Below are 66,807 nucleotides of genomic sequence, written 5' to 3'. Positions count from 1 at the left end.
CTGGAATGAACTCTTTCAACTTTTTCAACAGGTCTTTTTTACTCTACAGTCGCATCTAGGACACCGTAATTATTCATATTACAGCCGTGTGTGTGTGTGTGTGCATGTATGGAAACTATCACGTTATTTCGAGATAAGATAGTTTCTCGGTATAACGAGAAAACATCTTATCTCGTTAGAACTTAATACTGATTCACCCTGCTTTTTGTATGTGTGGCAGCATTACGCTTCCGTATGCATGTGTGTAATGCCACCTGCAAAAAGGGAATCCTAGAAAACCGGGATGAAGATCAAGATATTGTAAGACTTTACCTTGTTCTTCCCTCACCTCATTATCCAATCATCCCTCTTACCCTGAACCTCCTGCCCTCCTGCTTTCATCCTTCCCCTTGAGCACATTTTGTTCACAACCTTCTCTTCTTCCCTGCAGCAGTAAGGACAGTTTTGCAGTTCACAGCTGAGGCTTTGAGTTCTTGTTAGTATTTTTGCACAAACACTGAATAGTAATATGTTTCAGCTCACATGCCTGTTTTCTAATCTCTTGGCTTGGCAATGCTCCTGAAGGCATTATTCTGCAGGGCCACAAATTCAACTTCCACGCAGGGACACGATCTGTTAAGCACATTTGTTGTTCTGTTGTTGTTATTATTTAATACGAGAATCACTGTGCATTACATCAGGAAATTGTAAAGTCTATATCAGAGTAACATACTAGATTTTAGTGGCAATGCAGCGAATGGAGGATTCCTGATGTACTGATATATTTACATGGCACACGCATTATTTCTGGTCTTAGGTACAAATAATTACAAAGGCATCATGACTAGTGGGAACAACTGTACAATCATTTAATATTAAAGCAGAAATAGACTAACTTTGGCTTAAAACTGATTGCATAGTGTAAAGATGGTAGAGAAACAACATCATCTGCATTTATATTGGTCCAGTGGCTTCCCCTTTGTTACAATCAATTATAACTCAATTTTCAGCACGAAGGGACAGCATATTTCCAATCTCGCAAACAATTTAGACCACAGTGTTTGCCTGGTATCTACTGTTTTTCATGCAGGAGTCCATTGTATGACACAAAACAACACTAGTTATTATTAGGAAGAGTACCTGTGTCCTTAGTGGCCTCTTGCAACTGTTGTGTCATTAAGGACCAAAAATGAATTTATGCTGTGGATTTGATTTGATTTACACAACTGTCTTTCGTTTGTCTGCAAGGTTTTTCATTTGGTGCTTTTTTTTGCTGTTGCAGTGAGCGGCAGGTCAGCAGTAAAATAAACCGAGAGCGCAGGCTTATTTGCTTCAGTGCTGTGAGTTTGTAGGCCCATGTTGACGGGGCTCTAATCTCTTGCCAAATGTCTCATCTGACTGGCTCGGAGGTTTGTTGCTCTCTTCCAAAAACACAGTGGACCACTCTTCATTAAAAAAGCAAATAGAAGCGCCCCTGACAGAAAACCAGCACATGAAAACACAGCCAATTGGTTCTGAAGAGACACATTTACTGGCAGATATGATTACCTCAGACACCACTTCTCCCTGGATTCCACAAACAACAGTTAGGCAGGTCAATTTACCTTAATATCATTGGAGGAGAAAGCCACGCAGTCAACTAACCAGCCTGCTGTAGCCAGGTTGAAGCAAGTGCTCGACACAAGTAAGCACTTGTTAGATGATAATGGATGCGTGTAATTGTGAAATGTTGATTGCTCCCCAAAAAAGATTCCATCAGAGGTGGATTTTCTGTTTCATTAAGCCATGGTCAGAAATGAAAAGATAGAAAGGATGAGTTGGGGAGGAGTGATTAGGAATGGTAGCAGCAGCTTTCAGGTCTGTGTAACGGTGATTAATGTAAAGACGGCAATGATCAAGAGACAGGTTATGGTTAGTGGGACGTCATCTTTAATGATTAATCCTCATGTTTCTCTTGTCAAATTGTATTTGTACATTTCCTTTTACCGTCCACCACCCCCCTGATTAATCATCCAAAACACATTTTGTGTTTTTCGTAAATGTTGTGTGTGTGCGTGTGTGTGTGTGTGTCATGATTTATAGCCTTAATGTATCACTGACTGGTTACCCAGGATCAAACACTGTAATGCATGCTCTGATAGGCATGCAAACGAAACCACAAGTGCTTACTCATCACATAGCTCAGAGGGCGAGCATTGTGAGCCTTTTATGTGCTTTGTTTTTCAATGCACCGATTGCAGCGCAGTGCATGTTCTCTCTGCACAGCTCTTTTTTTTTTTGGTACATCCCTCCCTTTGCCCCTCTCTCGCCATGTCTCTCTTGAATGCAAGGACATCTTCATTTATTTATGACAACAGAACAAGAACATGACTCATCCAAGATAAGACCAGTGAGGAGTGTGAGTCTTATGGGCCATAAAATGAAGACTAATAGAAAGTCTGTCAAGAAAAGGTCTGGTGAGGGTCTGTGTGAGGGAAAGCCCCATATCGTTTCCAATCAGCTGCCGGTTCTGCATGACTAATGCTGAAATGACATTTATCATTGTCAGGTAGGTTCACACAGCTTTTTTTTTTTCCTTAAAAAAAAAACACACATTGTGACGACAGCTTCCGTCAAACACATACACACACTTGTGCAGCTCACACACTTGTGCAGCTCACACACTTGTGCAGCTCACGGCTTGCTCCTGCTTATCTTGTAGGCTGACACCATTTTGCTCTCTAACAATCTTGCTAATTATAATTGTTAATTAATTCTCTGCCCGTGTCCTCATCAGGAGACTAATAACCTACATTTCCATTAATTAGACCTTCAACCCTTCGCTCCCTCTCTTAGTCTCTCCGTCCCACTCCAATCCACCCCTTTGTCCCCTGCCTGCATCTCTGCTCCTGCCTGCTGCTTTCTCCTCCTAGCATCGTACATAGAGCAAGAGAACACACGGAGAAACACACTGTGATTAAGTGTGTGTGTGTGTGTCCACGTGTATTTGTATTTGTTACCTCTGTAGGACCTTTTCTGGCAAAACACTAACCTTGTCAGGGATGGAATTCTTTATTAATCCTCACAGGGAAATTGTGGAATCGAAGGATAGCTGTGTGAATCACTTTAGACAGTTTCAACTCGTGATACAAGGCAAAATCCCTTAGTTCTAGAACAAACACTTAAATTCAGCATTTGCTTTCTTTCTGGGGGTGAGACGAGAAGACTTTCAAGACACTAATGATGTAGCTGGAGTGGTATTTTGTTTAACTCAGCATGAGGACTTGGTTGTCATTTGCAAAGAGTAAACAAACAAGGTTTAATGTGCGTATGTGTGAGGGATGAGGAAGCAGATCTTGTTACCAATTTGGGCTGTGTTTGGAGTGATGTGTTAAAACTGTAATGCTTAACCTTTAACCTAAGCTTTTAAACAAATGTCTGTCAAACCATTGAGAAATGAGTTCACATAATGCTGAATAAGCCTATCAGCGCCACACGACCCACTCTGTGTATCTCAAAATAGCAGTAGTTTGTGTACATCGTGTCACCTGGCGACATTTATGTCAACAAAGACTGAGGCGACAGCAACATTGTGCTAGTAAAGCGAGCGGAAAAGACAAAGTAGCACCCACTAGTAGTTTAAACTGACTGACAAATAATATATAATATACAAATAATGTTACATCGTTTCTGTTCACGGAGACCCAACAGAGACAGAAAAATAACATCATCAAAAAAACAAGCTATGCACAGTAACTCGTCATGTGTAATACAATTATACAATTACAATTATTACCAGAATTTAAATGAACTTGCAGACCAACTTGCAGACTTCACTCCACCATATTGTGCTGAATCAGTCTGCATTAGCCCACTCACAATGGCTTGAAAGTTTCCTTTTCTCTTTCAAAAGCAAACATTATAATGTCCTCCTCAGGGTCAAGGACGATATGCAGAATTTCTCCACATAAAAGATTAATAATTCTAATCCTCGGAAGCACCTGGTACATGTGAGAAGCCCTTCATTCATTTCTGCTCTGCTCAAACACCATAAGTGACTGTTAGTGCTTGATTTGATGGCCTGTGGATGCTACAATAAAAAGCCCTATAAAACATATCACTTGGTTTTTATTGTTCCATGACTTAATGCGTCATCATTATAGTGATGGACGCAGTAAATAGACACAATTCTTCAGTTGTCTTTTTCCACACTGTGACAGAGACTCTACAAGGCCATAATAATATTCAGTGGGGCTCTTTGCCTTTGTGCTTTATGCTACGCTAACCCGTTGTTAGCTATATATTTGCAATGCAGTAATATAAAAAAAACTATAATAACATAAGAATAGATTTGATTTATTTGATGCCTTTTATGACCCTCAAGGTCACCTTCCAAATTCAATAATAAAACAAGGAAAACAGCATAACTCCAATACCACATGGTCATAATGTATATACCAGTCAGACTAACAGGTGACATATGGAATAGAGTTTCAAAGGCTACAAGCTGCACAGCTGAATTCTCTGAACCCCACGGAGGTTAAACAGGCAGAAGGTGTGGTGAGAAAGATGTAGGGGGAGGATTGGAGACTTATGATGGCGCTAAGTTGTGGATGGCAGCTGCATTCTGGACCAATTTTTAGTTTTTGGAGAAGCGAGTGAGGAAGACCAGCAAAGATAGTTGCAGTAGCTGGTGTGTGTGTGTGTGTGTATGCATTTGGTGACCAGGGTGGTGATGCTGTTAGGTGAAAAGAAGTATACTTCTGTCTGGATTTAAGGAATAGGACGCATTCCTACCAAAGAAGAAGAGAACAATGTTACAGCTGCCTCTGACCGTCCGGTTGCCAGATCGAGGCTCTGATGACTATCCTTGGCGACTACTTCTTCCGTTGTCTAAATGGTTTTTCTGCTTGGTGGGCGGGGCTTACACTATCATGCCCCACCTTCGTCTCGTCCTTTCTCTCAGCACACCTGGTCCCAATCTAATCATCAAGTCTCTCCATATTTCCTGGTTCTCCAGCCTCTCGTCGCCAGATTGTTACAGACCTCTCTGTGGTGAACATCACGGCTCTCTAGAAGATATCTCCGTTCTCTTGTGCTACTTATTTGCTTATATTCTTCTTTCGTTAACTCCTGTGCTCTCCTGCGCTCAGGACTTCCTCCCGCGTCCAAGCTGCATTGACGCCTACCTTCTCCACCGCCTGGATCTGATCTTCGCCTCCGGTTCCTGCATTGTTCATCTCATCTGTTAGCATATTCTTTAATAAACTGTTAGACTTCCTACTGCCTACTGCTCTCGGGTCCAGCACCACCTCGCCTTAACATATACTCCACCTATCAGCGGGGTGGAAGTTCAGTTTGCACATGCGCTGTCCACGCGCACCCAAACGCGCTCTTTGAAAGCCGTTCCAAAATCTGGACTGCACGCATCACACATAGATGGTGTGATTGGTGTAGTAGAATGTGGAACTGTGCCTTTAAGTCTTGGTTTGTGGTCCATGTGAATAGATGTAAATCAATACCACATCCTCAAATATGTCACGTAGTTCTAGGTAGTGCATGTGTGTGTGACCTTGGTGGTACATAGGCAGCAGTAGCTGGACAAACAGCCGCTCTCTCTCTTCAGAATGTCTCTTCCCAGCAGACTGGGCTGACTGACCTGGTTTCAGTACACAGTGGAGACGTGTTATCATGCCACCACTTGCCCTGATCTCAGAACAAATCTTAAACCAAGTGAACAACCTGTCTCTGCACTGTTGCAGAATAGATTAACAAATGTATGTTTCCACAGGCCTGCGGAGGCTTCAGTCGCCTGGATCTGCTGCAAACTCCACTTCTTCTTTTCACTTGGTTTCATTTTCACATTTCAGAGCCATTTCTTGGACTCTCCGCCAGTGAAGCTTGGTCTTTTCTTCCACACTAGATTCTCCATCCTCCTCTCTTTCCCCCTGGCTGGAGAAGAAGGGAAAGACAGTTGGTGCTTGCTTGTTACTTGGTTGTTACTGTAGGCTATTGGTAATGGCAAGATGGCAGCTTCTGTCTCATCTGTCCTCCTTCCACTGCCTCCCTCACCCTCTCCTCTGAGAGAAGTAACCCAGATTTCAAAATGAATAGCCGCCTATTCCCCTCCATCTCTCTCTCTCTCTCTCTCTCTCTCTCTCTCTCTCTCTCTCTCTCTCCCTCCCTCTGTTTCTTGTCCTCTTAGTAAATACAGAATCAATCTTAGAAAGAGAATACCACATCTCTATGTTGTCCTCCTCCTCACCCTGCCTTTGGGTTAAAGGATATATACCACCTCACACTTCTATCTTTGGTTCCTAGAAAGCTTGAGTTTGTCTAAGTGCTTGTTGCGTTCTCCTCTTCTTTTTTATTTATTTTTTGTTTTATTTTTTTTGGGAGCTGATTCTTCTCAATTTGCCACAGCACTGCCTCTTTTTTTCTGTCCTTTTTATCCATTTTTCTTCTTTTTTTGTGTGTGTGACACCTTAGCATTTTCTTTGAAGTGAGCCAGGCAAAGCAAAGAAGGGAAAGAGAACATAGCTGTTCTTCAGTGAAGTCTTTCTTCTTAAATCAACACAAACTCAGGTATTTGTCGTTGCTACATTTTCTCTATGTGTGGGTCGGTGCACTTTTTAAAAAAAAATTTTTTTCTTCATGTTTCATTACTAATTTTTAAGCACTGTTCCATTTCCCTCACTATTCTTCTCTTTCACCCTTTTGATTGATTTGCTCCTGCTTCATTTCTGAGACACCATCATTTCATCACTTTTTTTCCAGCAGGGTCTTTCTTTTTTTCCTTCTTCTTCTGTTGCTTTCGGCTTTTTTATTTTATTTATTCATTACATCTCTGTTGTTGTTTCATTTATCATTTAGTGGCATGCAACTATTGCACCACACTCCAGCTAATATTTGTCATTTTGCACGTTTTCCAGCACATCTCCACATATGGATGTACGCGTCCAAACTTTTCTTCCAAAAATGGGACAGACAGGAAGCTAGGAGAGGTTAGAGGGGCTGGAACAGGTGGTGACTGTTGTTCACCTGGTGAAAGGAGGGGTGTAGGAATGAGGTGGCAATCATATACTGATCATGATGGAGTGATGGAGATAAGGAAAACAAAAAGAGGGCGATGTGGACAAGACTGTATGTGGGACACTCATTTAGCATCTTGGAGTCTCTTTGTGTGCAGAGATTTGTGTATGTAGATTAACCTTCCTCTCTCCTTCATCGTCCCTTATTTCCTCCTCCTCTCTCATACCTGTTACTATCCCTGTGTGCTCACTCCATCTTCTTCTCTTTCTCGATCTTTCTCTCTCCGCCACTGCTCCCTACCCTACTTCCCATGTGCCATTAATACAACTGCTGTCTTCACCATGACCTATTACACTTTCCATCCCTCCTCCTCCCTGTCCTTGCTTCCTCCCATCCTCCATCTCCTATGTCCAAGGTCTATTACTTGTATTCTATACCTCATCTCTATTTGCTTCCTTCCTACCTTCCATCCTCGCCTCCATTGACTCTTGACTCTATCCTCCAGGCAATATGTCCACCCCGGTCTCCCCTTCCCTGTCTCTCTCCCCATTGACACTTGCCTCCCCTACATCAGCAAACTCCACCGGTTCGTCCCCTTTGCCCTCGCCCCTCTCCCCTCCACCCAGGGTGCCGGTGTTTCAGAGGAAGGGAGCGCTCAAACACAAGAGGATTGTCGAGGTGAAAGACCATCAGTTCACCGCCCGCTTCTTCAAACAGCCCACCTTCTGCAGCCACTGCACTGACTTCATCTGGTAACACAAACACACACACACACACACACACACACACAGCGGCACATTTACACAGGAGGCAGCATGTTCACGTGCCGCCTCCTCAGACATCCCACTACTCTACCTGACTCGGACTCTCCCTGGACGTCTTTTAAACAGCCTACACTCCATCCAGCTGTAGCCATCACTGACCTGAACTGATCACATGACTTCACCTCCACACTGCGGCCCACACACAACACAGCAGCAGGAACTGACGTGTGCTCACACATGCAGTGGGCAGATGGTCATAATTAGGACATATGTTAGAAAACATTCAGAGCTAGAATAAAAAATAAAATAAATGCAACAAAGGCTGAGACTCCTCCAACTCCTCCTCCTCCTCCTCCTCCCATTCATAGCAGCCACTTCTTAAGACCTGTAATGTATCTGTTACAAATCTAGCAGGAATTCACAGTGTGGGCCACAGACCCCTGCTGGGCCATCAAAGTACTGCATGTGGGCCACAAGAGGTCATAAAACTAAATGGGTTAATTAAGATTTTCAATTTTCAGTTTTGTAATTAAGCTTCTTCAAATAACTGTTAAGTATTTATTTGAATATTAGCTAAAGTTGATTAAACTTGCTATTTGTAAGTTGTGACGTACACCTCTACAAAACAACAATAAACAACATATAGATATAAAGGACACACATGCACCTTAATAGTTCCCCATAAATCAAACTTATCATTTTATAGTTGTAGCTATGCAGAGGTCTCATTCAAAATTCAAATGTTATTGTCTGCATGTTTGAGAAATGAATGACATACAGTTTTGGTGGACCCAAAATGTTGAGAATTGAAAATGGGCTGGGACTCATCATATTAAATTCAACTGGTAAATCAAGACATCTTCTGTTGTGATTGCCACCGTTTTCTTTTTTCAGGATCCTGATTACACTCAATTAAACTGATTTGTATAAAAAGAAAATGCACCATCATAAATTTGAAGACGACGTTGTCGAGGTGCGTGCTTTTTTAGGGGACGCTAATGAAATGTTTATCTTGTAATTCCTAGTCTGAAAATTATTTACAGATAAATAAAATGGTGAAATGGCTGTGAGGCATGCAGCGTGAACCTGAGCCACAACCAAATGCGGTAACTGTACAAATACTGTAGTCAAGTAAAGAGCCAATTTGTCAAAGTTGCACTTAAGTACTTGCTGGCACATTTATCCTCAAGTGCCTCATATACAGAGAACCATACAGTTAACTTGTTCTGCAGTAGAGTCTTTGCAGTGACTCTCTTTCTCTTTCTGTCTGTGTGTGTGTGTGTGTGTGTGTGTGTGTGTGTGTGTGTGTGGAGAGACATATGGTGGGTGTGTATGTTGGATGAAGGGCGGTGCATGTGCCAGCAGCCTCTGGGTAGCTTTCAGGACATTTCTCCATGTGGCTGCTGTCTTGGCTGTGGTTGTGGCATTTGGTTCTGGGTGAAAACTCGTTTACTTCACACAGGATGTCAGAGCAGCAGCTCTCAACCTGGGTGATTAAGCCCCTGCAGGGACGGATAGATTAATTAAAGACGACGAAATGATTGCGCTAATTTTTAAAGGCAAATATCGTATTTATTAAGTCGTACCAATTAAAGATAATTGGGCGAGCCTTGAATGATTTTATCAGTATCAGTTAAGGGAAGAAGTGGCACTTTCTAGTGTCACAGTTGGACTCAATAAACTGCTGCTTTTAAAGGTAATGTGTTTAAAAATCAGTGAAAGTCACTGAATAACATGTTAAAGTGATACAGACAGATATTTTCATTTCACGTATCCTTTAGGTTTTACTAATGTCATTTTCGATAGTCATTGTGTGTGATACCACTCTGTCACTGAGAAGGGTTACCCTGTCATCATTACCTTAACCATTCACACCTATGATGCTCCTACTGTGACATGTCAAACTGTCCCCTGTTATAACAAGGTCTTTCACAAGACAAGGTCATCCTTTTTTTTAAAAAAGCTTTATGTAAAACATGTCCAACAGTGACTTAAAACTGCTATGTGCTGTTATTATGTTCATGCACAAACCCATATGTGTTTTAATTGTATAAACATGCAAGCTATTTGGGTCATTTTTGCATGTCAGCAAAAGTGAAAGTAGTGTCTGCTTTGAGCAGCAGCAGAGAATTATCACACGAGAGACGAGTGACAGGATGACAATGACGGACTGTAAAAACATTATAAATGTGAAATATCCGCCGACAACGTGTATGTGTGTTCCACTTCCTCCTTGTTTTTGAGAAACCAAGCAAAGGTTCAGTAACATCAAGCTGCGGCTCTGACTCTGTTGACAACCTGGATGTTGTTGAAATGCATGTGAGCTGTGTTAGAAGACGGGAGTGCAACAGAGTGGAAACACCAAAGCAAAACTTCCATTTGCAGCCAGCAAATGAAATTTTAAATTGAGGATAAACTGGGTATGTTTAATTGGAGAGGATTTTCAAAGCTCCGTCTTATTTAAAATGCAGTTCCATCAAAGTCTGTGTGATTTTCAGCCAACCAGCAACCGTCACTTTTTCCCCTTGCTCTCTAATGCCCTCTGCTGGTCAAAACTCAGAAGCCGCCTCGTACGCTCTCTGCTGCAGACGAGAGACTTGTGTTGAATGCTGATCAAAGATCAGATTACCCTCAGCAACCCCTCTTGTTAATTATTACACAGGCAGACTGTGACCTGATTGCCGATCAGTACTTGTGGTCAGTTTCCTGTGAACCTCCGGGCCTCTCCTGTATGATTGTGGAGGAGTTCACTGCAGCGTCTTCTTCTTGTGTCTTTCTAAACCTCCTAATCAAAACTAGATTCACAGCATTCGTGCTGCTGAGTGGACTCTTTAGACAATCAATGGCTTTAATTATTCAATTAAAAGCTCTAAGGAGACACTGGAAAGTAGCCAACACCGCAGTCCTAGAAACAGAAGAACTCAGTATGTGTGTGTGTGTGTGTGTGTGTGTGTTTGAGAATCATTTAAACAGCTCTGATTAACCTCGTCAGCAATGGGACTTTGGAAAAACCCGAAATTCACACATGATATCATCACGTTGTTAGTCACAGCTTGTGGTGTTTGTGTTGTGCCTGCGTGTCTTTAGGTCTTAATACAGTGTGGAATAATGCAACAGCACTATCTCCGTCGCGGCAGCATTATCGAAACTCTCCAGGCCGTGTCTTGGAAGGGAAATAGTTCACCTTATTGTGAAGTAGTAGTAGAAGAGAAGATTGTTTTTATGGTTTCTTAATACATGTGTTTTTCTCATTCAGGGGCATTGGCAAACAGGGATTCCAGTGTCAAGGTAGAGATAAGCCTGGTGTTATTGTCTCTTTTTGTTGTATTTAATCTTAACAGATTTAGTTTTTGCAGTGTGACAGATTCATTTCTGAGGATGCTTTGCTCCCTTTTCTGTTTTCTTTCAGTGTGCAGTTTTGTGGTCCACAAACGATGTCACGAGTTTGTGACCTTCACTTGTCCAGGTTCTGTGGCGGCGCCCAGGCCAGATGTGAGCGGCTCTGTCAGCACGTCCATCACAACACTTTCAATTTGAGCGTCTTGTTTTGCATTTTAGTGAAGACCTACTCGGGCCATCGTCACATTTAACGATTCACTTGTTGCCAGTAACACGAGTGCATGACTCATCCGTCTGCCCCATACATCATCTCCAACACTCAGCCACGTCCCATCCGTGATGGCTGTAATCATGTCATGTCACCCCACAAGGCCTTTGAGATACAGCGACTTGGAATGATACAGGTGGAGAGAGGGAGGGACTGATAAGAAGGAGAATTAGAGGTGGGGGACTCAGACTCAGGCTCTGTCTTCTGTGTCATTTTGAGGATTTCAGGGAGATTTGTCTTTTCTAACAGCCAAATAAACCACCTCAGAAAATAGGTCAAAGGGAACATGTCTTTCTCTCTCTCTTGCTCTCTGTCTCTCCCTCTCTCTCTCTCTTACACACACACACATACACACAGAAATGAACACACCCACAGACAAAGATGGGAGTCAGGGTGACTGTTTTTAAATAGCGGCTCAGAGGAACTAAAACACTTTGGGAGGTAGTGGGAGCAGGGAGGGGGTCCTGATGAGCTAAAGGGAGTTAAAAATGATTAATCCCTCTTTGCACAGTATACACACACACACACACACACACACACACAGCCTAGATGCGCCCTTATTTATATGCCCTTTCTCCCAGTGGAGCAATCTAATTGGCTCGTCCACGAATACCCGACTCCTCATTTCTCTGCTAATCATACTCTGCGTTGCATGCCTGTGTGTAAACGTGTGCGTGTGCTTGTGTGTATGTGTGTTCACAGTCTCTTCTTTGGTCAGTGTGTGTGTGTGTGTGTGTGTGTGTAAAGGCACTTTGTTTTTGTCGTATTCCAGGACCTGAAGAGTCGACACAAGTTTAAGGTGCAAACCTACTCCAGTCCGACCTTCTGTGACCACTGCGGCTCGCTGCTGTATGGCCTTATACACCAGGGCATGAAATGTGCCTGTGAGTTTCACCTCATATAAAAGCATAATATACTGTTATAACATTTACAAGCACGTGCTTGTGCTCATAGTCTTGTAAAATCTGACTCCCCTCTATTCTGACGTGAAAAAGCGTACACCCTGACAAAATGACTCTTTAAAAGACTTTCTTATGTTTATTTATGTTTGTGTTTATTTATGTTTGTGGGCCATGATTTAGATGAGGAGGGTGGCAGCCACTTCTGATACATTACCCTTCAAAACCGCAACCTCTTTTACATTTGTACTTTTTCATTGAAAGCAAATTTAGTTAAAGTCGGACAGCGTTTGACTAATTTTCTTTCCAACGCACAGTCCCAGTGATTTATTTTGAAGTGTCAGGAGGGGGAGTGTCATTATTGATGTAAACCAACTCTCTTTTTTTTTCTTCTTTTTTTTCTCTGCATGAATAACTTTTCAGCATTGAACTTGTTTTACTGTACATTTGTGTGTTTTGTGTGAATCCATGTGATGAGGTTGTGACATGAACGTCCATCGACGGTGTGAGACCAGTGTTCCCAGTCTCTGCGGCCAGGACCACACAGAGAAGAGAGGAAGAATCCACCTGACTGTTAGAGGAGAGAGCGAGGACGTCTTTGTCACAGGTGGGAGCTTCTATTGTACATCATTTCAAAAGCAGGATTACATATATATATGATAAAGGTTTTCTCTTTCTATTGTTCCTATTACTCTTATTTTTCTTCAGTGCGGGAGGCTCGTAATCTGATGCCCATGGATCCAAACGGCTTATCAGACCCGTATGTTAAACTGAAACTGATCCCAGACCCGAAGAGCCACAGCAAACAGAAGACAAAGACCATTCGCTCCACACTCAATCCTGTCTGGAATGAGAGTTTCACTTTGTGAGTCACTGTGAGCTTTGATCCAAGGTCAAAAGTCTGGGATCAAATGTGCTTTGAATATAATAAAACAGTCCCAGAAACTGATAATGCTGAGTTTAAAATGACCCCAAACGTGGGTGGAATATTAGAGCAGAACACAAACAATTACGACGCCTATATTTTTCCTAATCATCATCAATTTTCTCATTTATTGTCATAGCATATAATAAATTGAGTCGAGTTGAAACTTTTGAACATAAAGGAATGTCCATTAGATTCAAACCATTGATTAAACAACTTCAACCAACTCTCTCACTCTGGGTTTCAGCATAAAGGAGTATTTAGATCTGCTGGGCCCAGCGACATTTTAGCACCGCACACAGGAAGTGATTGGGTTTATGTCAAGCGAGACGGAGGCAAGTAAAGCTGCAAACAATTCACAGTATGATTAAAAACACAGAAAAGCACCCACAGAAAGTGAAAGAGAAGTGAATTCTGCTGACCAAAAAAACCCCGGACTGAATAAATAATTCTTCCCTCTTCTGCTGTATACACACAAACACTCCCTCAGTCAGTTCTGATAGTATTGCTTGACAGAGCCTGTTCAGATGTAGGATGCAGCATATAATGTTACCACTCACACTAACATCAACAACAACAGCATCAACCTTATTTACACACAAATATTCAGTGGTAAATGTCCTACACTGTGAGTCAAGTCATTTCCTGCTGCGAACCCTCTCCACTGACTTTGTCGTCGTGCTCATCTCCAGCTCAGTGCGTGGCCACCAGTGGGACAGGCGACTGTCTGTGGAGGTGTGGGACTGGGACCGCACGTCCAGGAACGATTTCATGGGAGCGCTGTCGTTCGGAGTGAGTGAGATCTTCAGGCGTCCCATCAGCGGCTGGTTCAAACTCCTGGCACAAGATGAGGGAGAGTACTACAACATTCCTGTGCCAGACCCAGACCTGCAGGTATTGTGTTGAACACAATGACCAGATATTTATACCCAAATTCACCAGAGACAGGAATTAAGCTAATCGTCATTCACATCGTCGTCTTTATCCGCTTATAATTACCCACGTGTAATAATCAACAGCTGCCACCACTCACACTGGTTCAGGAACTTGAAATGTCTTAAACTATGTGAGAAGAAAAGACGCGGAACGATTTATGCCCGATGTTAAAGATAAGTAATTGGATAATAAATTACACTGAGTCCCCACCTTTCTCTCTTTCATGGTGTCTCCACCAGGGTGCAGGATTGGTCTGACTGACTGGGATCTAAATCTGTGTCTCAGGTTGTTTGTTATGCTCGATGTGTTACAGTCGTTCATTTCTTAACCCTTCCTTTATGACCGCTTCTCTATAGGAGCCTCAGCCAGATGCTACAGCACCCTCTCTGCCTCAAGCGATGGCTGCCCCCCTGTGTGAACCTTTCCCCACCATCCTGTCCCCGACCCCGGTCTCGCCCTGTCCACCTGTCCACGCCCCGGGCCCCAGCAAGGTCAAAGTGGGCATCCAAGACTTCAACTTCCTCATGGTGCTGGGCAAAGGCAGCTTTGGCAAGGTAAAAAATCAGACTTCTATCAAAACATCTGATCAAACTGCTGTAAGTGATATGAGAGAGGTCAGCCATGCTGAAAAAACTGAGATTGTTCTTGGCATTAAATAGTTTAATTTATCAATGGACTTGACCTTCAATTGGCATTTCCGACAGCAGCTCCTGTCACGAGTCGTACTGAAAAAAAGTCTCGCTGTCTCGCTAACGTGCTCAGTGTCTCCCTCTTCTGCCAAATTATTCATTTAACCCTTCGCTTCTTTGTGCTGTCAGCAGCCTTTTTTACATGCTGCACTGGCACGCAGTCCTCCTGGAGGTTTTCATTTCAAGGGAGTCTTTGCTCCTCATTTTCTCTTTAATTCCCCTGTAGATGAGCCTTAATGAAGAGAGTGGAGTTTTGAGTCCTTCCTCCTCCTCTGAAATCCCCTTGTGCTGTTTCATAACTGTCAGTGGAGAGTCTATAGAGGCCAGGAGAAATAGACTTGACTTATGTAAGATGTGAGCGAGAGAAAAAGAAAGGAAAGACAGACCCTGGGGCTACAGAGTGAGGGAACGTGAGAAGGAGACAGGAAGACAGAGACATGCATTACTGTACTGTAGGAAGTGACTAAATGACTAAAGGGAAACAGGATATCAAGAGGAAGGATATAAAAAAAAAGTGTATGTCAATTTTTCCAGTTGCCATTGAAACATAAGCAGCTCAAGTCCAGCGAATAACCGTAAATGGCAAACTATTATTACTCTTTCTTTTGAATATATTACATGGTTGAGAATCAACGACCAGTTGAACAACTACAATGGACAAACCAGCCAAACTGTGCAAAGAAGAATGGCTCTTTAACCCAAAGTTGATGCACCTACTGGTGGTGACATCCTTTCAGCAATCTGCAGTCTCAGCATTTGATGTCATTAATTCTTACATATTAAACATTTAGGAAGAGATGAACCCAGGAGTTATGAAAATAGAACTGTGTTAAAAGCCTGCAACGCTGTGATCATCCTGACTGAACTTGAACTAGAGCTTCATTTCTATGGAAATTTGTGCAACAGCTAAAAAAAAATGGTGGAATTTTTGATGAGACGTGAGGTTTTATGTGACCATGGGTGAAATAATGAGTGAGCTCCTGTCTCTTGGATGTTTGAGTCCAATGTTTATGTGAGTTTGTTTGAAACCTGAAGGGAAGGGAGGAGGGTGGCAGGATTTCTCTCAGTGAGTGGCAGTTCATCAATAGCCCTGTACGCACACACACACAAACACACACACACACTCTCACTCTCTCTCTGTCTCTCTCACACACACACAGACAGACACACACACACACATTCATGCTCACACACAAAGTACAAGTCCACACATTCGTCTTTACGAGCGCCTCATTGATTTCTGGAAAATGAAGCTGTGTAATTTTCTGTGCTGTTCACCACAGTTTGAAAGTGAAATGAGAACCTTTCTATTCAGCAGCCAGTGACCATTACGACACACAAACTGCAGTTTGGCCAGACATTTTTAAACAGCGCTGCAGTCAGCGCTTTCCAGTGCTCTTGGCCATATCTTTCACACTAAAAGTGAGGTCGTGTGGCTCTCAGTGTGAAACATTATCGCATCATTAGCCAACAGAGCAACACACTGGCAATTTCACAGGAGCGGAGAAATAAGCGCTCAACATATATTTATTTTCTGATTAAATAAAGGCCTCACAGCTGCTTCGCTGTTTTCGCTTAAGTTAACATGCACCTTTAACTTAACCTTCAGGGTTTTTCATCATCAATCAGCTATAAACACGGCTTTAAATTCACAAATAACATTAAAAACTAATGTTAATGCAATACTTGAATTGAATTGAATTGACTTGAATTGAATTGAATTGAATTGAATTGAATTGAATTGAATTGAATTGAATTGAATTGAATTGAATTGAATTGAATTGAATCGATTTGAATTGAATTGAATCGATTTGAATTGAATTGAATTGAATTGAATTGAATTGAATTGAATTGAATTGAATTGAATCGAATCGAATCGAATCGAATCGAATCGAATTGAATTGAATTGAATCGATTTTAATTGAATTGCTAATTCTCCCAACCACAGAACCTTTGTATTTCATAACACACTGACCTAGAAAGCTTTACAGTACAGGAAATGTAAAATGTGCACAGATTGAGAAATAAACAGCGAATAAAACCTAACCTTGGTATGATTCTACAATTACTGTGTCATAATATTTGAGAAAGTAAATGTTAGTTTTTAGCAAATGCAGTTTCTGACAGTTTTTGTTTATTTATAGATGGCAGGAGAAAGGATCATTTGTTCTAACAGGAGTGATTTTTCCGCTCCTTCTTTGTTTTGCAGGTGTTGCTGGCGGAGGAGCGAGGCAGCGAGCGTCTCTTTGCAGTGAAAGTGTTGAAGAAAGATGTTCTCTTCCAGGACGAAGACACAGAGAGCGCCCTGGTGGAGAGGAGGGTCCTGGCGCTCTCCTCACGCCCTCATTTCCTCACATCGCTCTACTGTGCCTTCCAGACTGAGGTGTGTGTGTGTGTGTGTGTGTGTGTACCGGGTCAGCATCATATTAACACACAAAAGCTTCATTAAACTGAACGTAAAAATGTCTGACATTTGCTCTGTGTCATCCTCCCAGGAGTTGTTTCAGTCCAGGTTGGCTGATAATTTCCATTTAATAAAATGAAATAATTAGCTTGCTTTCTTTAACAAGGTACTTAGTCTTTGTGGAGAGGTTTTACTAGATTGCTTTTTAATTTGGACAAAAGGTTATGAAGTATGAAGGGTGTGCACGTGTGTGTGTGTGTGTGTGTCGTTTCTGCAGGACCGACTATATTATGTGATGGAATATGTCAATGGAGGAGACCTGATGTTTCACATTCAGATAGTTGGCAAGTTCAAAGAGCCTCATGCAGCGTATGTAGTTGGAGGGAGAAAAAAAAACCCCTTTCTTTCACCTTTAATCACAGTCCATATCTACACCATCTCATTTCCTGCCTTTTTTTTTTCTTTAATTCTTTGTTCCTTTATATACGCACTCATCTTATCTTGGCTTTGTTCATTATTCTCAGTGATTCATAAAAACTCATCAGCTCCAGCACCAGCCCTCGTCTCTTTCCACCGACTTCCTCCTCCCACTTATTTTATCTTTTCATCTACATTGTCCCTCCTCCTGGCTGTACATCTAATCAATAATCTTTGATCAATCACCTAAACCTAATTCTTACCTTGATGCTCATTTCCAGCTCTCTTTCTTCGTGTTCTTGTCTTTCATCTCTGTGGTTACTGTCCCTTTCATCACCCTCTCCAGCTCCATTCCCCCTGCTCCTCCTCTCTTGTCATCATCCTCTTTTGAATTAGCTCAAAAAAAGTAAAGCGACCTGTAGTGAGTGCTCCCCCCTCCTCTTTTCCCAGTTTTTATGCAGCAGAAGTAGCGGTCGGCCTGTTCTTCCTCCACAACAAAGGCATCATCTACAGGTAAAGAAGTGGCCTGGTTTGATGCTGTCACTGCTCTGCAGACACAGATGTATCATGTCTTTTGTAACTAGGGACTGATGTAAAGATGTTATCTATCAGCATGATTCATACCTGCGTGATCAATCTATCTCTCGCTCAGGGATCTAAAGCTGGATAATGTGCTGCTCGACAGCGAGGGCCATATAAAGATAGCAGACTATGGGATGTGCAGGGAGGGTGTCTTTGAGGACGACACCACTCGCACCTTCTGTGGTACACCTGACTACATCGCCCCTGAGGTACGATCACACCTGCCCTCAGTTCACGCTCCACAATCCCTCTTCTTCATTTCCTCTTGTTTCACCCCTCTTTGTTTGCTTGACCTGTTTTTGCAGCGATGTGAGATCGTAAGTTGCTTTGCTGCGGCTCGCTTCATCCCTATTGTCCTCTCTGACCTTGTCAGCGATTTTGAATAATTAACTTCCTATGATTCAGTTAGCAGTGGAGTGCTGTCCTCCAGAGATCCTCCATTCTGTCCTACTGCAAATGAAAACTGTAACTTACATTTATTTTTTTTTCTGTTTAGAAAAACGACCACGTTAGATGTCCTTATGCACACATAAGTATGAATATCATTTTCATACAGGCCTTCAAGAGGTCACACGTCCAATGTGTGGAACCCTAATGGGTTATACAGCCCATGGTGCTCCTTGTAAACAAAGATTTATGATGATTTTTCCCATATTTTATAATTAAATCAAGTGCCTTTCATACAAAATTGTCTAACAATCAAGAGGGTTTCCTGGCAGGGACTGAATATGCTACCCATAGCTATGTTAGTCATTTGTTTTGTAGTCTTTAAATAAGTATTTTATATGTGATTTTGGCAAGGGCAGCCATCTTGAGCCCTCATGTTTCTGTCCATATAAACGCAAAGAGTAAACCAGCTTCTCTGTCATGAGAAAGCCGAATGGAACTCAGCCATCAGTCATTTTATTTATTATTATTTAAATCCATTCTGTGACCTGTCAAAATGGCTGCTGTGCAAAGCTGTGCAAAGGGCACACGCTATTATTTAAAAACATGTTTGATATTGAAACGAGAATCTACCTCGCGTGCCTCTATGCTCCTCTGTGAGTGAGATAAACGACTTAACTCAAATACGCCTCAAAACGATGTAATCAATGTCAGTGAACATATCGTTTCATCTCAAAGGCCATAAATAATGGAGCCGCTTTTTGCTCGACACCCTGTGATATGTAAATGATCTGTATGTTGTTTAATGTTAATGTTACAAATCATCTGAAAGATGTCTCTGTGTGTGTGTGTGTGTGTGTGCGTGTGTGTGCCTGTGTGTGTGTCTCTGTGTGTGTGTGCGCGTGTGTGAACACGTCTTGAATATGCTGTTTGCACCAATTGCCAAGCAAACCTATCTTTGTGAGGACATTTTGGCTGGTCCACACAACTTGAACTGGCTTTTTAAGGATTAAGACCTGGTTCTAGGGTTAGAATTAGGTCAGGGTTAGGACTGGGCATTTAGTTGTGATGGTTAAGGTTAAGGTAAGGGGATAGGGAATGCATTATGTCTGTGAGTGTCCACACAAAGCATGCAAAACCAGCATATGTGTGTGTGTGTGTAGTGTGTGATGTGTGATCATGATCAAATGAGCTCAGAGAATGTGTGAGGGTTTGTGGGTTTGATCTGTGGACTTGTAGTAGACAGACAGACAGACAGAGAGACATAGAGACAGACAGACAGTAGAGAGGAAAAAGAGAGGATGTGACAGTTGCGTACGTCTTTGATATTGTAACCTCATTATGGATCTATGGAACCCCTGGGTATTGACTCTCTTATATAAACACCCATTGATTCTCCTGCAGTTGCCATTTTGGAAGAGATACAAAATATTTCCTCAGGGGCTGTTGTACACACACACACACACGCACACACACACACACACACACACACACACGCACACACACACCAGCTGGTGAACAGAAACACATAAATCCAAAGCGATGTGTTGATTATTACTCAGCTCATTCATACATGTACAGAACCCTCCATTGGATGTAATTCCATTCTCTTTCTTTCTCTGCTTTTCACTCCCGCTGTTTATCACCTGAGCAGCCGACTGCACGCCTCTGCCTTCGCTCCCTGTCTCCTTTTTACTCTCTTTTCGAATTGATCTGCACTGCCAGTCTTCTCCTTTATCTCCTCTTCACCCTGTTTTTTCCAGATTGTGGCATATCAGCCCTACAATAAAGCAGTGGACTGGTGGTCTTACGGAGTGCTGTTGTATGAAATGCTGGCAGGACAGGTAACAGGCAGATTAATCCTAACAATAGTGTTGTGAACAGACATGAAAGCCTCCAGACTTTCCTAATAAACAAAATTCACTTCTTTTTTTATTCCTTTTGCTATCTATCTTCACAGCTGCTTTTAACTTTCTTTTTTTCCTTCCAGCCACCATTTGATGGTATTGATGAAGAGGAGCTGTTTCAGTCCATCATGGAGCAGAGCGTCTCATACCCAAAAAGTCTCTCTCGTGAGGCTGTTGCCATCTGCAAGGGAGTAAGTCATTATTCCTTATCTTCTTACTCACATGTGCGGTTCATTTCAGCACATTATTGTAAGATAAATACATGTGTATAATGATATCAATTATGATGTTAATAATAAATATTAAATTCAACATTTAATCAAATCGCAATTACCGTTCTCTAGTGAGATATCTAAGAAAAGTGTGTGTTTAAAGTTCTCCAGAATTCCCACACATTCAGGATCAAGACAAAATAAATAAAAAACACTATTAAACCCATTTGATTCATAAGAATAAATGCAGCCTCCTTGTCTTCAGCTCCTGACAAAGAACCCAGCAAAGCGTCTGGGAGGAGCAGAGGACGCAGAGAGAGAGATTAGGGAACATCCGTTCTTCCGCTGGATTGACTGGGATCGTCTGGAGAGACTGGAGATGCCGCCGCCCTTCAAACCCAGAACTGTCAGTGTAACAGATGAACTACATTCTCTTCAGACCCTCCTCTTTCTTTCTTTCTTTCTTTCTTTCCTTGAGATCACGTTTAGGGAATTTAAGTTTCTACTTTCTTCCTCTCTCATTACAAATTTCCCTCATTTCCTTGCATTTCTCCTCTCACCCGCTGCATTTGAAGTTGTCCAGTTCATCCCTTCTTCTCCTCTCAGTTCTAACACCCCCCCTCCCCCCCTCATCTCCTCTGTCGGATTTCTAAAGATGTGCTCTGAGTGCTCCTGCACAGACAGTCCAGCCACGACAGACAGACAACTCTGACCTTGAGGTCCTTCCTTCTCCTCCCATATGCAAATGTGTGTCATCATTAGTCTGCCTCACACCAGTTTGTGGCCCTTGTGGCCAGTGGTGAGGTGATGCTTTGATTGAGCGCAGTATATGCTCCAGGGCCGGAGGTCAGGCCCATTAGCTAAATGAGATCCATATCATGCAGCTGAATGACAGTCAGACCCTGTTAAGAAGAAGGAGCGAGGATGTGAGCAGCTTCCTGCCTATACTGGAGGTGTAGTAGAGAGTTCCATAGAGAGAAAGAGAGGGGGGGGAAACTTATTATGATAGCATCCTTTTAATTACACGTATATAAGAGTCATTTATCTTAGTGTTGACCTTGCTCCTCTTTTTCTCCAACAGGGTGGAAGAAAAGGTGAAAACTTTGACAAGTTCTTCACAGCAGCTCCGTCAGCTCTCACTCCCTCTGACCCGGATATTCTAGCGGCCATCAACCAGGAGGACTTCCAGGGATTCTCCTTCCTCAACCCAGACTTTGCCCCCTCGCCACTCACTGCTGTTTGAAAATAGCTCCCACACACGTTCCCAAGAACCCTCTCTCTAAGTGCACCCAAACTGCTCTGTAAGCCACCATTAGAAGTTTCACAACACCTGACACCTTCATCATCAAATTCTGACGTTTACATGAAAATGCCAAGGCACCTTTATATAATATATATCCTCTCTCTTTGATGTGTGTATATCCTCTCAATAATCTGTATTTTGCAAATGCCAGTATTCTAGATATCCATTTTTCTTTAAGAAAACCCTGCAGTTGATTTAAGTCTGTAGTGCGTGACGTTGAAATATAAACAGATGTCTGTTGGATTCAAATCGATGGTCACTGAGTTCACACAGTGCTGATTAAGCCTGTCGGCTCGCCGCGACTCTCTTTGTTTTTCCTCAGTACAGCGGCGTTTAAATCTCGTGTCACGCGGTCACATCGCAGCGGTAAAGCCGACGGCTGCAAACAGGTTGGAGTTTGACTGAAGACACAGAGAGTGAATCCTCCTGCTCGTCCAGTGCTTCCTGTCCCCACCTGCCCCTGAGCTGACGCTGTATACACACAATCGCTGTCATTTTTCAGGAAATAACACAGGATACAAACAATGTTACATCGTTTCTGTTCACGAAGAACAAAGAGAGGCGGTGACAACATCAGTAACGTTACGCAGTGCAGCTTTAAGACTAGTGTAGTATGACTGTAGGATGACTACACACTTCACCTGTATGCATGCACTCTTTACATTTAGAATGGTTTGTTTGAAGTAGTTCTCCATAGGGTTGATTATTCTAGAGAGATAGAACACTTGTTTTCAAACCTTTTTCCATTTTGGTTTTGTTAGAATTGTCTTGTTTTCTCATTAGAATGAAATGTAGCTGCACATCCTGGACGCAGGCAAAACAAGTCAAGTCAATTATTCAATACTTCCCATTTCAGTTCAGTCATTAATAAAAGTGTTTCCTAAGAGATTTTCTCCACTTCTGAACATTCAAATGAGTTTGACATCAGAAGCATTTGATTGTATGTGTGTGTGTGTGTGTGTGGACGTGCATGCATGGGTGTGTGTGTGTGTGTGTGTGTGTGTGTGTGTGAGATCGCTGACTCTTTGACTATGATGTAAGCTGAGCCATTTCTTTTTTTATTAGACAGCCAGGTTTCTTTGGCCTGGCTCAACCTCCCAGATTAACGTCACACCAGTGACCTCACATGTCCCACTGAGACACTCTGTTATCACCAGGAGGAAGTCGTCAGTTTGCCTTGCATCATATCTTTTTTTTTTTTTTACAAATTAATTTGACCTCATGTTTATTCCAATTATTCCTGTACAAACTCGTATATCAGACCTTGTCAATAACAGTATGTGCATCTGTTTTTTAATGTCCCATTTTTGCACTGCAAATGTTTGTGTGCAGATTTAGATTTAGATGAAATGCCCTAATCTAAATCCTAATCTAAATCCCCTGCAGTTAAAGAAGAGAGGATTGTCAGTTACTCAGATATGAACACATACTTTATTACTTTAGTAGTGTATACCATAAAGCTTTTTGCTGTGTAATGACATACTCACTGCATTGATTAGGTCGTAATTAAAAGTGAGTCTCGCTGGGACTGTTCAATACATGGAAAAATAATAGCAGCGCTGCCATTAAACACTATCTGAGCAGGACAGGTGGCGACAAACATTCAGCTTAATATTCCCACTTGAGAGCTCTTATCTCCCAAACCAGCTCTTCATTTCACACAGAAATCTGCAGGATTTCCCTTAATGTGGCTTTTTATTTTATGTGTTTGCATTCTGTTGAAGCATAATGATCATTTGTGTCATTTCTCATTAGAAGGAGGGGAAAAATATCAGTTGTTTTGGTTTTTTGGTTGATGATTGTGTGAGCAGTTACTCTCTTTGCCAGAGTTTAGTTCAGTTTTCACAAATCTTCATATGCAATAGAAACACAATCCACAATAGATAAAGCAATATGTAATTTATATATTTGTCAGTTTGTCATGTGCTGGAAGAAATAGCAATAAAGTGAGTGGGGGGGAAAAAAATCATGAAACAAGAACAGTGAACTGATTCATTCTGTAATTGTCTGTGTGTGTGTGTGTGTGTGTGTGTGTCTGTGTGTGAGATGCTGAGAAAACAAACACACACACACACACACACACACACAGCTATCCTATCCTATAGGCAATGTGAAGGACTCACATTGCCTAGACAAAGTGTTATCCCTACAACCCAAATCATTACTAGTTAATGCCTAACCTTAAACTTATCCTAGCACAAGTTGCCCTAAACTCAACCAGCTCCTCAGAAATGAAGCTCGGCCTCATTAGGACCAGGTTTTGGTCTCCATGAGGACTACTGGTCCTGACAAGGTCAGTGTTTGTACCAGAAAACGTCCTAAAGAGGTAACAAATACCAGAACACACACACAAACAGAAGATGCTGACCCCTCTATTTACTGAGGTGCTGGAGTTGTCGAAGCAGCAAAATCACCTATCAGGCGTCACCGCGCTTCCCTCCCTCTCTCTCTCTTGTCTGCCCTCCACCTCTCCAGCACGATGATGGGACTAATATCCCCAAAGAGATGTGAGTTATAACAAGTTGACCTTCACTTTAATATCTCATCAACTTACAGTCTCCCTCTGTACCTCCCTCTCCTCTTTTTTATCTGCCCTTCATCTCTCTTTTGCTCTCAGTTTGTCTCTGTACTGCGACACTGCAAATGTTTTACCCTCTTGCGACGAGCTCTTTGACAGCCGCCCTCCCCCTCCCTCCCCCCGCTGTTGTTTGTTGATACGAGCGCTGTCCTGTCTTATTGCGTTTCATCAATGATCTGTTTTTACACCCAAAGTAAACGTTGTCCATTAATGTTGAACAAGACAGTGACAAAGAGAGAGGGATACAGAGGAGGGTAAATACAGTAAGACCTATCATTTTATATACATATACATATATATACATATATATATATATAAACCATCACTGTAAATTACTGACTGCGATTATTATCACAGCACCTTACTTACTAGTGTGTATTTACTGCGGCGTATTTTTTTCGTTTTTATTTTAAATGACACTAAATTGACATCCATTTGCTGGAGCTTCACAGTTGTTTTCCTATATTTTACTGTGATTATGGCGTACATTACTGTGATTTAGCCATATCTATCTGTTTAAACACTGTATTTAACTATAACTACATAATATCCATCCAACCATCTTCTACCGCTTTATCTTCCACATGAGTGGAGTCCATCACAGGGACACATATAGAGACAAACAAACCCTCCACTCTCACACTCAGGGTTAATTAAGAGTGCCCAATTTGCCTAATCCCCATATTGCATGTTTTTGGAGAGAAAACCGGGAAACACGGGGAGAACATGCAAAGTCCATGCAGAAAGGCCCAAAGGTACAGTATTATAGTGTGAATTATCATAGTTCTGGAACATAGTTTACAGTGTTTTTAACTTCATCTCCGCCTCTGGAGAGGATATATATCCCCATGTTCGTTTGTGTTTTGAATCATAACAAGCAGAGTGACTTTTATGTTATAATGAGGTTCATGTTGAGTCGTGTTACCAAATGTTTGTTTTGTGGAGCAGATTAAGTTCCTGTAGCAAATGCTGACGTTGCTGACATTGACTGTCAACTGCCTCATTTCAGACTCTGTAACAACCTTCACTTTATCCTTGACACTATGTGCCTTTCTGTAAGGGAACCTCCAGCGCTGGTTGGAGGAATGTGTGCAAACCATCACTCACTGTCACCTTGGCATGATTTCATCGCTCTTCTTCACTGCTGCTTCCTCTTCCTCTTTCTCCATCCCTCCACTATTTCAATCCCCCCCCCAACACACACACACACACACACACACACTCATGCCCTGAGGTCAGAGTGTGCTGAAGACTATTGATACCGTTACTAAAAATATAGGATTCCTCCACCAGCCGGCTAAAAATAGAGCAAGGGACACGAACCACAGGAGACAAAGAAGGAGGGGACACGGAGAGGAAGAGGAGGAGAGACAGATAAGAGGCAGCGGGGAGGTCATTAAGCTGTGATATTTTATTGCAGTTCAACAGTATTTAATGCTGGGTTAAATGAAAGTGTTTGACCAGTCTTTTGGATGATCTACAGCTTCTGTAGAGGACAATAAGGAGAGTGTAGAGGATAATAAGCACCATAAATCAGTAGGTTTGCTCTCAAGTTTGAAACATACATTCCAAATCCAACTTGTGCCCACTTGTCTCCTCATCCCAGCCTGCGTCTCCTCTGACATTTATTAGCTCAATAAAACAAATGAAATGGTAGAATAACACTTTTATCTGTATTTTTGTTTGTAATTCTACTTTTAATCTTGTTAATCTTAGCTCAGAGAGGACTTGGCATGTCTCATGCAGCTTTATTCTGGACATGTCCTCAGAAAGACATCTCCATCAGACCAGTGAACAGTAACCGTCAGTTTACTTTGTGAATCTCACTTTATCTTCATCCATCTTTTAATGTGACATCTGTTCTACTGTTTATTTATTCCCGTCGTGTTTGTGCTTGTAAATTTCAGATTTGTGTGTGGATGAATACTTTATGAATTGTCAATTTCTTCACTGAGTGATTGTTTGCAGATCAGGCTTGCTCTTTTAGAATGTGGGCGACGACGACGCATATTTCGATTTGATTATTTTCAATTGAATTGAATATATCTAACAAATAAAGTTAGACGGGAGGAATAAAAAAATGGTAATAAACCCAATAAAACAAGTAAAGGTTGGTAAAAGGGGAGGGAACTACACACACACACACACACACACACAAGCACACACCCTCTCTCTCTGTGTGTGTGTGTGTGTGTGTGTGCTCCTGCTACAGTAAGTCTCTGTTGTAGCCAAAGTAGCTCGCTGATCAGATCCACCGCAGTGCCTGGGACATAAAGAGTGATAGAGAGAGTGAGGGATTTAGAGGATGGGTAAGGGGGCTTAAAGGTAAACACACAGAGGAGGGGGCGAGAGGGAGAGAGAGGGAGAGAGAGAGAGAGAGAGGTATAGGGTGGGAGGAACAGAGAGAAAGCCCAAAAATCTACCAAGCCTCCCTAGTGTGAGGTTTCTTCGTCTACTGCCGTGTGCGCACGACTCTCGTGGCAGGGTGAGTGTTTTTCTCTTACAGTATCTCCTTATCTGTGTGTGTGTGTGTGTGTGTGTGTGTTTTATTTGCCATAAATGCAGCGACGCCTTTCAGTGTGATTTAGTCGCTGTAAATGTCTGTGTTTGTGATGACAGCTGAGTAAAAACGAGCAGGATTCAAAACGTGTCCTCGTGTCGTGTTTGCGTAAAGACCAGTGCGCACCTAGATAGAGAGAGGGAGAGAGAGAGGGAGAGAGGGAGAGAGAAAACCCAGCTCGCCCCTCGCATACATGTACACAGGCGATTTTAATTCCATCTAAATTCTATGTGTGAGTCGTTCACATGTTCCCTGCTCTGTTTATCATCTCCAAACTCCGCGCGCGTGTGTGTGTGTGTGTGTGTGCGCGCGCGCGCGCGCGCGTGAGTGAGTGAGTGACAGCGGGGGTGAAAGAAGAGGGTGGGGGGTTGTCCTAACTAATCCGATAAGCACATCACTGTTTCATTCATTCACTCCTATTTACATACATGGCAATAACAGGGAACAGTGAGGATGTTCATGCATCTCCTTTGCTCCGTGAAAAAGCTGCCACTTTAATTAGACCGCGTGTGTGTGTGCGTGTGTAATGTGGGCAAAAACCCACCCACTGAGTCACGATTTCTCTTTTTCGGTTAGTTCTGGAGTCACAGTTCCTTAATTTTCTCAGATCCTGAGACGCTGCATAGTGGAGGTTGGGTTAGTTTAGCGCAAGTGAGTGCGCGTCCCCGTGGTGCGCGTGCACGTTGTTATGGGTACTCTCTTTCCATTTTTTGGGCCAAGGTCTTTTCTCTTCTCTGTGTAGAATCTGCTCCATGTGTTCACGCTGCTTCCTTTGCCAAACACTTCACCCATTCATCCTCCTCTGTCTCTGTCGTCTTTCTGCTGCTGCTGCTGCTGTGTGTGTGTGTGTGTGTGTTTGTGTTTGGATGTTTTCTCCACATCCTCTCCTCTTAACCGTCACTCCCTATTTCTTCTGGTGTCTCTCCGTCCTGGAAGAGTGCGAGGTGATGTCAGTCTGTGGAGAGAATTAAACCTTTGTCCCTCTGGTGGCTCCTATCTTACCAATTGAATTGGCTCATTACTTTCTGGGTGAGGGAGCTGAGGGGCCTCTATCTCACAGCACTAAAATAGGAATGTTATCACAAATCTAACAGGGAACCTGATATTCTTTTTCACTTACAAGTCACTACAAATGCCATTTTTACAAAAGCTGCAATGCCTCTGTGGATCATTATTATCATTATTATTGTTATTGTTCCAAAACATGGTTAGAATGGAGGTGAACTTGGTTTTCCTTGACAGTAAAGCAGCAGCATGTGTTTCATCTGTCAGCTGGGTCAGAGATGAGGGAGCTGTCCGTGGTGCTGAACCAGTTCAGAGGAGCCACTCGGGCACATCCACTCATTTTTGCAGTGTTGCAACTGCAATTGATTTCACACTTATCCCTGACCACTTTGGCACATGTTCCAACTGCTGGAAGGTGTGATTATTTATCCCAGAATCCCACTGCCCTCTGCTCACTGGTCATCTCTTCTGTCCCCTCCTGTGTCTTTGGTTATGTGTCACACAAGCTCAAACTCGGTAACTTCTGGCCTCTCACATCTGTCCCTTCCCTTCTTGACCAACCCTCCCAAGTTACGGCGGCAGCAGCCACAGCAGTCGTTGGGCTTGCTGCCGAGCGAGTTGAAGCCGCTGAAATTAGAGACGATGAAAGGATGAAATATTGATGGAACTGGTGTGAAATGAAGGAATTCATGCTTTAACAGAACTTATTTGTCACACCTGCATGACATTTTGCCTACACAAGATCAAATAATTAATTGTCGCATAAACTCGTCATAGAACATCAAGTCATTGAACTCGATTGACAACAAGCGGACACAAAAGTCTGCAGTAGTTCTGCCTGATGAGTTAGTTCATTAGTAAAATTCCATAACGGTTACATGTCTGTGATCTGTAACTTTCTTAAATGTGGCTAATTTTACACAGTTGTTTCCACTCACATCTATTAGACACAGCTCCTACTTTACTCCATCTTCTTTCTGCCTCTGAAAGCCCTGATTGGACCAAACTTAACAAATATGATTTATCTGGTGTGTGTCTGACTATGCTGCCTCTTACAGTTCAGGCTGAATCATTTCCTTGTTATATATTGTGCTTCTACTGTGATAGTTTAAAATGAGTGCGTATTAAACGAGTGTATATGTACTTTGTTGCTAAGCAGGCGCATTTATCATCATTTTCCCGTGGACATAACTGTATTCTTCTATGTTCCATTCAATTTCAAGTGACTTTAATGTACTCAATGGATGGACGTGCAACATCTATAAGATACAATGTGAAAGTCACAGCGTGCATATAATGAAAATGAGATCTGCAGCCACTGACAGATGCCATCAAGTCATTACGGTCAGAGCTCCAGCATAAAAAGTCAAAGGTGCTATAGTTTTATATCATGTAGTGACTATAGAGCTATGGCAAATGTACAAATATTGACATGAAACATGGTGAAAAACACGAGGTAATACACAATATTAAGTAAAAAGCACAAGACTGCGCACGGGAGAGCCATCAAATTCACATACAGATGAAAATAAGTGGGGGAAAAATGAGATAAAACAACAGATCAGTTACGTTACATTAGTGATCCCCCACTGTAACACATGATGCTCTGTATAACTCAACCAAATGAGGGTGATTACAGTAAATACCAGTGCCACTCTGGGATTCATTTACTCCCCCCCTTTACTTATCTGACAAGTCATTTGTCAACAAAAGTGCAAATTAAGCAGAGACTACAGGCTAAACAATCACACACACACACACACACACGTTTTTATATAGTTATGAGGACCATCATAGACATTATATAGTCCCTCGTTCCCTTAACCTTTTTTCTGTCTGACACTGATGCAATAATACAATCTTGAGTATCTACTGATACCACTATCAGTCAAACACAGTATTTTTACCCTCATAAACAAATAAAGTATAAAAACACAATCCTCTCGTTCACCTCCCAGTCACATAACAGTGGTCGTGCACATTGGCATTTACTGGATACGTACAGTGAGCAGACTGCATTGGACTTTACTTTGTCTTTTTTTTTTTCAGATCCACTCCAGTTATTTGCCAAGTGTCAGTGTGACACAGACGCTGATAATTGAGTTTACTCATCCTTCATCTCATCTACACTTACCCTAACCTTTACCTTCTTCCAACCCATACACTAAAGCAAGTCTTAACCCCCCGAAAAAGGCCTTTTTGAAGGTGTGAGTACTGGCTAACATATCCTCAAACTGAGGCTTTTGAGCCAAACGTTTGTTCTCTCAACCAGTGAAACACATGAATGAATATTACACATATTCATGTGTATATATACATGTATATATATATATATATAGAGAGAGAGAGAGAGAGACTCACAAATTCATATAGACAACATGCTCAAAAGATCTGCAGTGAAGTCTTTCTCAGTCAACCAGAACTAAGTCACAGAAAGACCGTGTGTGTGTGAGTCATAAACGACCTCTCCTTCCCCTCCTGCTCTCTCTCTCTCTCTCTGTATGTGAGTGTGTGTGTGTGTGTGTGTATTAATGTGTCTTCATTTTTTTATTTTTTTTATTCTTTGCTTATAACTTCAGTGGTTTACCATGAAGTCATCATCTGTTGCACTGGCTCCTCTCTGACCTTTCACAGGATTGGTTGTTGGTGGACGTGTCATTAACTCCTCTTTGGCAAATAATGAGACAAGACAGAAAGAGCCAGTAGCTGTTTGCATGAGTGTACATCACACATCTCTGTCAGGGATTTGCTGCACACGATGACCTCCCCTCCGCGACCTCTTCCAAACTTATACCTTAATGTGAATCTCTGCAGATTGCATGTGCACTTCACCTCTCTTCCTCTAACCCCCTCTGGCTGCCTCGATTTGCCCTGCAGATGAGTTCGTGCAGCAGCCGCGCTTTGACCATCCTGTCCACAGTGTTTGGAGCCTGTGGGCTTCTCTTGGTGGGGGTGGCCGTGTCCACAGACTACTGGCTGATCATGGTGGAGGGCATTATCCTCCAGCAGAACCAGAGCATGGAGGTGAAGATGGCGCTGCATTCAGGCCTCTGGAGAGTTTGCTTTGTGGCTGGTAGGAATAAACATTTGACAGTTCAAATATTAAAAGACCGGATGTGTAAATATTCTGTACGGAGGAGACAAAGAAGTAGAGTGGAGCAGCAGAGTCGATCGGAACTATAGCGTGCAATCATACTTGTCACAATATGTTATTGTTACCTGTGAGAAGGACTGCAGAGACCTCCATGTTTTGTGTTTTTTTTTTTCTCTTCATGCATCACTGACGCTAAGTGACATTTCTGTGCGTGTGTTTCCTCACAGGGTCAGAAAATGGCAGATGTGTTGCATCGGAGTATTTCGCTGAACCCGACACAGAGATCACCACTGAAAACACAGCAAACATCCTCAGTGAGTAAATCCTCCATCAACCCGAGGATATCACACATCATCCGCTGCAGAATCGCCCTGCTGATTGATTATGGACACCAAAGTATGGGAGTTATTTTAGAGGAAAGCTGCAACTTTGCTTTGATTGATGAGCAACAGAAAATTCATTTTAAACTTTGCATACCTCATCAAGTCTCCAGTCATTTCCTTTTTAAATAATGCTAAAATCCTATGTTGAGTTATGCAGGCGGCTTTTCTAGTGGCAGGAGTTGCTGCTTTTCTCTGTTTTATATCATCTTCATCATCCACATTTTAAACATGTAGGAGCATAGACATTAAGAATAAGAATATGTCATTGTATTTATAATGTTGTTTTGTTTTAGTTTCCCTGAAATCATTACACGGGAGATAGAGAAGCCTGGACCTTCCACCATCACATTGAAACGGTTCATTTAGATGTGTAAATATTGCGTATATCTTAAATATATTTAATTTCACATTGGTATGACAAGGTCTTGAAAAATGTTTAAAAAAAACTAAAAACTAAATAACCTCAAAAAGTGATAGACTATATCATATCTTTCATTTTATCATCGTTTTAAACAGTAGAGTGTTGAGCTGAATCTTGAAGTCTACATAATTACAATAAAATATTGAAGAAAAAAAAGAATGAAAGCTGAAAACATAGACGTTTGTTTACATTGCCTGACAGTGACATTGCACTTTATAATTATGTTTATATTCTATACTTTAAATTCTTTAAAATACTTTTAAAGAACACTTGGTTTTCTGCTGAGGGAAAACAAATGAAATACTGTGCACGATCAAAGACTTTGTTATTGTCGTTTTTCATTATGCACTTCCATAAATGAGGAAACAAAATTCTGTTTCTCTCAAAAAACATGAAAGAAACATTTCATTTGATAAATAGCAGTCAAATAAAATGAGAGGAATAGCAATGCCATAGCCCTGTATTTGAGGGTTAATTACAAAAATGTGTTATTAGTAGATTATAATTATGAATGCCCTCAGTCATCATCATTCACCTTCCCTGCAGTTTGTTTATAGGACACATTCCATCCGCTCTGAGTAACGCTGTGACCTTTCTGTCCCCACAGAAATGGTGCGTACAGCCACACCCTTCCCGATGGTGTCGCTGCTCTTTGTCTTCACGGCCTTCGTCATCAGTAACATCGGACACATCCAGCCTCAGCGCACCATCCTGGCCTTTGTGTCCGGCATCTTCTTCATCCTCTCAGGTGGGACTCATTAGTCATGTCCCGCTGTCACCACTCGCTGACTCCGTGACGGATCACCACAGGCTGTGACACCTGCAGAGAGGGAGTTTTCTTGTTAGTTTGTTTTTTAATTTGCACGACTCTGAAATAATCTGTCGTTACAAAACATTTTGATTTTATGTGGAAAAACACTCAACCCAGATTAGTTGATGATCAAAATAGTTGACTACTAATTGATCAACAATTGATTAACTATTTGTTACAGCCCGGCTCTTAGGCTGCGACAAAGTCATGGGTGAGAAGACGACGTCTAGTGCAAAGAGTAACAAAGTTTATTTACAAAATAAGAAAATAACAGTGTCAGTAATCAGTCAGTGTGTGGATGTGTGAGTGCATGGATGCATAAAGCAAAACTAAACACATAACAGCCACGCCGAGGCACACATGGATGTTGTGTGCGAGCTGGTGGTGAAAGAGAGGGTTTTTATTCTACATGGATCCAGGTCTAGCTCATCACCTCAAGATGACTCCGCCTCCCTGAGCCTGAAAAAGAAAAGGAGTCCTACTCTGAAATGAAATGAACCAATACATGTAAAAAAGAAAATGACCTTTAAGCAATAGGAACAGGTTTATTCCTTGATATTAGGATGAATGTAATGACTGTGCTTGAACAGCAGGTGGCTGTAATGCTCCCATCTCTGGTGCTCTGTGTGAAGAGTAAAGCTAAACTACTAAACCAGAGAACTCATGTTCTGTGAAGTATGTTTCACTTATTAGACATATTAGACGCTTCAGCAGCAGCAGCAGCAACAGCAGCAGCATCAGCAGCAGCACAAGCATCAGCAGCAGCAGCAGCAGCGCTCAGAGGAGCTTCATGGCTCCACAGCTCTGATTTGCCACAGCAGTGACTTGCTGATAACGGCTGTAGGAGAATAATGAGTAAAAATGTTATGTAATGGAGCTTATGTAATGTTTATAACCTCTGCTGGAAGTGTCGCAGCAGTTCACTTTATGAAGTATTTTGATAATACCCCCACCACCACCACCACCACCACCACCACCCCCCGCCCCACAATTTTCTTGGCTTGTTTTCGATGCCTTCTCCCTGTCACAGTGTTTCCTTCCACTATTCACTGTGTTTATGGACTCTGTGGTGAATGTATCTATTCTGCTGGCACCACAGTGGTCTGATAAATATTGTAGTTGTGAGTCCTTGTGTTCTGGTTAACGTTACAGAATTGAGAGAAGCAGCATGAAGCCACAGATGTTCTGTCTTGGTTTGAGGCTGGTGTCTTTCTGTTTATCTCTTCCTCTTACAAACACGCCACACACATCTTGCATTTGCACTTTTTTTGGAGATGCGTCATTTATTTTATATGTATTCTCCCCCTTTCTCTTAAATTTCCATCATATGCTTTTGCAAATGCTTGCACATGCGTGTCGTTGGGTTTTCTTGTGTTAGATAAAGTATTCAGATAAAGATGTTGTCCTCTGCAGGACTGACAGCAGCATGGTTTCTGCATTTGCCGTGCTCGCCTGATGTTAAACTGTCAGTTAATTTAAAGGACATGACAGCAGGCGCACTTAAATATTCAAGCATAAAGCTAAAAATACTTACATTTGCTGCTTATAGCATGCAGCTTTCTTTGAATATTGATTCTTTGACATCAGCCATGTGCTGGATCTCGTGCATTTAACATTCATAAGGCAGCGCAGAGAGCATTCGAGTGTTCCTGGTTTTAATGTTGTATGTGTTGCTTCTGGGTGAAAAGCCAATTTAGATTTTCTGCGATTACACACATGCTGACATTTATGGCGCGCGCTGCAGCGTGTTATTCTGAAACTTTGTCAAGTATATTGTATCGCTTTGACCCGCATGTGTTCTGAAATATGTGGAGATAAAACTCTTTTCAGAGAAAAGAAATTGTGTTCTCTACTATTGTGCAGTGTAGCACCTACTAAAGCATTTTCTTTGTGAATTCTTCATATATAAAATAATGTGTTTTATATCCCATCTCTCTCTTAAATACTCTCCACGCTGGTGAAGTCGACTGAAGTGCTGTGTAACAGCCTCCTCACTCTCTCCCTCTGTTAATGTGCTTCGTGCAGGCCTGAGTCTGGTGGTGGGGCTGGTGCTCTACATCTCCAGTATTAATGATGAGGTGATGAATCGGCCCAGGGAGCCGGAGCACTTCTTCAACTACTACTACGGCTGGTCCTTCGCCTTTGCTGCCTCTTCCTTCTTACTCAAAGAGGTCAGTCAGGGCTGTGTCAAGAAATGTGTGGCTGTTTTTCACACACACACACACACACACACACACACACACACACACACACACACACACACAGGGGATATACTTTCATGACTACATGGCAATGGTGAATTTTCATGGTAGATTTTCCCTGCAGTTCAGCCTGCTGCGTGTGCAGGCAGGTAACCTGGTTAGATGTGAGGAATCAACGGTTATGATGCAAAACTGCAGGGTTTTTAGTGTCTGCCTGTCGGGGTCCTCACATGTGCATCCGCGCATGATGTCGTTTCATGCGAATACTCTGCTCATCTCCTCGCCTCCTTCTGCCTCTTCCCCATTATCACCGGTGTTGCTGCTCCTCATGTGGTGCAGTGGACACAAACATGAACTCCCCTCCTCCCTCCCTCTGTCCTCCTTCCACAATTGCTCTAAATGTGATTTTCCTGTCTTTGCCTTTTGTTTTAAATCTTTACAGATATAATATGTAGCTTCTCAGCATTATATTATCTAAACACAATCAGACAGAATATTCTATATTTTGTTGTGTAGCGTACTTACATAAGCCAAAGTATCTCTAAGACTATAAATCCATAATAATCTTACTTTTAAAGGTAACAGACACTTTATTTTGGTCGCCTTTTATTGACATTATCAGCTTTACCAATGTGTGTGTGTGTGTATGAAATGTGGGGAAGGAAATAATTTAGCCAGTGTGTTGTCTTTACATTTTGAGTATTTGTCACTTTGATCACAACCAGGAAGTAAGAATATACTGAATAGCCACAAGGGGGAGACTCGGCAGGTTAAAAAAAAAGAACTTTGACTGAAAATCAAACTTCTCACTTGATTTATAAAATCAAACAAACACTTTCCAAACATTTCTCCATTTCTAGTTACAGGTGATCTACAATAGAACATGATATCCATGTATGTATGGATGTAAATGATGTTTGCATTTACAACTGAAACATAACTGGGACGTTTTGGTCGACCCCTGAATACGACCCTTAGGTACGATTTTGGGTTTTAAGACAGGACTAGGCAGTAAGTTACAGACAACGACATTAAAAGAAAATTTGTCTAATGTGAGGTTTGAACTCATGTCAACCACACCAATATACTTTATGCTTTAACCACTAAACCATGACCACTTGAGGATATTACACCCAAGCTACCAGATTGTTATTTATTTATTACCACTAGTGGGCGCCTATTTTAAAGACGAACTTAAGGGTCGTAATTCCTGCATATGACGCGCCATAGTTCATTTTCATTGGACGACAGTCTCCATCAACATGGCGCTGGTCACATCACCAATTTCAAGGCTTCACATGTATTACGAGTTTAGATTCTTATGGGTAATCTCACAACCAACTGCCAGGATTCAATTCCCATGATCCTCTACTGCTTCACCAACGTCAAACTAGATTTACTGTTATTATTTTGATTGAGAGAGAGGCCCTTACTGGCTGGAAATACATCGTGTGCATTTAAATACAGACCATATATAAACGTGTCAGTATTGTTTGCCACTTTAGTTTAAATTTATTTAAACTGAAAACAACACAAGTGCTTGCATGCAGTCTTTACACCCTGTACATCATTTGGTCATTTTTCCCCAGCTCTTCATGTCTTCGAAGACTTATTGACTCTTGAAAATGAATGAATGTTTCTACACTTCTCTCTCCTTGTCGCCTCTTCTCTCTCCTCATCTCTCACTGATTTCTTTTTCTCACTCGCTGTCTCAGGGGGCCGGGGTGATGTCAGTCTATCTGTTCATGAAGCGTTATGCCGAGGAGGAGATGTATCGCCCCCACCCTGCTCTCTACCACCCCCGCCTGTCTGACAGCAGTGACTACAGCGGCCAGTTCCTCCACCCAGAATCCACCTGGCCCCCGCCAAAGCGAGGCCGCAGCACCTCCGAGGCCTCCAGTGACATCTCCATCCAGCTCAACCAGGCGCCGCCAGCTCCGACCAAAATCAGCCTTCAACCGGGAGGCCGCGGGAGCCCACCCTCTGGTTCCTCCTCTGCAGGCAGCTACCCAATGCCCCCTCAGTCTGTGGGTTACCCCTCCACACACACCCTGCCCAGGTCGCACCCCTCACATCCCCAAGGCCAAGCTTTCACCAGGCCCCCGTCACCTGTACCTCCTCCTCACTATCATGCACACATGCAAATGAGCGCCTCTCCCTGTTAGGAGGTTGTGGAGGTAAGGAGAAACCCTCACTCTTCATAATCACGTATACTGTACATTTAGATGTGGATGAGACTATTATACTGAGCATGGATTGCAGATTATGTAAGAAGAAACAGAGCGAGAGTTTTAAAACAAAAAAAATGGTTGAAACGGATGATTTTTATACATCACATGGATTATACAGAAACTGCAGTAGACATAGAGAAACACAAAAATATGAACATCTGGGAAAGAAACTGAGAAATTCACTTTTGTCCTAAAGGAAAGAGGCAAAAAATGTCCTGAGAAGACTTTAGAGGTTAGTTTGAGTGACAGAGAAGATACAGGGTGAAGCAGAGCGAGGCAGGGAGAGAGCGAGGAGCTGCAGGATAATACACACTGCTGCAACACTGCGGGAAATGTGTGTGCACTTGGAAATGTACAATGTAGAACACTGATCACCGAGACAGAGGATGCACATAGTTTTATACGTCAAAAAATATATTTAAAAAAAGAAATAAATGAAATATGTACCTTTTTATAAAGAGGTTAATGTGATAAAGTACAGTAATGTGCAAAGGTCTTAGGCCAACATTAGATTTGTTGTTTTAGTTTCAATGCTACGATGATCATACAGTATAATTATTTCTGAACACATCCAGAAAATACAGGAAACGTGTATGCCGTTTTAAACCAATAACAATTGTGTCAGATAAAAACTGCTTTTACAGTAAAGTATTTAGTGTGATCTACACTTTTCTTAAACACGGAGTCGAAACACTACAGTTTCCCACAGTCTTTAAAGTAAAGTCCATTCATAACTTGCAAGCTTTCATGAATTCTGCAACGTGTGCTCTTTTCTTTTTCTCTGAATCTCTTACATCATCAGTCCAGTTTAAAGTACTACTACTACTACAGTATATATATATATATATATATATATATATTAGAAGAGTCATTCTGAAATGAGAACACACTGTATGCGGACGTTTTTAAGAGGTGGAAGATATTCTGAAATATCACAAGGACAAATCAACTTTATGTTTTACGTATTTGTTTAATATATAATGTGTGTGTGGTTTTTTTTACCTTCTTGTACATAAACTGCACACGAGGACTTCCATAGAGCTTACATTAGTTATGTATGAAGCTTTGGCACAAGTCACATCAGGATAGTATGTGACTCATTCTGCTCAGCACACGATAAACCAATAACAGACACTCTGCCAGAGACGCCATCCATGCTGGACTGAAGAAGCAAGCGCTCCACACTGATACAGCAGTCTGCTGCCCTCCACTGGCCATTGTCCTGCACTGACTCTGGACCAGCCTTGGGTCTGGTTCATTTCTGACGCTGTTATCAATAATTGTGGCATTGAGTGTGTGTGTGTGTGTGTGTAACATGGTGGTTCAAAAATGTTTGTGTTTCTGGAGAAGTCTCATCGGAGGTAGAAGTTAAATTTGCACTTACAATACCACTGTTTGTGAAATGCAGGTCCTCTTACTTTTGACATCACTTAAACAAACAGGTGGTGACTCGTTTATTCTGACATCTTCGCTGGTGATTTGTGAGGAAAAGTACGCTTTGATGTAAATGTGTTATCTTGTGTTAAAAACGACAGCTACTGGTGATATTCATCAAGGGCTGACTTGATTGTTTTGTTGTTCACACATGCTCCACTATAAAGCACTTCATAAATATTTAAATGCACACCACAATGTTAGATACTGGTAGCCATCTTTATAGTGCAATCTGTAATCTGCTGGTGTAGAACTGAAAATGTCCTTTTATCATCATTTTATTGCAATTATTCCACATCAAAATGTGTTCTGCTCATAAATATAATTATAGCCGTAAACTAAAATCAGTAACTCTATTATAATTGTACAGAATCTGCTGTTATTTTTATGAATTTCTGTCTTTTCTGTAAAGACAAAGTGGCTCTTCCATGTATCTTTTTGTATTGTAGCAATTCCTTCAAACGCCACAAGGTAGCAGCCTTTAGCATGATGTTATAAATCCCCAACGCTTCAGCCAAAGAGCTCTTAAATGCTGTAGATTTCATGCTGCTCATACACTGTACAGATCAATTTAACTCCTGTAAAGACGGACCTGCATGTCAAACCAGTGGTATTTTAATTTAGAGTATTTATATTTAGTTTTTAAGGCACATCATGTGTAAAAAAGAAAAAAAAATCTCTGTAATGAGAATTAAACCACAGTGTCATTGTGTAATGGCTGGTTTTCATTATCACTGTGATGCTCCAGAGAGGGAAACACACGGACGCTGTATGGGATGGAAAATGTGAAGTACGTCCCTCTGAAATATCATCTTCATTTCTTGTTTTGTTTGTTTGTTTTTTCACGCTTTGTTGCATATATGCCATTGCACACATCCTTACTGAAGGGGAGTCCAGTGTAACTAGACTTCTGCTTTTGTTGCAGTTAGGGGGTTAAGTGCCTTGCTCAAGGACACATCAGCCACAGCTGTAAAAACAAAATACAAGTATTTCCCTTTCTTGACCTTCAGGTTAAAATTCCACCTCTAACCTTTAGACTACTGTTGACCTTTGTGACTGTGGACACTTAGCTGCATTTCTGCCCTTTTGATTTGTTCTCATATACATAACTGAGCTTTTTTATGTTGGTGTCTGTTTAACTGCAGCATTTTTGTTGTTGTTTTTTTCATCTCTGTACCTCTTTGTTTTTCCCTCTCAGCCCCCGAGCCTTTTTCTTTGCCTCTATGCGATTATATAAAAGGGTGTAGCTGTGCTTGATTCTGGAGAAAGCCTTGTTTTCTTGCACATAAACATCTTTGTAAAGAAAAAATAATGGAGGGAAACAATTGCTTTTTAGTGCTTCGGCGCCGTGAAATTGGGGAGGGTTAGGTTTCATGATTCAGCAGAAGTTGTAAAAAAAAATCACTGCTTTTTAAAGTGTTGACATCTGTCACTCACTTTTTCTCACGTTCCTCTGATATGAAATAATTAAACTTTTAAGATTCGACACGTCTGTGACCTCATTTTTGTTCAGATTTCTCTTTTCAAATCTGGAGTTTTGCTGTAAACACGTTTGCGTATGACGGTAGGATTGCCACAAATAATTTGGATGCTAGTTTTAGTTGTAAATTGTTATGATACATAGAGAGAGTCTTCTGACTGCACGCATGGAAATGCACTGGTTGTGTGTGAGTGGACACTCCACACTGCAGTGAACCAGTGGGTTTGAACCAGACTTCCTCTTCAGTCACGGTAAGCCTCGACAGCCAGAGGGCAAACATTGATCCCAGTTTTTATGAGTGTATGTAGTTTGTGCATGACTGCATTTGTTTGCATATTCATGAAGGTTCAAAATATTCTCTATCAAAACAACCTGGGAAGTACAACACAGTATTACAATGTTACAGTGAATTATATCTATTAAATTTGTATTTATACATTATATGGGTTTTTGTACGTTTGTTGTTGTTTTTATTTTTTTTTGGTCAAGGTCAAAATGAGAACGGCCATGTTGTGTACAAGACAAGCCGGTCTGTGGTTGGTGACGGAACAGAACATAAATTATATTAAACCTTTGAACGCCAATGTAAAGGATTCTTATGTTTGTTGATTTGTACAAACAACTGATATCACTGTGGATCACAGGGATTCAAACATGTCCATCAATCAAACCCTGGGCCACACGGTTGGTGTAGTGGTTATCACTCCTGCCTTTGCAGCAAGAAGACCTGGGTTCACGCAAGGGCCTTTCTGCATGGAGTTTGTATGTTCTCCCTTTGTGTGTGTGTGTGTGTATTTTCTCCAGGTTCTCCAGTTTGGACACACTGACCGCAGGTGTAAGAGTCTCTGTGTGTTGGCCCTGTGATGGACTGGTGACCTGTCCAGGGTGTACCCCTGTGTCAGCTGGGATTGGCACCATCTTCTCCCGCAACCCCCATGTGGAGGATAAAGCGGTGATGAATGAATGAATGAATGAATGAATGAACAAACAATCAAACCCTCTTTATAACCAAAACAATAAAGGATGGAATGCAAGTACACGCTTTTCAAATCAAATCAGTAGGTGAGCTGATTACTGTAAAACTCTACCAGGCCAGGTGACATTTCTTGTCTTGTTAAGGTCTGGAGTGATAAAGTTCCTTATACTGAGCACAACCTCATGCTGCCTCTGCTGTCAAATTGAGATCTTTCCAAAACACTTGCTTTGACCTGTCTGACTTTCTCCAAGAAGTATTAATGTTAATAATCTAGGTGACATTTGGTTTGAAATATTCCGGTAGTTCAGGTGTTTATGGACTCAAATGAGGGTTAATTGAATTGTTGTTAATTCACTGAAAAGACAATTTTACAACCTCCAGGTTCATATATATTATGCTAATACTATTTCACCGCTTCTTTTAAATGGCAACAACATCATTTTCTAATTCCTTCTCTCTTTCAGTGTGTGTGTGTGTGTGTGTGTGTGTGAGTGATAGAGAGATGTTACATGAGGAGGTCAAACATCCAGCATCCACAGGTCAATAAAAATATAAAGCATGAGCTCTATGTCTGTGTGTCATTATGTGTCTGTGTCTGTGTGTATATACACTGACCTTGTCAGGACCAGTAGTCCTCATGGAGACCAAAACCTGGTCCTAATGCGGCAGAACCTCATTTCTGAGAAACTGGTTAGAGCTAAGATTTGAATTGGGGTTATGTTAGGGTTATGGTTTGGCATTAACTGGTTATGCTAAGTTTAGGTGTAATGTTTTGCTCAGGTTGTCCAAATGAAGGGAAGTGTGTGTGTGTGTGTGTGTGTGTGTGTGTGTGTGTGTGTGTCCACATGAATGGGGTCTGACTGCTGGTGTAAACAACTGAGATGAAACTATTATTTGTGGTTGCTGTGCACATATTACTTTTCTGTAATATGTGCTCTCCACTGTGCGTCTGCTTTCTCTTGTTTGCTTTTGTTCCTCAGTGTATAGTGCGTCTTTAACTGTGTGTGTGTGTATATGTGTGTGTGTATGTGTGGTTATGTGCGTGTGAGTAGTAGTGTGGGTTGAGTGGATCTCTCTTTTCACCATCACCATTACTGCATGAAAGACCTGTCACTCTGTATTAGCTCTCTCTCTCTACTGTGTGTGTGTGTGTGTGTGTGTGTGTGTGTGTGTGTGTGAGAGAGAGGTGAACTGGGCAGCAAAGCCATTTTAAAGCCATTGAAGGTCATTGTCTGCTCAGTTTTGTGCTTCCTAACTGCTGTGTGTAACCAGCAGCTCAGTCATGACATTGGCTCCACTCATATAGATCTGTGCGTGACATAATCGAGTCCATATCATAAACAGCGACATCCGTCATCATTAGGGTCATGTTCCTACATAATTATGGCAATAATAAGTCACTCATTGTAATTATTATACTGCCACTGCTGAATTTCTGTCTCTCTATTGACCTGGAGATATTTTACTCTCTCTCTCTCTCTCTCTCTCTCTCTGCAGGGCTGAGCTCGTGCTGCATTTCCCAGCACTGCCCCCATCATCATCATCATCGTCCTCATCATCATCACCAGAGGAAAAGTGTCCCACTGAGTCGCTCTACAGCAAAACATATCGACATCAATAACACACGCGCGCGCGCGCACACACACACACACACACGCGCGCGCACAGTAGCTGGACATGGTTAAAATCGCGCAGTCCTGCACACGCTCCAATAATCACATCCGACCAGCTTCCTCAATATGAGAGACGGAGAGAGAGAGTGAGAGGCAGAGAGGCAGAGAGAGAGAGAGAGAGAGAGAGAGAGAGTTAGAGGCAGAGAGAGAGAGAGAGAGAGAGAGAGAGAGTTAGAGGCAGAGAGAGAGAGAGAGAGAGAGAGAGAGAGAGAGTGAAACCTTCTGCCTTCATCGTAGAAAATAATGTGTCTGTTTTGACATTGTTCGTCATCATTTACGTTTCTGGGGGAGTTTTGGTGAGATGAATGCGACAAGTTACTTGTGTGTGTGTTGGGGGGGGGGGGACAGACAGACAGACAGACAGACAACCAAGCGAGCGCTCGACCAACCGGAGGGGAGGAGGGGAGGGAGGAGGAAAGGGGGGAGGGGGGTGCATGCCTTCTCCCCGAGTACACAGACAAGCAGCGGCCACATCCACTGTGGACTAATCCCGTGTTCAGTGACGTGGTTTTATCATTAGCCCTTTGCAAGATAATAATAATAATAATAATAATCACTGTCTGATTTGAATTGTCTCAGGATTTTTAAAGTGTTTTTTTTTTCTCGTCTCTCTCTCGCGCGATTCTTATTCTCCCCCCTCCTCTTTTCTACCCATTCATTCATTCGTTCATTCATTGATTTATTTATTTATATTTGCTTCGATAGACCCGCTCCTTCTTCTTCAGTGGTGTCCACCCCCTCTCCTCATCCTCCTCCTCTTCTTCATCCTCTTCCTCCTCTCCTTCTTCTTCTTCTTCTTCTTCTTGTGTGACGCGTTGCTGGACTGAAGGAAGCTGCAGGTAAGAACAATCCTCGCTCTCTTCATCCACGCACACACACGCACGCATACACACACACACACACACGCTTCTTCTACATGTACACTCACGCTGCAGTCCGTGTAACCGTGGGCTTTTTCCGTGTGCATCACAGTTCATCCACTGACACGTTGCCCGTGACTCTGTGACAGTGCAGTGGGATAAATATATGTAATAATAATAATAATATAATCATGCTCACACTGATTCCACACACAATCATCATTTCCTATGTGCGCGGGCCTATAATTAGCATCGTCTATTATGCAAATGAAGCCAGTGGAGCGTCCGGAACCGCAGGTGCTGAGGATGAAATACACTATTATGGGATATGTGCTGAAATTCTGCCGATGCCACGGCCAGGAGTGGTTTCTGTGGACGTGGATCTACGTGTCACTGTGGGATGTGATGTGTGTGTCCCAGTCCACTGAGTTTTCTCTGATGCTATAGGCGTCCATTTTCCACCGTGTAGCCAGCTATGCAGGCAGTGTGTGTGTGTGTGTGTGTGTGTGTGGCCTTTACTCTGTTAATGAATGCACCGCAGTCCGCATCAACACAGCTTTACTGGAGCTTTACAGACCCTCAGTCTTCATGAGGCTCTGAGCAGAACTGGATTTGATCCTCATTCCTTCTGTGGGCTGTCAAGTGTTAACACAACATGGTTACAGTTTTATTTCTTACACTATGTTCACTTTGTTCTTTGTTGCTTCATGTGATTCAAGACAGACAAATCCATGTGGCTGCCATGCACCATGGTCATGGAATAACACGTTAAATTAGAGCCATTCATAATGGTTTAAAGATGCAGTGAAGGAGGAATGTCACAGTTTTGAATATCCTTCTGTTTGTGTGCCTTGTATGTGTTTTTATATTATAGTTTGGATTTTGTAAGGATGCTACCTCGGCCACGTCTCCCTTGTAAAAGAGATTTCTAATCTCAATGGGACGTCCTGGTTAAATAAAGGTAAATAAAATATAATAAAATATGATGTAATGCACTATAATGTACACGTGTTGATGATTACATATTAAATCAACATGAAAAATAAACATTTAAGTGCTAATTGTAAATGTGAGATCTTAATATCAGTTTGATCTGCATCAGTCAGCAAGTGTAAAGAAAAAGTGATCTGATTGGATTGAGATTAAGATTTACAGTGTTTAAGGTTTATGCCACAGCTGCCCTAAATGGTAATGATCAAAATCATTTTTTATGTTTCTGTAAAGGTTAATACACCAGTATATATGAGCACTTTAACCAAAATAAAAAAAGAAATTCAAATGTACTGTTTAAAAAAAAAAAAACAGACAAAATAGTAAAGCACATTATTATTTCTTGGTTAAGATGTCACATTCTAGTTATTTACTTGCATTCCTGAACAGAAAAATCAAATTAGGAAATAAAATGTAATGTTTATCTCATTTTTATGGACAGGTGGTCTAATACATTTGTTAAGCACTGTATATGTAACATTTAGCTATATACTGTATTGAAGATTTACATGTACCATCATCACCACCATCAAAGACTATCGCTGATTTATCAAATGCTTTTGTCTCTTCTTTGGAGACATCTAATTTGCTCCTGGGGGCCCCTTTGTGAACGTACTGTAGGGGCCCCTTACATTACAAACAAACATGATATTCCTCAAATCTTCTGTCCTGAAGCAGTGAAGTCATAAATGTTTAGCTCTGCTCTTGTTGACTGCGCATTCTCTTCTTATTCAGTTAAATAACTACAAATTCAGTTGAAATTCATGTTTGAATTAACCTTGTGTGTGTGTGTGTGTGTGTGTGTGTGTGTGTGTTGTAGTAGATGTGCAGAGGCCCCCGGTCCTTCCTTCAGTCCTGTCCTCTCTGAACGTGCAGCCTGTGATTCTATTATCGCTCGTGTGCTCAGCATCAGCTGCTCGACTCCTCACACTGCAATGCCAACATTTTAGTTTCAAATTGGACGCGGGCCACATCGCGGTACATCATGCTTTCTGATGTGCTCTGAGGTTTGTCTCCTGTCACTGGACAAACGGGTGCTCTGAAAGACGCAGACATCATTTGTCGTGTGTGTAGTCCTGTTTCCACCGAGCAGCACAGTGCAGTTCAGTTCGCCTCGGTACTGCTTAGAATGGTCAAAACCTGAGGTGTTTGTCCACATAACAAAAGCTGTGTCAACTGTGTAAATAGTGTGATTCCGTAGCAGTATGACACAGTGCAGGCTGTCAATACATTCAAAGAAGAAGAAGATACTGTACACCACAGTCAACACTGCTGTGGCTTTGAATCCATTCTTTGTGGTAATACACAGTTTATATTTAAATCACATATCCCTTTATGTGACGATGCAATCAACAAAGCTGCAGTGTACGTAGCTCCACACTTGTGCTAGTGCTGGTCCACTGTGCGAGGTACACCAACAGAAGGCTGCCAAAAAGTGACACAGATTGATTATTTTAATGGCTTTTTATTGCACGATGTACTGAACTGAATTGAACCAGATTGTAAAAAAAAGAGGAGAGAAGGTCATGATCGAGATCAGAGTGTACCGACACCAAGACATACAGTATTATTATTAGTAATATTTTTATGGCCTGAGACCAGTGCACCATATACTGTAAATCTGTGTATACTGGACAATATATCCACACACAGATCAGAAATGGCATGAGCCCCAAAAACTGCATATCAGTCGAGCTTAAAAGTAAACTTTTATTCACTAAAATAACAGCAGTGCACTGAAAAATTTGAAGAATTATCATAAGAATGTGGTGGTGGGGTGACAGTAGCTCAGTGGTGAGTCGTCTTTCAACTCAAAGGCTGTGGGTTCTATTCCTAGTCTACATGCCGACGTGGCAACAAGACGCTTAACCCCACGTTGCTCCTGACGGCTGTGGGTATGAAAGATGTGTGATGGAACAAATGTATGAAAGTGTGAGTGAATGGGTGAATGATAAAACTGTAGTGTAAAGCAGCTTTGAGTGGTCATCAAGTTGTAGAAAAGCGCCATCAAAATCTCAGCTGACATAGGGCGATAGGCGGGGTAAACCCTGGACAGGTCTGCAGTCCATCACGATCATGACCAGGAAAACAAAAAACCTATATTTGTGTTCGTGGCAAGGCCAAGACCGTAGTGCAACCAAGGGCAGCAAACATCTGGCAAACATCTGGCAAACATCTGGCAAGCCATCCTCACCTCTCAGATCAGCACACGAGGTGAAGGTACGGTGACATGTCTTGAATTGGAAATGCTATAGTTGTGAGCACAGGGAGTTTCTCTGCACTGAAAACACAAAAGGTGTAACTCTGATTGTTCGCGATTAATCATCCATTTACTCTATGTGTGAAACCCTGCTGTGGCCAGTTCTGTAACAAAAGCACGAGGTTTCAGATGCTGCAGGTGATGAACACGCTGACTTTTTAAAACAATCATAAAAGACCATCATCACCTGCTTTTAATGCAGATCCACTGAGCTCTCACTTGACGTGGGCGGTGTCACAGCATTAGCGTTGAACTGTTGAATATTCACGTTATTTCACTTACGTGTGGAGTGCTTGAGTCAGCTTAAAGCCAGCGTAATAACTTTATCAATATTGATATCTGTTTAACTTTTTATACACGTCCAACCTTTTTGCTTAGTGTCCGTGTGTGTGTTTGTGCACGTGTGTGTGTGTGTCAGCAACAGGCAGAGACTGAAAGTGAAAGCGTGTCTGCAGACGACGAAGCAAAAATACCAGACTGAAGAAACATTATATTAAATATCAACCCACAAAGTCTAAGAAAGAAAGAAAGAGAGAGCGTTTGTGAAAGTTGGCGGAAGCTCCAGACATCCCACACCAACATGTCTGTGATCAACTTCCTCTTCATTTTCAGCTGTCTATATTCATCTTCACTGCAGACCCTGTTTTTCTTCACTGGTCCAGATGTTTTTTTTTTAGGATTCTTAGGTCCAGGATCGTCCAGTATTTCTAATAATATAATATTATACCAATAATAATAATATGTGATACTACAATATTCAGACTAAGTGTCCATACAGCACAGTAAGTCACAGCACGTGCAGTAAATCAAATGTTTTCCTAGCAGTGATGACAAAGTGTAATCATTTGAGTCATTAACTCAACCCAACTGTTCACCTCTCAGTCAGTCTCTCATTGAGGTGTGTTTGTGGCATCTGTTGGTGACGCCCCCATCAGCTGCCCCACCTCCCTGTGTGTGTGTGTGTGTGTGTGACTTTGATGATCATCTCTGTGGATTTTGGATTCAGCTGTCAGATCTGCTGTTTACACTCTACAGTGACTCATTGCACGCGTAGCTCACACATGTCAGTGTTTAAGCAAGATCAGGACAATCAGGAAGGATGTCTGTCATTTCTGTGAGGTTTACTTTCATTTTGATGTGGTTGGGTGTGTGGGCTTGCACAATTAATCGTGAAAAATAATCAAAATTGTCGTATCAAATAGTGCAATATCTAAACAGAAAGTGTATGAACTATAAAACAGGATGTGTCCCAAAATCTTGCTCTTCATCCATCTTCTACCACTTTATCCTTACACATGAGGGTCACTGTGCCAATCTCAGCTGACAGAGGGTCACCAGTCCATCACAGGGACACATAGAGAGACAAACTCCCCTCTCACACCATACGGTCAATTTAAAGTGTCCAATTTACCTAATCCCCAAATTCTGACTGTGGGAGGAAACCGGAGAACCACTGCACCAGCTGTGTGGCCTCTTGCTCTTCAAATGAGGAAAACACATTTAATGTGTTGACAAATTCAATACTTTAAGATTTTAACATATTGTTTGGTGTGAAAAAATCGAATATAAAGTCATTGCAGTTGATTGCAATTGAAATATCTGTCAGAATAATCACAAAATGATTTTTCTGACCATATAGTGCATCTGAAGTTGGGTGCTCATGTCTGAAGTGGAGTAGCAGTTCTGTTATGATCATCACTTATGTTGTAACTTTGCTGCAGTTTACTTGATAAGATAATATCTCTTTTCCCTCATGTAATTTAACTAATAGTTCTTAATATCTGAGCCCAGAATTGGATGTAAATGAGTTCAAATTAAACACACACTTGCTGTATTTGTGGATGCAGTATTGTGAACATTTACCGGTGGCGCCCTGTGCATCGCGTCACCTCCATCTTTGCTGCTAAAGCTGTTTCACTGCTTTATGGAAGTTAGTGTTGCAGGAGCCTGTGACTGAACCATATCGTGCTAGTGATCTATTGTGTGTCGACTTGTCTGTGTGCAGAGGCATGCAGCGTAAACAACACACAGTGCGGCAGACAAAGCTTTAGCATGTCTGACAGGCAACGATTCTCACTGGACTGAAGTCCTGTGATCAAACCAACGCCACCAAACACAGCAGGTTGTAGATGTGTGTGTGTGTGTGTGATCTCACCAGGACATTTTTACCATGTCCCCCTAGATTATGCAAATGAGATTGCTTATGTCTGAGTGGCAATATTACTCCATGATGAAATGAATAAATGACATGCCTGTAAAATATAAGCGTCTTCAACTTGGAAACATGTGTAACCTTTAAATTTAATTCAAGGATAATGAGAGCTTACTAATTATTCATCATCTCCACTTTCCTTTGAAAAACCATGAGGTGTGGTGATCAACTCTATTATCTCTAACTCTAAAATCTAGTAAGCAGACAGTGAGTTGAAAGCTTTTGAGATTTTTAATAAAATACAGTACATATTTAGCATTGTTATCCCTCGGCAGCTCTTTAGGTTGACGTTTCAGGCTATTTCCACCAAAAACTACTGATCACCGTGACATAAAAAGTACAGTGTGCCACAGAATATGGTTTAAAACACTAGTTTATCGCCAAAGATAATACTACCAGCACACCTGCCATTAGTTTTGAAACACCATATTTAATACTGTTCAGTCCTGTGTCCTGTGTGATTGACATTCACATTGTCAGGTTGACAACAAACGTCAAGCACGGCTGTAACAACAGGTCTGCCATGACGTGTAGAAAAATGAATCCAGCCGCAACAATGGTGTCAGCAAAAAGCTAATATGCAAATGGTGCCACAAACCATGTCAAAATATTAGCTACTGTGACTTCTCTGCTGCCTACCAGTTGAAACTGTTCTTACACACTCATGTGCTGTGGATAATTTAGGTTATTTGTCTCCCTTTTATTCAGCGTGTTAGCATAAAGACCCAAAATATATATAAATAACTCGACTTGGTCTGTTTCTTCTGGCTATAATTAACCTGTTTTTGCTTATTTATCCGTGTGAAAACAACACTGCCATGGAGTTAACATGAGTGCGTTGTTTGGGAATGTGAAGCTAAAGCCAACTGGCAGTTTTAAGGCTGTGCTGTTTTAAGAGAGCGCTTCTAAATTACTCATCTTTTCCCAGCAAATGAGACGATTCACTGCTTAAATGCGTCGAAGTGAATTCTACGCATTTTTTGAATTTCGCATTTCTGTCCAATGAAACTAAATTTGTGAAAGTGTCCACCTCGGAAAACACTAATTTCTGGGATTTTTATACACCAAACTATCAATTAATCAAATCATTTTCAGTTGCAGCAATAATGATTGTTGGATTAGTGAACGCCATTTGTGTTTTTACACCACAGTTTATATTAAAGGTCCAGTGTGTGACACTTAAGAGGGTTAATTGACATTAAAAGTGTGTCGAACTGCATAAAAATTAGAAATCTAGGTTTTCTTTTCCTTTTTTTTGTAGTATTAGGATAAGCAAAAACGTACAGCTGCCATCTTGTATCGCCATGATCCTAAAGCAGCTCAAACAGACAAACCAGTCAGATCATGCATTTGTATATTCTGAAGCAGAGGCTTAACCCTTAATATCTGGATTTATTTTGATTTTATGGCTGTGGTATTGTCAAAAAATGTTTCAATGAGTGAGTGTTTCTGCACTTTTCTGCTCCTTTTTCCAAGATAACTTTCACTTTTGATAGCTGGCAGTTATTCAACCGTTTAGGAATAAGCTGACGTCACAAACGTGTGACGCTGCGGTGAATCCTGTCTGTGATTGGACGGTTGTTCCGCAGAAGTCCTGAGGTTCTACCGTTATGACAAGTATATATTCTCTGCTTTCCGGTATCCATCCATCTTCTACCACTTTATCCTCCACATGAGGGTCGAGTGGGAGGGGCTGTGCCAATCTCAGCTGACATAGCGTGAAAAGTCCATAGTTTTTATCACAAACGGTCTTACAGAGTTACGGTAATGAGAAGAACGCATGACAAATCCTGTGGGCGACACAGAGACCACAGTAGTTACCCTGACATGCTTGGAAAAGGGAAGGGTGAGAGTATTTTGTTTTGCAGTCTCACCATGAGGTGTCACTAATTCTCACACACTGGACCTTTAAAGACTGCATTGCCGCTGCTGTAGCTCTAAAACCTGCACATATGCACTTGGGTTAATGTCTTTTTCATGCACGCGTACGTGTGTTAATGGGCGTATGAGTGTCAAGTCATTCAGAGACACTTTTATTTTTGGAACCTCTCAGACCAAGGTGTTACTGTCCCTGCCTCCTCAGGCTGTTCTGCTCAGATAGGCAGACAGAGACTTGGTCACATGCAGTCTGAGCATCTCGGTGGACACATGAGCTTAATAGTAATTCAGCTCTTCTTTGAAGTGCCTTTTAAAGATGGCCCATTTTATGACTTTATGACACTTATGTGGGTTTGATATTTTTTCTGTGCACCTGAGTGTGTGTGTGTGTGTGTGTGTGTTCATGTGTGTGCACATGACTGTGCATAGATGGACCAAATGTGTGTGTGTGTGTGTGCTAGCTGTGGTATCTCAGCACTGAGCTCAGGTGTTCGGCTTTGGCTCATGATTAAGGAGAGTAATCATCTCGGTCACTGACCTGAATATTTGGGGATGTTTTCTTAATATTTACTGCTGCCATCAAGCACTCAGAATAAAATGTGCTGCTTGTATTTTTAGAGCTGTCATCACAAGTAAGCCCTGGTGCAGTTTTTTTTCTTCCGGTCAAGCAAGTAGTGTCAGCTTATGCCATTTCTCTTTAACTACAATCCCAGTTTTGGTCATTTGGAGGTGAGACATCCTTTCAGTGAGGGGTGACTTTGCTGTTTTTGTACACTGAAAATATTCCCACATGTACACACACACACACAAACCCAGGACCACTGACTTTTAAATGTGGGGGGAAAAACTTATTACACATGTCATCATTTATTCAACAAGCAGTTTGGTAGTTGATTTATGCAATGAATAGCTAATGGAACAGCTGCTACAATATTCAAAACTCCTTTTGTGATTTATGGCTGCATTATTGGAGCCACAACTGAATGGTCATGCTTATATTCTGGTATTGGAGGTGTTCTGTCATGCTGGGGATGAGTCACACCAGTAAATGTGATCACAAACTGAAGTTGTCTGATGAGCCAGGGCCTGGTCCTGTAATGGCTCCTGCAGCAGCTCCCAAAGCCTTTGCTCTTCAGCCTTTGTTGCTGCAGCACATCCTGCTGCAGCTAATTGGCCTCTGGCTGGTCCAGAGTCCTCTGAGTGTTGCAAACATACTATAAAAGCAACACTATAAGGGTGGGTTTGCTCCGCATTGTACTGCATTATGGCAAAGGAAACCCTTAACTTTAAAATCCAGCCATCCAGCTTTATCTTCTACAATATACCTGAGATTGATCCATTATTTTCTCTACTCCGGTTTCATTGTTTAATAAGGCAATTCCTTATTCAACTGTGTAACATTTCAGGGGGTTTGTTGGCAGAAATTGAATAAACGACCTATATTTGCGTTTGTATGAGTGTGTACTTTACAATTACTTACAATTAGCATTTTATGTGGACTTTAGGCAAGGACCTTGTTTTGCATAGGGCACCAACCTGCACTGGAGTGTGTGTTTTGTATTTTGGAGCAGAAGTTACACCATTGAATATCACTAATTCATCAATTTTTATGAGAGCTCTCTGCTATTTTTTGGCAGCACAACCAAAAAGAGAATCTTTTTTTTTTTTTTTTTCATCTCACAGCTTATGTAGACCTGTGACCTGGTGTAAAGATGTTTTTAAAACCCAATGCTTACATCATCATTCATTTTAGCATTGGACATGTTTGGTACCGTTCGGTGACGCTAACTTTTTTGGATACTTGTTCAAATGACAACATGATTGCATGTTTTAGATGTTTCCCTGCTCCAACACACCTGAATAAATGGTTACCAGGTTTCTGCATAGCTTTAGAATCAGGTGAGTTGGAGCAGGGAAACATCTAAAACATGCACGAGGGCAGTTGGTCCCGAGGATGATAATGAGACACACTGCACCATGGCATCACTTAGCAGCCCTTTATTCACCCGTTGTCTTCTGAGCATGTGGCATTAGTGCACAAAGTGGGGTACGAGCATGGGGCGGGTGGATGGTGCTTTTACAGTCCTGTGCGTTCCACAGGTGACTGACATTTTTCATATTTGAGAAAATGCATTAATTAATTGAACACAATCGGGTTGTGAAGAGGATTTTAAGCAATACAGTAAAAAATAAAAAAATAAAAATACCTTTAACTAAATTAGGACTGTGGTAGTATAATATACCTTCAAGGTCTTTTTGATCCAAGCTTGAACTATACTGCCAAAAAAAGGCTGAAATAAATGATAGATTTGTAAAATTAAAACAAAAGCCCTCCACTGAGCTCTCCTCAAATTAAAAACCCTACAGTCCCTTCTTTACCTTCAAATTCGCCTTTTCTGACCTTTCATTCCTGCTAATAACTTCCATACAGTCCATGCAAGCCTTTCTTTTTTTCTTGCCCTCTTGTTCTTTCACGCTCTCTTACTCTGATTTCCCTCATCCCCTCTTTTCTTAATTATTGGTGGAAAATAGAAATTACTGATAATTAAATGACAATTATGATGTTCTACACAGGGGAGCCTTCGCCTCAGGGAATAACATGGTGTGTTATTCTTAAGGTCATTCATTATATACTCAAAGACCACACACACACACACACACACACAAAGTGAGAGAGAGAGATACTGTATTTTTAGGCTTTAGATAATCCCTTCTGGACTTGTATTTTCCTCAGGGAGAGGCAGTATGTTGATAGGGTGGAAAGGTCTCACACACGCAAGTTTGCGTAGCTATTCTCGTAAGGACACTGCATTGACTTCTATTCATTTTGGCACAGCCTAAATCCCTAACCTTAACCATAACTAGTTAATGCTTAAGCTTAACCTTAACCTAACCACAGATCTAATCCAAATCAAATTCAGGTTTTGGTCTCCATGAGGACTACTGAAAAGGTCTTAAAGAGGTAACAAATACACACACACACACACGCACACACACACACACAGAATCACGTACACTTGTTTGGTTGCACATATGAACCCATGATGTATAAAAAGCTGCACTGTGGCGGTGACAGTTTACGTAATAAGGAGCCTGAATACAGAGCTACGAGGCTAACTGTCTAACTGAGGGGAGCTGAGGGGAACATTACTGGGATTCAGTAAGATTGGACTCGACCCATCCTCAGACGCAATTGAGAGGAAAATGTTCACACACACACACACACACACACTCATCACACCATCTTCTCTCCTTTCAATCTCTCCCTCTGTCTCTAAGGAAGCTCTGTTTGGGTTCTCACAACGCAAACAGGATGTAACCCATTTTGATCACAGTGCCATATTGCATCTTGAAATATTAACAGACGTGACTGCACCACATTATGTCTGCTAAATGATGCTTTTGAACAATGGGTGCTGCTTCCATGGCATCTTTTATTTTTTTGTAGGTTTCATCCAGATATGACTCTGTTGATGTGTATTTGTGAGTTCACCAACGATACGTGTGTGTGTGTGTGTGTGTGTGTGGGAGCCTTTGTGTCGCAGTGGTCACGCACAAATCTATTGATAGAGCATTAGTGCAGTGGTGTTTTGGTTTCATGCATCTGTCTTGGGTTTCTAAGTCAACCGTCATGTGAGTGACGTGGAATATTCCCCCCTCATTTCTGCCTCTTTCGCTCTCCATCTCTGTTCTCTCCTCTCCGCTTTGCTCTCCTTCTTCCTCTATCTCTTGCCCCCCCCCCCCCCCCACACACACACATACACACACACACACACTCTATGCTGATCCTGACTTTGGAATTCAATGTTGCTATGGTAACAATGTCGGGTTGGTCCTCTCAGCCTCCCCCTCTTGCTCCTCTAATTCTGAATAGATGCAGTACAACTCGCCCTGGTGTCATACTGTCTTTACCCTTTAATACTTATTATTTATTCTGGTTATAAACAAAATATGAAACATATTAAAGGTACATTTTGAACCTAGAAAAGGTCTGAAATCATAGCTTTTGCGAATATATAACTCAACTTTCAACGTGAAAGCTGCAGTTTTTTATTTTTTTATACCTTTGTTGTCAGTGTTCTTATTATTCTGCCGCTGTTTGGTCTTTGTAACCAGAGACAGCGTAACATTATTTGTCTGCTGTGTCCTTCATCTGAAAACTGGCTCTGTCAAGCACAATTATCAGACCTGACCAGGTTTTTCAAACGTAGAGCTCATTCTGAAACATTATTGTAGGTCATAGTGTTTTGACACAAAATGAATATACTTCCTGTGTGCAGCGCAGGAATGTCGCCGGGCGATATGAGATCGAAACGCCGCTAAACTGAGAAACACGTGTGGAGCTGATAGGCTTACGATTCAACACGTTTTTCACCCCCGTGTGTGAAATCTCTAAAGACAGGACGTGTTCTAGTGATATCTACCGTCTTTTCAGACTGACTTTATTTACTTTTTTCATTGACAGTAGTTGGTAACACTGTCAAACAATCTCCAAACACATGAGAATGAATGACAGCGCTGTTTACATGGAGAAAAGATACTGTTTCAGGTCCTCTAAAACGGCCCCTTAAACAGCACTGTGTGAATTCATTTGACATGAACATGTGTGCAAGGGCCTTACTGCATGGAGTTTGCATGTTCTCCCTGTGTGTGTTCTCCAGTTACAGTCCAAAAATATGCAGATTTGGGGATTAGTTTAAATTGCACACTCTAATTTGACCCTATATGTGAGTGTGAGTGGATGCTCATTTATCTCTATGTGTCCCTGTGATGGACTGGTGACCCCGTGACCCTCATGTGGAGGATAAAGCAGTAGAAGATGGATGAACATCAATGTAACAGGCATTTGTTCATGTTAAAATGTTATGCACCACAGATTTAAATGAACCCTGCTTTATAAATGTGTCATATTGCAGGTGCAGAACAGTGGTCATGGGTTCTCTGGTTCAAGCTTCCTGCTAACAGAGGGACAAAGAGCGGGGCAACCGTTCAAGCCACATCCTCCAGAGCCACCACCTTTCAACTCAGGAAGAAGAAGAGGGGGAGAAGAAAGAGGCGTAAGCAAGAAAAGGAGTGCAAGAAAGAGAGAAGGGAGCGGGTGAGAACAGTCGATGGATGCTGTCCGGATTGAGGGGACAGCACGTTCTTCACTGACGAGGAAAAGAAAGATTTCAAAATTGAGTCGAAGGATAGAAACTCGCCGTCAGGTAAAGTCTTGCGCTGACACACTTGGTACTTAGAGATTTTGCTTGTCCTTGTTGGAGAAGGTGAAAATATCAGTGGTAATAACTGAGCCCTGAGGTGAATTTATAGCCACTGAAGCATGACATGTGTAGGACACTGTTTGTCTTAGTGCCTGTGTATTTGCATGTCAAAGGTTCACCCACATTTCCTTAGTGAATAAAAACTTGAGGGTGAGCTCATGTTAGAACTGATTTATGTGCGTGTGTGTGTGTGTGTGTGTTGTTTGTGTATTCATCTCCAGCCCTGCTGACACTGAGAGGGAGAATGGTGTCAGGATCATGAATATGGAGTAGACTGAGATTGGGAGGGTGTGATCTGTTGTGTTTCACATCAATTGTGTCTTGTTAAGCGGAGTCAGCAGAGTCATCCAACTCTCCTCCAAGGACACATCATAGACGCACTTATGCACCTCCCACATCCACCTTCTCCTGGCTCTCGTGTTTTTTCATCACCTCCCTCTGGCGCTCCCAACACTGCTCCTCATCTTTTCCTGCCCCTCATCATCTCACCTTAATAGTGGCTGTCTTTTTTTAAATAAACTGTACTTGGTGTACGAGTGCAAACGCACTCCTGCTCAGTAATCTCGTTTATACTCCTTGTCTAACTGCACACTAAACACTTGCTTATTTTAGATCTTTCTCCTCAGTACTCTTAATGTCCACCCTTCTTCTTTTCTCCTTTTGCGTCTACCTTTTTCCTCTGAAGGCATGGTGTGTGAGAAGGGGATCCAGATCCTTCTCACCACCGTGGGGGCATTCGCTGCCTTCGGCCTGATGACGGTGGCTATAGGGACGGACTATTGGCTGTACTCACGTGCCCTCATCTGCAACAGCACAGCCAACGTCACCCAGGATGACCCCCACAACAAGGACAAGAAGGACCCGGGGGCGCTCACCCACTCCGGACTGTGGAGGATATGCTGCCTTGAAGGTAGAGGAGAAGCTGTGAGAGACCCATTTTGGGTCGATTGCTGGGATTTGGACTGATGGGGATGTTTTGTGATCTCAACCATTAAGTGTCCTTAAAAAGAGAGCAGATTAGTACGAGGACACATTAAATCACATGACTTATCTGTTTATTTGATGTATAGATAATGCATACAGAGGCATAAATCACAACTCCCATTGTGCACAACAGCCAGAAGCTTGAGACTATATTTTTTGAGCTGAGGAAACTGATAATACAATTTTAATTCACAGAATTGGCAATTTGATTCAACTTTTGATGGCTACTCACAATTTGACTCTCTGATTTGTCAGACCTGCGCTTCTGCCTGTTTTCTTCCCCAAAGCAATGGAGACGGTGCTTCATCAATGTTGTTGTGTTCAGACCCGTCCACCGAGCCAGAATGAAAACAAAGAAAGCTGATGAAAACCAATTTTTAAAAAATTGAATAGTAAACAGCTCCAGAGATTATGGCAGTATCTAACTAAACTCATCAGCTGCAGCTCAACTTAAACTATTCCAAGTAACTGGGCTGGTAAAGGAGTAACAAATGGGTGGATTTAACCTTTAAAACTTGAAGTATTTAGACAAAGTGGTATTTTGCTGCAATTACCCTTTAAAAGAGACTGACTCTTAAGATGTGAGGATCCAAATTGGGCTGGGTTGTGATCATTTCATTGATCGTCTCCCATTCATGTGTATGTGGAAATGATTCACAGTTTTTGCAGTTTTTGTCGCCATGGTTGCTCGAAACGCTGAGAAAAGTAATAGCCCTATGTTTGTACAAAAGTTAGTCAAGACCTACTAACCACTAAATGTCATGTCAAATGTACTAGTTTAGTGTGTCGTCTAAAATCAGACAAATATGTCATAGTTTAGTATGTCGTCCAAAATGAGACAAAAATGTCATAGTTTAGTAAGTCGTTCAAAATGTGACAAACATGTCATAGTTTAGTATGTCGTCCAAAATGTGACAAAAATGTCATAGTTTAGTATGTCGTCCAAAATGTGACAAAAAAGTCATTGTTTAGTATGTCGTCCAAAATGTGACAAAAATGTCATAGTTTAGTATGTCGTCCAAAATGTGACAAAAAAGTCATTGTTTAGTATGTCGTCCAAAATGTGACAATAATGTCATAGTTTAGTATGTCGTCCAAAATGTGACAAAAATGTCATAGTTTAGTATGTCGTCCAAAATTTGACAAAAATGACATAGTTTAGTAAGTCGTCCAAAATGTGACAAAAACGTCATAGTTTAGTATGTCGTCCAATATCAGACAAAAACGTCATAGTTTAGTATGTCGTCCAAAATGTGACAAAAATGTCATCGTTTAGTATGTCGTCCAAAATCAGACAAAATTGTCATAGTTTAGTATGTCTTTCAAAATTTGACAAAAATGTCATAGTTTAGTATGTCGTCCAAAATGTGACAAAATTGTCATAGTTTAGTATGTCGTCCAAAATGTGACAAAAATGCCATAGTTTAGTATCTTGTCCAAAATTTGACAATAATGTCATAGTTTAGTATGTCGTCCAAAATGTGACAATAATGTCATAGTTTAGTATGTCGTCCAAAATCAGACAAAAACGTCATAGTTTAGTATGTCGTCCAAAATTTGACAAAATGTCATAGTTTAGTATGTAGTCCAAAATCAGACAAAAACGTCATAGTTTAGTATGTCATCCAAAATGTGACAAAAACGTCATAGTTTAGTATGTCGTCCAAAATGTGACAAAAACGTCATAGTTTGGTATGTCGTCCAAAATGTGACAAAAATGTCACAGTTTAGTATGTCGTCCAAAATGTGACAAAAACGTCATAGTTTGGTATGTCGTCCAAAATGTGACAAAAATGTCACAGTTTAGTATGTCGTCCAAAATTTGACAAAAATGTCACAGTTTAGTATGTCGTCCAAAATGTGACAAAAACGTCATAGTTTAGTATGTCGTCCAAAATGTGACAAAAATGCCATAGTTTAGTATGTCGTCCAAAATGTGACAAAAATGCCATAGTTGTATGTCGTCCGAAATGTGACAGAAATGTCATAGTTTAGTAAGTCGTCCAAAATGTGACAAAAACGTCATAGTTTAGTATGTCGTCCAATATCAGACAAAAACGTCATAGTTTAGTATGTCGTCCAAAATGTGACAAAAATGTCATCGTTTAGTATGTCGTCCAAAATCAGACAAAAACGTCATAGTTTAGTATGTCGTCCAAAATGTGACAAAAATGCCATAGTTTAGTATGTCGTCCAAAATGTGACAAAAATGCCATAGTTTAGTATGTCGTCCAAAATTTGACAATAATGTCATAGTTTAGTATGTCGTCCAAAATTTGACAATAATGTCATAGTTTAGTATGTCGTCCAAAATGTGACAATAATGTCATAGTTTAGTATGTCGTCCAAAATCAGACAAAAACGTCATAGTTTAGTATGTCGTCCAAAATCAGACAAAAACGTCATAGTTTAGTATGTCATCCAAAATTTGACAATAATGTCATAGTTTAGTATGTCGTCCAAAATCAGACCAAAATGTCATAGTTTAGTATGTCGTCCAAAATGTGACAAAAATGTCATCGTTTAGTATGTCGTCCAAAATGTGACAAAAATGCCATAGTTTAGTATGTCGTCCAAAATGTGACAAAAATGCCATAGTTTAGTATGTCGTCCAAAATCAGACAAAATTGTCATAGTTTAGTATGTCGTCCAAAATTTGACAATAATGTCATAGTTTAGTATGTCGTCCAAAATGTGACAATAATGTCATAGTTTAGTATGTCGTCCAAAATCAGACAAAAACGTCATAGTTTAGTATGTCGTCCAAAATTTGACAAAATGTCATAGTTTAGTATGTCGTCCAAAATCAGACAAAAACGTCATAGTTTAGTATGTCATCCAAAATTTGACAATAATGTCATAGTTTAGTATGTCGTCCAAAATCAGACCAAAATGTCATAGTTTAGTATGTCGTCCAAAATTTGACAAAAATGTCATAGTGTAGTATGTTGTCCACATAGTCATATCACAGACCTGGGATTGAACCCAGCACTTTCTTGTAACAGTAGCATATTCAAGACCAACTAACCACTACACCACCACACCACTCAGGTCTTTCAGTAAAATGTCATAGTTTAGTATGTCGTCCAATATCAGACAAAAACGTCATAGTTCAGTATGTCGTCCAAAATGTGACACAAATGCCATAGTTTAGTATGTCGTCCAATATCAGACAAAAACGTCATAGTTTAGTCAGTCATCATCATCTACCGCTTTATCCTCCACCAGAGGGTCGCGGGGGGTGCTGTGCCAATCTCAGCTACATCGGGCGATAGGCGGGGTACACCCTGGACAGTTCGCCAGTCCATCGCAGGGCCACATACAGAGACAGACAAACAACCATTCACTCTCACACTCACTCCTATGGTCAATTTAGAGTGTCCAATTTACCTATCCCCACATTGCATGTTTTTGGACTGTGGGAGGAAGCCGGAGAACCTGGAGAGAACCCACGCACACACGGGGAGAACATGCAAACTCCATGCAGAAAGGCCCTTGTTCCAACCGGGACTCGAACCCGGGTCTTCTCGCTGCAAGGCGAGAGTGCTAACCACTACACCACCGTGTGGCCCTCATAGTTTAGTATGTCGTCCAAAATGTTACAAAAACGTCATAGTTTAGTATGTCGTCCAAAATGTTACAAAAACGTCATAGTTTAGTATGTCGTCCAATATCAGACAAAAACATCATATTTAGTTTGTTGTCCAAAATGTGACAAAAACGTCATAGTTTAGTATGTCGTCCAAAATGTGACAAAAATCTCATAGTTTAGTAAGTTGTCCAAATTTGACAAAAATGTCATAGTTTAATAAAGGGTTAGAAGACAACCATAGCAACGTTTTGATGTAAACATTGTCCGTGTAGGTTGGAAATTGTGGACAGGAGAAGCGTTTGTTTAGTGATTTTTGTGATTTATACACAATTTATATACGCAATACACATTATAAAATTTGAAAACGTCAAAAAAAAGTACAAAACTTAAACTGTGATTGTATTAAAACTGTAATATTTATCAAAACGTTGACTTAGGTCTTGTGACCCATTTAAAGTTACAATCAGGTTTTTTACGTTAAAGTATGACGACACTGTGATGCTCCAAAGTGGGCTTGGTTTTCTCCGTTTCCCATTCATGTGCATGTGGAAATCTTTCGCAGTTTTCCGCGATTTTTGTTTAAAGTCTTTTAAAAGTCATAGCACACCATTCCCGATCAAGCCGCACGTTTTGATATAAGATGTGTGGGGGTTTTATCAAAACTGTGGGAGGAGTTACACGGTGAAAAACGGGAGGAAGAGGAATAATATCAAGCAGAATATGCACCAAGTACGATTACAATAGATGCTTGCGCTGCAATGCATTCTAGTGAGAAGTCTAGGTTCTCACTAGTATGCCTTGCAGCAGCAGGCACTAATAAAACAAAACTTAAAACTAAAGCTACATTTATGACAGTCACTGACTTTTTCTTTTAATTAAGGTGCTGTTAATTCAGCCAAGTGGGACCACAGAGGGTCCCTTTTACTATGACCTCAGAAAACGTTGATTAGAAACCTGCAGCTCACCTCACCGTCTTAGAGTCTCCAGAAACAAGGAAATGCTGCTGGCTCCATTTTACTTTGAAAACGATGTGGCTGCACTTTAACCAGAAATGGAGACCTTTAAAAAGAATAACACAGTAACCTGCAGTCACTTCCTGATTTGTTCTCACTGGTCACGACTCGTGAACAAAAACCTCCGACGAAACTCACTTTTAGTTGGCGGCACTGGGGGAAACATCAAAACAAATGTTTATGGTTCAGTCTAATTACATGATACTGGAGCGTAACCTTCACTGAAAACAATCCATTAATCATAGTCTTTGCCTCAGGTTGCGATGATTTAGCACATGTGCTGATACGAGAGAAAAAAAATCCCCCTGACACTCATCAGCGCCACAAGATCAAAAAACGGGCTGTAGCTATCTCTCATCTCACTTTCTCACTGCAACACAAACTGCTAATTCATTATACATGGCACTGACTGGCAGTGAAGGCTGTGCTGGAGTGAGGCAGCCACTGCCAAAGTGGGTGGTGTGAGTTCCCAATCTGTGTCTTTGCTCACATGAGGTGGAGGCTCTTCTGTCTGCAGGAAAACCTCCTGGCTCTCCTCACAAAGCTTCCCCAGCCCGTCCTGGGCTTGTTATTGTACAAAAACTAATTTGTCCTCATCTCTAGCTTCCTGATAGCAAAGCAGCCAATTAGAGATAAGCTTTAGTCCTTGCAGCTCCACTGCAGTGCACCCCCACTCACTCACTCACTCACTCACTCACTCTCTCACTCACTCGCTCACTCTTTCAGCCCCTCCTTTGTCTCACTTTCTCCCAAATCGTTGCATTTCATCCGTCTCTGGTTCTGTGGTTTCTCCCCTTCTTTGCCTTGTCTTTGTAGTTGTCTTTCTCTGTCTCTCACACTGTGGTGCTGTAAAGCTGACAGTGTCCTGGCTTGGCTTAGAGGTCAAGTAGCCTTAATATCTGTGAAATGTTCCGCCAAGATGCTCAGTCGTCATGCCGTTATGCAGTGAGGTGTAGCTGAAGTCGAAATGCAGGACATGTAAGCTCTAAAAGATTTATGCCTGCGGGTGGGTGGCACTGTGTGTGCTGTGGGTAGAGAAATGTGTCCTCGCTTCATCTCCAGCTCTGCAGGTTTAGTGATTTGAGGTTTGCTATGAATTACCTCCCAACCACTATGTTTATTTGTAGTTTGATATCATTCAAGTCATTCAGGGAATAAAGGAGAGTATTTTACTTTCATATTTATTTGACATGTATCAGATACAAAAAATGTAAAACTATAAAAAACCTACACTGCAGCGACATAAACTGATGGTTTCTACTTTTTTGGTTGGGTGAGTGAATTTTCTTGACTTTTGGATAATTTCATTTAATTGCTGTGTGATACTTCAATGTGAAGAGAGGTCAATCTCGTAACTGTTAAAATAAGTAAATTCAGGAAAAATAGTTGTAAAATTCATTTGCATTTAGACATTTATTGTGTGTATTTTGCGTCGCAAGAACAATTTTTACCAACCTAAACTGTGCCGTGCCGAGGCGAGGCGAGGCGAGCTGGGACCATAGTGGAAAAGGGTCAGAAGTTACTTGACTGTATGTAAAGTAGTTAAAAGCTCCTTATTCACAGATTGTATTTACAATCTAACAATTTCTTTTTACATTATAATATATGTCCTGTTTCAGTAAGAATGTTATGTTGTCTTTATTATTATTTTATAAAGTGATAGATAGCAGAAAGTGTCCACACGCCACTTGTTGTCCGAACAAAAATTACACACCAGGTGACAAAGAGGAAAAACAGCAAAGACCTATTATGTGCACCTGCACCAGGTCACACGGCGAGTGATGTCAGAGTTCTAAATATACCGTATACGCTTACATACTGAAGGTAACATACACAAAAGTTCATGGGCACCTCTGCTGAAGTGAGGGATGAAACAACGGTGAAAACATGTTGTTAAAAAATGCAGAAGGCCGATGACTGAGATGTGTATATATCATGGCCCTAGTGCTTATTTATTATTATTTCTCTCATAAAGCACCTTGAAGCTGCATGAGAACATGTTTCACCGTCGGTTGAGTCTGTGTCGTAACACTAATGTGCTCAGCTCCGCTCATGTCCCGCTCCTTTGTCCTTCCATGTGTTTCTTTGCAGACTGACCTGTGGAAATGTTAAGAGCTGTGAGAAAGAGACCAGCTCGCTCCACGTCTGTCCATTTCTCCCTCCGTCTGTGTGTCTCCATTCCATCACTCCATCTCTCCCTCACAATCCATCCATCAGCAACAGTGGTGTGCTGTCATCACCGTGTGTGCGTCCCTCCTTTCGTCTGTCTGTCAACACGCAAGACCCATCGGGTAGTTACCTGTCTGCCTGTGCCTGTGTGTGTGTGTGTGTGTGTGTGTACTGTATGAATGTGATGTTACTAACTTGCAATTCCTGAAAGAACCATTAACCTTTGTGTTGTAATTTATCAGCGGGGCGATAATGAATGATTGGATTAAAAACACTTGCAGCACAGATATGATTGTGTTCAGGGGTCGGATCTGTTTGTCTCTCAGGAGGATATTTGTTGTTTTTTTATTTCTTAAGGTTGCAGGTGTGAGTTCTTTTTGTCTCGTCGTGTCTGATTACTGCTGTTTTCTCCCCTTTGTTTTCCTCAGGGGTGAAGAGAGGAGTGTGTTCTCAGATCAACCACTTCCCAGAGGATGCAGACTTTGACCATGATGGTGCAGAGTATGTCCTACGTAAGTCACTTCCAAAGATGATGAGGCTTTGCTAAGTGGAAACGAGGCTGATCCTCGTCTCCATTACCTGTTCAACTTGGTGTTCATAGCGTACATTCCTCAGATAACAATGGCTGCAAGAAATGAACGTGAGGCTATTTACAGAAAGACATGATTGATGGCTCTCCTTATTTAGTGCTCATTGGCCTGCAGTGGTATTTTTGTGCTCTATGATATGCGACATGTGTGCACGTGCCAAAGCCTGTGTTCTGTTTACAATGTTGCAGAGACATTTTGCTGGCATTTAGGTGGCATTTTCTCTCTCGTGGCCTAGTTGTCCTAGATGAGAGAGGAGTGTTAATGTGTGTGCGCGTGTGTGTGTGCGCGCGTGTGTGTGTGTGCGTGTGTGTGTGTCCATGGTTGGCTGAAGGCCACATGGGAAGGGTTTGATTCAATCATGTGCCCAGAAATGAGTAATTAAGGTCCTCACCAAGTACAGTGTATATATTTTTAATGAAGTTACTTCAACCCCTTTTATTGGTGTCTATTATTCAGCCTCCAGCATTGTCCAAACCAGGCTTACATGGAATTTTATACCTCATTCCCACTGTAAACAGGTTCAGTGAGCCACTCACACTCTGTAATGTCTGTGGGCTTTTATTTACAACATGAGCAGAAAAAGCAGGTTTGTGAACCCCCTGATTTTAGTGCGAAAGAGGCTTTAGTCAAAGGTCCAGTGTGTAACATTTAGGAGGGTTTATTAGCAGGAATAGTGTATACTATATACTAGTGTACTATAGCAGTGGTCAGCAACTGGTCCGCCAGCATAAGTATGTGGCCCGGCAGATGATTGAACAAATCTGATCTTAAATCATTTGCTTGTCTCCACAAAATTTTTTTAAATTTCATATCGTGTTCAGAGCTTTTATTCTGAAAATATACGAATTTATTCAAATAGATTATGTTGCTAGAATAGACAGTTAACCTAAACTAAATGTTTGGTTTGAAAATAAAAAATAAAACCACTGCTGTTTAATGGGGACAGCCAGGTTTGGGGAGTAAATGTCCGTAAAATAACTACTTACATATGTTAGGCTCAAGTAAGAAGCAGCAATTCTTCTAATTGAAATGATGCATAATAAATATGCAATACGTTTGTCTTCATAACAAGCTGGTGATTAAAGACAATGTCCACATAATGGTTAGTTTAAGGCAGCAAACGTGTCTGACTGACGACATTTTAAGGCACTTTGCCTGATGCAGATATGATGTTTTGGCCCAAATATTCAATTGCTTATAACCACATTTACTTGCTGATCCCTGTTGTATAGAGTATAGGTATAAAGTTTCTACAGCAGCCCGACACACAAACAGAACAGAGTGTGTGTTTCTCATTTTGAATTAGAAGCTTGCATCACAAGACACTCTCTGGTATGTGAAGGCCACTGAAGTTCCCTGACATGTTTGGGAACGGGAAGGATGAGTTTTGTCTCCATTTGTATCACCATTAGTTTCTCACTAATTCCTATACACTGGACCTTAAATTATACAGCTAGTGTTTCTTGAGCTTATATTGGACAGTTGTGTTGCCTGTCACTGTGTCTCAGACGACTTATTTAGCCAATTCAGTGCATTTGAGCAGCTCCATCCACAGTATTCAGTTCAGCTCTGACAGGATGAGATAAAGAAGAGATTAAACAGTCGACAGTTACATAAACATGAGACAATGATTAGAATCATTTAATATCCAAAGGAATACGCCTTAAAATATTGTCGCATGTGAAAGTATTTTTCACATGCTTTCTAGTTGTTGTCATTTACAATTCTGTATTGTTTCCTCTGTTAAGGGGTAGTCAGGGCTTCCAACATCTTCCCGATCCTCAGTGCCATCCTGCTGCTGATGGGAGGAGTGTGCATCGCTGCTAGTCGTTTCTATAAGAGCAAAAGAAACATCATCCTTGGGGCTGGAATACTTTTCGTGGCTGCAGGTATGTAGATGAACAATCTGCCGATTGTTAAGTTTCTTCAACTTTTGTTCTTAGAAACTTGATGAATGCTGATTTTTTTAATCCAAATCTTTATTTGACAAAGTTTTATCTTTTGATGATCAGTTTCATGTATTAAATATTTAGTATACACATTGTTTTATTTAAAATATATGTTTGCACTGCAGTGCAGACACACAACGCAGACTGCAGACTGTTGAGTATTAAAGCAGTCTTGTT

At 41.4% G+C, this 66,807-nt stretch overlaps 3 protein-coding genes across 4 annotated transcripts in view; all 3 read left to right on the top strand.

Moving 5' to 3' along the window:
- Nucleotides 1–6,174: 6,174 nt before the first annotated feature.
- prkcg (protein kinase C, gamma) lies at nt 6,175–22,908 on the top strand. 2 transcript variants are annotated; one of them, XM_058648567.1, is made up of 17 exons: nt 6,175–6,543; nt 7,496–7,742; nt 11,011–11,042; nt 11,164–11,246; nt 12,134–12,245; nt 12,739–12,867; nt 12,969–13,125; nt 13,878–14,079; nt 14,478–14,675; nt 17,020–17,193; nt 17,492–17,583; nt 18,082–18,144; nt 18,284–18,422; nt 20,364–20,444; nt 20,591–20,698; nt 20,985–21,125; nt 21,801–22,908. In XM_058648567.1, the coding sequence occupies exons 2-17, from the start codon at nt 7,501–7,503 to the stop codon at nt 21,960–21,962; spliced, it is 2,115 nt and encodes a 704-aa protein (XP_058504550.1). In that variant the 5' UTR covers nt 6,175–6,543; nt 7,496–7,500; the 3' UTR covers nt 21,963–22,908. The 2 variants fall into 2 exon arrangements, with proteins under 2 accessions (XP_058504550.1, XP_058504549.1); XM_058648566.1 differs by having other exon boundaries at nt 7,406–7,742.
- Nucleotides 22,909–26,836: 3,928 nt separating this feature from the next.
- cacng7b (calcium channel, voltage-dependent, gamma subunit 7b) lies at nt 26,837–38,634 on the top strand. Its single transcript, XM_058648414.1, has 6 exons — nt 26,837–27,085; nt 31,043–31,238; nt 31,487–31,573; nt 32,671–32,811; nt 34,900–35,045; nt 36,791–38,634. Exons 2-6 carry the CDS (start codon nt 31,043–31,045, stop codon nt 37,238–37,240), a joined length of 1,020 nt encoding a protein of 339 aa, XP_058504397.1. The 5' UTR covers nt 26,837–27,085; the 3' UTR covers nt 37,241–38,634.
- Nucleotides 38,635–43,330: 4,696 nt separating this feature from the next.
- The window catches only part of cacng8b (calcium channel, voltage-dependent, gamma subunit 8b), a 26,480-nt gene continuing 3,003 nt past the window's right edge, over nt 43,331–66,807 (top strand). Inside the window, exons 1-5 of the mRNA XM_058648599.1 lie at nt 43,331–43,708; nt 55,986–56,276; nt 57,019–57,243; nt 64,520–64,603; nt 66,430–66,570. Coding sequence (XP_058504582.1) covers nt 57,021–57,243; nt 64,520–64,603; nt 66,430–66,570 — 448 coding nt within the window. The 5' untranslated portion in view covers nt 43,331–43,708; nt 55,986–56,276; nt 57,019–57,020. The remainder of the gene's footprint in view (nt 43,709–55,985; nt 56,277–57,018; nt 57,244–64,519; nt 64,604–66,429; nt 66,571–66,807) is intronic.

The sequence above is a fragment of the Solea solea genome, chromosome 13 (genome assembly GCF_958295425.1).
Source record: "Solea solea chromosome 13, fSolSol10.1, whole genome shotgun sequence".
Taxonomy (NCBI): Eukaryota; Metazoa; Chordata; class Actinopteri; order Pleuronectiformes; family Soleidae; genus Solea; species Solea solea.
Note: the sequence above shows the minus strand (reverse complement) of the source record. Positions and strands in the feature narration are given on the sequence as shown.

What these genes read in the sequence shown, in the direction of transcription:
- prkcg (XM_058648567.1), top strand. Translation starts at nt 7,501, where the DNA reads ATGTCCACCCCGGTCTCCCCTTCCCTGTCTCTCTCCCCATTGACACTT. An exon ending in CGAGGACGTCTTTGTCACAG is followed by an intron (nt 12,868 to 12,968) that starts GTGGGAGCTTCT and finishes ATTTTTCTTCAG; the next exon opens with TGCGGGAGGCTCGTAATCTG. An exon ending in CTGTTGCCATCTGCAAGGGA is followed by an intron (nt 20,699 to 20,984) that starts GTAAGTCATTAT and finishes CCTTGTCTTCAG; the next exon opens with CTCCTGACAAAGAACCCAGC.
- cacng7b (XM_058648414.1), top strand. Translation starts at nt 31,043, where the DNA reads ATGAGTTCGTGCAGCAGCCGCGCTTTGACCATCCTGTCCACAGTGTTT. An exon ending in GAGAGTTTGCTTTGTGGCTG is followed by an intron (nt 31,239 to 31,486) that starts GTAGGAATAAAC and finishes GTTTCCTCACAG; the next exon opens with GGTCAGAAAATGGCAGATGT. An exon ending in CTTCCTTCTTACTCAAAGAG is followed by an intron (nt 35,046 to 36,790) that starts GTCAGTCAGGGC and finishes TCGCTGTCTCAG; the next exon opens with GGGGCCGGGGTGATGTCAGT.